Source organism: Cupressus sempervirens, chromosome 9, assembly GCF_028749045.1.
Source record: "Cupressus sempervirens isolate cs-2001-9-10 chromosome 9, ASM2874904v1, whole genome shotgun sequence".
NCBI lineage: Eukaryota > Viridiplantae > Streptophyta > Pinopsida > Cupressales > Cupressaceae > Cupressus > Cupressus sempervirens.
In genome coordinates, this window is record NC_143126.1 from 409,995,233 (window position 1) to 410,067,321 (window position 72,089).

General features: G+C 36.2%; 2 protein-coding genes across 2 annotated transcripts; one reads left to right on the top strand and one right to left on the bottom strand.

Annotated features, from left to right (window-relative positions):
- Positions 1–5,552: 5,552 nt before the first annotated feature.
- LOC149539028 (uncharacterized) lies at positions 5,553–41,467 on the bottom strand. Its single transcript, XM_089800386.1, has 3 exons — positions 41,360–41,467; positions 24,658–24,736; positions 5,553–6,073 (listed from the first exon to the last, which is right to left on the bottom strand). The coding sequence occupies exons 2-3, from the start codon at positions 24,728–24,730 to the stop codon at positions 5,775–5,777; spliced, it is 372 nt and encodes a 123-aa protein (XP_089656512.1). The 5' UTR covers positions 24,731–24,736; positions 41,360–41,467; the 3' UTR covers positions 5,553–5,774.
- Positions 38,717–39,817, top strand: LOC149539029 (uncharacterized). Its single transcript, XM_089802512.1, has 2 exons — positions 38,717–39,199; positions 39,596–39,817. Exons 1-2 carry the CDS (start codon positions 38,717–38,719, stop codon positions 39,815–39,817), a joined length of 705 nt encoding a protein of 234 aa, XP_089658638.1.
- Positions 41,468–72,089: the final 30,622 nt, after the last annotated feature.

Genomic DNA, 72,089 nt, shown 5'->3' on the forward strand with positions numbered 1-72,089 from the left:
TTTGGATATATGAAGCCATCTCTCTTGTAAAGATATTTTTTTATAAATATATTTTAGCATAAGTCTAGCGGCAGTCACTATTTGATTTTATGTAAGATATATTCTTGTTTGAATGCAAGAACAAAATTCTAATGAGGAGTTTATGTTGGAGGTGCCATCCGGTGTTATAACAAATCCCTTATTGTTAGGGTTTGATAAACTTAGTGAAACTTCGTTCATTATATCTTACGATAATTTGGATCTACAATGAACCTCGGTAGTAAATGTATGGAAACGAGTGGGCCATTGAACCATACAGAGGTAATGGAAGCATCACAATTCTGGGGGTTTTAATGAAATTCAGATTTGGTTTCCTTTACAATATTAATCTTAACTGCTCAACAATCTGGAGATGACTAAACAGACAGAAACATTAATTCTTCACATTCTTAACTTCTCTCTTTTTATCAATTTCAACATTGGGGAACTATGGAAGGCCAAAACAATTATTTCGTCAGTCTACCACAACATTAATACCAAGAATTCAAGTATTAGTAAGATGTGAAAATAATCGGTCTCAGCCTCAATGAAGATTGCTAACACACTAACAAGTCTGGATGAGCAGAATTTGCGTAGGCACCATAGAATGATGTTGACATTCCATGCTTTACGGTCTACTACTAGAATTGCATGCATTTGCAATTTGCAATTCGTCAAGTGCTTCACAGGAAAGGAAATTAAGGAGATACTTGGCAAGTTAGCTTTGTACACTCAAAAAGTAGATAATTCACATATTCATGAATATGAAACAACGATTAGATTTCAAGTTAGTTAGATCTGTGGTAACTTAAACCTAAATTCCGGAAACAACCTTCAGCAGTGTAGATCACTGGACTCTTCCTCAATCTATTGCATTTACTTTCATTCCTATTGGCAAGCCGCAAGAGTAATGTTAAATCAATTGTGCTGCAGTGGCAGAGAAGAGAAACGCTATAGGAGGCAACATTGTTGAAAATGTAATAGAAAATTTAATGTTATGTTTTAAATGCTTTTAGTTTTTGAAGTTTGTAATAACGTCCTACATGTGGTGGCATACCTAGAGTAGCAGTTCGATAAGCTCTCCCGATATAGCCACCTAGGACCAGGTGTGTGGATCTTAAATTAGAATAGTTTTTTTTTATTTCGTAGGTGGAGTGTTTAATGATTTTTAGAATCCAATAATAGGTAGTAGGCAGTTTTTGGAATATTCCTGACTTAGAAAACAACTATCTAATATTGGTAGAAAAAACGTTTCAGATTCTTATCCTTTTTTTGGATAGAAGATGTTCTTCTTTTCTAAAATAAGAAGAAAACGTTTCACATCCTTTAATAGGAAAAAGAAAGTCAATTTTAAGGGGAGCCAGTCGGCTATGTAAGACACGAATCGAATTTGGAGAGATATGGAATGTTTTTTTCATTTTGTCTTTGTGCAAGTTTTCGATGGTGTGAGTTTTGAACGGATTTTTCTTATCTTCTCACTGAAAACAAGTTGATAGCTTGCAGAAGATTAAAAAGTTTTAGTTTTGAGTCGAATTCGGTATGTTTGCAGAAAATTAGTCTCAGTGCATAGGTAATATCTCCCAAATGCATCGTTGGATTCTCATGAGCTTTGGATATGTTATTATAGGCCTAATTGCGGCCATCTTCACCAGAGCGATTGAAGAGTTTTGATTTGGTTCAAGAGTTATTCATGTCTGAGTGTAGGCCTATCTAGAGACAACAAGAAGCAATGTTTTGCAGAAAAATGTACTCTGATGCGAGGTCAATATCTCAAGTTTGAACCGATGGATTTCTCTCAAATTTTTATATGTTGTTTGAAACTTAGTTACGCAAAATATCAACGGTTGGATTGAGAAAATATTGTCTGGTTCAAAAGTTATACATGTCTGTTCATGGGTCTATCTAGAGACAGCAAGAAGCAATGTTTTGCAGAAAAATGTACTCTGATGCGTGGTCAATATCTCGGGTTTGAACCGTTGGATTTCTCTAAAAAAATTATATGTTGTTTGAAAACTAGTTACGCCAAATCTCAACGGTTGGATTGAGTAAATCTTTTCTGGTTCGAAAGTTATTCATGTCTGAGTGCAGGTTTATCCGGAGGCAACAAGAAGAAATTTTTGGGGGGATTTATTTTCAAAGTTTTGTTTATTGAATCTAGTGGATGGTTATAGGAGTCTTATGAGTTGAGTCTAAGGTATCTCTGATTGTGTTTTCATAATAATAATAATGATAAGAACAGTTGGTTCAAATCACAATGGGTGGTTATAATATATTGTGTGTGATCCTGAAGGTTGTAGACGCCCCTTGAAGCAACTCAATTGAGTTACTGATTCCTCCTGAGTTTTCCAAGGTGTGGCTCTGCATCATTTTTGGTATCAGAGCCTTTGTGAAGGTTTCCAGATTGATGAGTTTGAGCCTTTGAAGCAACCCTTCGAGTTGAGTATATCCACAACAGGTTTCCAAAGTGTAGCTCTGTATCATAATGGAAGAAGAAGAAGCAAAAAGACAAAACTATAGCCAAAGACATTCTATATTCCGAACAAAGTGCAAGTGCAAGAATAAGGTATGCAAAGTTATAGTTGACAGTGGTTCCTTTGAAAATATAATCTCAGTAGAAATGGTTGAGAAACTGAATCTTCCAAAAGTACCTCATGATTTACCTTACAGAGCTTATGGGTTAGGAGATGAACAGTGGATTGATGTATTCGAAAAGTCATATGTTTCTTTTAACATTGGACCATATTTTGATACCATTGAATGTGATATTATGCCTTTAAAAGATTGTCACTTGATTTTGGGAAGAGCATGGCAATATGACAGGTCAACCATATATGATTGTAGAGAGAACACATATACCGTCAACAAGAATGGGAAGAAGATGGTTTTGCTTCCATTGAAGGATGATACAACATGGAAGGAATCAAGAAGTATAGGTCTTATTGATAGGATAGCATTTCCAATGCATGATGAAGTGAAAGAGGAAGTGAAAGAAGTTTTGGTAGAGGCAAATGAAACTACAGAGAAAGCAGCCATAAAGAGTGTAGATGTATGTGAAGTTGGTACAAAAATCTCAACAATGATAGATGTAAGTTGTCCTTTGGAAGGGAAAGAACCTGAAGAGCAGAAAGAAGATAAATTGCAGCAAGTAAATGTTGATGAGAAGAATAAAGAGAAAAGTCCTATGGGATTTGAGTGTGAACAATTTGTGGTTGGAATAGTAACATGTCCTTTGAAAATAGAGAAGAGTACAATTTTGGAAGGTACTCATATGGAAAAGATTTTGGAGGCAACTGATGAAGCCTTAAATATGCATAATGAAAAAAAATGTCAAGAGGGTTGGCATGAAGATGAAGCTAAGGAATGTGTAACAGCAAATTCTGAAGAAAAATCTGATTTATAGGAAAAATTTGCAGCCATTGTGGGAGAATGGAAAAGGCATGGCGGTAGTATGGAAACTCAGCTTGAAGAAGAAAGGAAAGAGTGCAATACTGTTATTGTTCTTGAATAAAGTTGTAATGAGAAAGAGATATTTGAAAGTGAGATTATTATAGAAGATCAAGATGATGATAAATGTTTAATAAAGGAAGAAGAGATAAATACGATTCGTAAGATTCAAGATGTGAAACTGGTTGATAGTCAAGAAGCAGATAAGTTTATGGTTACTATTGATGAAGATAGATATGATGCACATTACATGGTGTATAAGGAAGCTCATATTCAAAAAGAGAACTCAAATAATCTTAATGCTGATGATATGTTTTTTTCTAATAATGTTTATGCAGGGATGCAAATTTCATGTATACTGAATCATGCTGGAGAATTTTCTGTGACATTTACAGCATTAAAGAATCAAAGCTACAATGTGGAGAAGTTGAATATTATCTTTGTTTTTCTTGTAGATATGCTCATCCTAGTTCAAAGAAATTGGAAAATTCGAAAAAAGAATGAGATTCATTTCTACAACACATCATCTCAAGAGAACTTGAGATTCATTCTACAGAGGAGTATGCTGCAGTGGCAGAGAAGAGAAACGCTATAGGAGGCAACATTGTTCAAAATGTAATAGGAAATTTAATGTTATGTTTTAAATGCTTTTAGTTTTTGAAGTTTGTAATAACGTCCTACATGTGGTGGCATACCTAGAGTAGCAGTTCGATAAGCTCTCCAGATATAGCCACCTAGGACCAGGTGTGTGGATCTTAAATTAGAATAATTTTTTTTAGTTCGTAGGTGGAGTGTTTAATGATTTTTAGAATCCAATAATAGGTAGTAGGCAGTTTTTGGAATATTCCTGACTTAGAAAACGACTGTCTAATATTGGTAGAAAAAACGTTTCAGATTCTTATCCTTTTTTTGGATAGAAGACGTTCTTCTTTTCTAAAATAAGAAGAAAACGTTTCACATCCTTTAATAGGAAAAAGAAAGTCAGTTTTAAGGGGAGCAGGTCAGCTATGTAAGACACGAATCGAATTTGGAAAAATATGGAATGTTTTTTTCATTTTGTCTTTGTGCAAGTTTTCGATGGTCTGAGTTTTGAACGGATTTTTCTAATCTTCTCACTGAAAACAAGTTGATAGTTTGCAGAAGATTAAAAAGTTTTAGTTTTGGGTCGAATTCAGTATGTTTGCAGAAAATTAGTCTCAGTGCATGAGTAATATCTCCCAAATGCACCGTTGGATTTTCATGAGCTTTGGATATGTTATTATAGGCCTAATTACGCCCATCTTCACCAGAGCGATTGAAGAGTTTTGATCTGGTTCAAGAGTTATTCATGTCTAAGTGCAAGCCTATCTAGAGACAGCAAGAAGCAATGTTTTGCACAAAAATGTACTCTGATGCAAGGTCAATATCTCAAGTTTGAACCGTTGGATTTCTCTCAAATTTTTATATGTTGTTTGAAACCTAGTTACACAAAATATCAACGGTTGGATTGAGAAAATATTGTCTGGTTCAAAAGTTATACATGTTTGTTCACGGGTCTATCTAGAGACAGCAAGAAGCAATGTTTTGCAAAAAAATGTACTCTGATGCGTGGTCAATATCTCGGGTTTGAACCGTTGGATTTCTCTAAAAAAATTATATGTTGTTTGAAACCTAGTTACGCCAAATCTCAACGGTTGGATTGAGTAAATCTTTTCTGGTTCAAAAGTTATTCATGTCTGAGTGCAGGTCTATCCAGAGGCAGCAAGAAGAAATTTTTAGGGGGATTTATTTTCAAAATTTTGTTTATTGAATCTAGTGGATGGTTATAGGAGTCTTATGAGTTGAGTCTAAGGTATCTCTGGTTGTGTTTTCATAATAATAATAATGATAAGAACAATTGGTTCAAATCAAAATGGGTGGTTATAATATATCGTGTGTGATCCTGAAGGTTGTAGACGCCCCTTGAAGCAACTCAGTTGAGTGATTGATTCCTCCTGAGTTTTCCAAGGTGTGGCTCTGCATCAAACTGATCCACCCCTATATTGTTTGATTCACATTTAAACTTATTATCTTCAAATGGCATTTCGAAAAAAGCATAAGATTCTCATGAGTTCATGCTAAAGGTCATTATACTATTTCATGGAAAATGTTTGAGTAAAATGTGGAGAGAGGATAATCAACAAAAGGAATATTTTACAACCATTCTTCGAATAAAAACTTACGACATTTGCAACAATGCCAATTAATCCTATCAAATTTGTGAACTTGAGCCAGCTGCAAATGTAGTATACAAAGTAGACACCAATAAAAGTTGTTGACCAAATTCAAAGGTCCTATTTGTGCTTCTTTGTTCCCTCGAGAAGTTTATTTGGCTTTGGATCATCTTCTTCAGATGAGTTATCTTGGACATCATCAGGCACATCTGCTGGAGCATTATGACGAACTAGATAATCCTTAAACGTACTCATGCACTGTTCTTTAAGTTCAACCAGCATATCTGAAAGGAGTCTGTCATGTTGGGAAACACTAAAATCATACTGTTCAGAGCCAAGACACAAACTGGCTTTCCCAGAAAGTTGAGGTACCATATTTAAGCCGTGACTATCCATATGAGTTAGGTGACAATGAGATGCTGCAAAACATACCAAATTAGAGTTAAGAATAAATAATGTTTGCAATTCACACAAGCATATTTATTATTTACAATTTATAGACTTATTGTGCCAAAAGTATTAAATAAGAGAAACCAGTGAACAATATTGTGTTGTCTCTTGCACATAATATTAAGTTCTGGATACAAGGGGAAAAAATGGAATTTTGAAAAGAATGAAGCTTTTGGCTTTTTTCCACCTTTCATTCTGGCTTAAAAAGAAGAAAATTTAAAGAATGTTAATGTCATAGCTCTCCACTCTCCTTGCCAGAACAAGCTCACAAAATATAACTGTATGACTTGACAACGAAAAACATCACAAATGGACATCATAGTTGCAAGATTTAGACTTGGCAAACCAGTTTATGACTCAAAGCTGGCAGAAAAGCTCAGACAAAAGAGCAATTTTTCAAAACTAATATGTAATTGATTCTAATGCCCTTTTTTTATATTCAATTGTCTTCCTGTTCTTTAGCATACTTACAAATCTGACAGTTCAATTCACAAGTCTTGGCTGTCAGATTCATTGTGTAAGTTAAGGCTTCTAACCGTACAAGAGTGTCTCAGGTCAGAACTTGGCAAGTACTCACCAAGACTTGGTCAAGATGGTGGATATTGTGATTAATGTTAGCCGGAATGGGCACCAAAAATGGTTCCCTGATGTCAAACTAAAATTTCTAATGCCACCTGCAATAGAACTCATTTTCTCACTTAAACCGAGGTCAAACAAATTCTTGTTTGCTAATGTAGTCCAAAATCCTTTAAGGTGAATATAATTTCAAATCCTTTGGAATAACCTGTTTTCTGAGGCTTTATCTTGTTTCACATCACTCTTCCACCAAGAACACATGTACGATTTATGTAAAAAAATTGTACTTGTTCAATAATCAATATTTACCAAAACAGGCCAACAAAAAATGTCTTGCCCTGACCAAGCATATGCTGCAGTTGAAACAGTCAGTGCAAGACTTGGGAAGAACTGAAAAAAAACTGATAGATTGAAGAAAGGATATGTACAAACTGGAATACCTTTACATCAGCAAAGGAACAGACAATCTAAAGCTGACAAATCATACAAAGCAGTCATGCAAATTCCAACAGTAAGACATAAGGGAGCATAAACTAAATACAAGTTAAAACAATGAAGCAATGATGACAAGCTCACACATAAAAAATAAGAACAAAAGGTTAATGAAAATTTACAACCACTAAATTCATTTATTAGGAAGAAATTTCACAATCACTTCTAAGTGTAATCATAGCATGTGATTCCACCAGCCAAGGGCTGAGGAGTCCAGGGATAGAAATTATACAATCCATGCAACATACACATCATTTCTTGAAAATTGCATGAAAATTACAAGAAAACAAAGGGATAAAAGTTATAACTTATTTCAGACATGTAGAAAACTCCAGTAAAGGTAAACATATATCCATGTTTAGACACTCACATGTAGAATGCTTGATTAAAGAATGAACATTCAAGCTTAATAATTCCAAAAATAAAGAGGGAATTTCAACTTTTTAACCATAGTTACCATATTCCAATAGTATGACTCCTCCAGCTCATGATTAGAGTGATAGCCACCCCTGGATGTGGATTTTTTGCAAACTCTTCTTTTTTCAGAAAATCTTCTTTATTTGGGTTTTTCCTGATTTTTTTGAGGTTTTACATTTTTTTTGGTTTTTTGGCTTTTGTTGATAAGGTACTGAAAGAACAAAAACAATAAAACAACACAGCAAGCAAAGAGGAATTCAATCTAATTTTTTCTTTTTTTCCAAAATGCTACAAGACCATAACAGGCTGTTTTATGGATCTGGGTACACTTGAACTGTACAAAATGAATTGATGTTGATATGAGTCTCCTGTTTCCTCCTACACCAATGTACAAGATGCTGTTGTAGATTTGTTTCCTCTGAACTATATGCTAAATTCTGCAACTGTATGCTTCCATTAAGTAGAAGAAGATTTGCTAAGTCGATACTAGACTGGCACTACTGATGATTGTTTGCATTTTCCCCTAGAGCATTCTGACCAAACCCTTGCTGATTAAAAAATACTGATTCTATGTCCAAATCGACCGAGTTTTATGAACTGATCTGCTATTTCCTTCCTTAACGTCCAAGCTGGGAGAATTAGAATCTAACCTATACTGTATGGATAAGGATGGGAGTCTGGGAATTGATAAATTTTAAAATTTGCCTTCCAAAGCACTGATCTGCAATTTGCTAAATAATATTTGTCTTCTCAATCTGATCTGATCAAACTCCCCAAAATTTTGATGCCAAGATGAAACAAATGCTGATCTGTGTTGTATCCAGTCACCTCAGGGGCTACGTCCAACTCTGAATTTTTCCTGGAAGCTTGATTGCTGTTCAAACCCTTACAAAGCTCAAACCACAATTGTTGATATGAGAAAACAATAACCTGTGTCCTCGCAAATGGCTGCCAGTAACTTCTTTTATCTCATTTTGCCCTTTCCCTCCAAGAAAGTTTGAACTTTCTTGGTCATCTTTATTAATTTTTATTAAACTTTATGAAATATCAAATAAACCTTTCCCTCGAGTAAATTAAACCATGAGGGTTATTTGCTTGCTTATTAAACACCTTTTAAGTTGCAATGTATAACTTGTTGCCTAGGAGATTGTGTCATGGTGACATTTGTATTATTATTTATTATTTTTCCCCTAACTCACCATTATGACTTATTTTCAATAAGTAATATAATACTGAAGTAAACTTTACTATTCCCAAATGTATTTATAAATTCACAATCTAGACTCCAAACTGGATTCTGATTTTTAGCACCAGTCCACGGATGATGTTTGACCACTGTCAGCTAACAGTCTCCCACTAAAATTTAGGGATCCTTCCTAAGAAATAGGAATCGCACGCAAAGTCTCTAGCAGAGCTCCCCTGGCACATTCAAGTTAACTCGCAGTCAATTCCTAAAATCTGAGACTGTCCTAAACTGTCCAAGATGGTCCATAAAGCCCGTGTGGCTCCACAAACCCCTGAATGGGCCTTCTGTTAGCCTATCAGAACTCATATAATAGGCCAACCTCCACTAACATCTGAACTGCCTAAGGAGGGGGCATTACAATTATCCTAAGTTGCTGGTTCAACTTCGGGTTCAAAAACAGGTTTTACGAACCGATTTACTGGTAAGGCAAAATTTTGAAGTGGGGTTTGGGTTCATTTGGGTTCGTTATTACAAAACATGTAAAAATCACACACACACAAACACGTATATGTATATATTACATGTATGTGTGTGTGTGTGTGTGTGTGTGTGTGTGTGTTTGCAGCCTAGAAATATGAATTAAGATTCAAATGTCACATAGTTTCATATGAACACCAAAAACACCATAAACTTGTAATCAAAACACTAACATTGTGCTCTTGAAACCTCCATTGTTTGTTGTTCTCTCTTGGCCCCACTATGATCGCACTTTCACTGTTGATGACATGTTTGTCACTGATTATGGAGCTTTCAAACTGCTTTTCAAAATGCTTCTTAGTATTGAGATATTCCTTGATATCAAGATATCACTATTGACCCCTCCATTTACTGCTTGTGTATTGTCTTCCTTCATGACAGTAATTACACTGTCATCAGCAATTTTTACCACAAGATCACTGTTTCTAGTCATTCCTGAGACCTGTTTTGGAGACATCTCTATCACTGCCATCAACATCTTAAGCAATGGTTTTTATGATTATCACAATCATGCCCTCAACAACTCTGCGTTAAAAAACATATTTTCTACACTTTTTTGCCCTAATTCGTCATCAATCTACCAAGCATCCCTAGGTTCATCCTGGACAAACTGGTCCACCTGACAGTGAACCCTGGTTGAACCCAAAGTCAAACTGAACCAGGATCCGTACTCCGTTCAAACCAGATCAGTACCAGGCGCTCAGACCAGTAAAACTATTAACAAAGTATGTCAAGCATGCATCACGGGTGCACGATCAGTAAGCATCTTGTGTATGGATCATATACTTGCTGGAACCTATATTACCAAAAATACAAAACAAAACCAAAACAAGATTGATCTGAGAAACAGGGGTCAATAAATATTTAAGATCCTTTATACACTTATGATTCTTGAACTATTCTACCAGGAAAACTTCTTGTAATAGATTAAATCATCATTAACCCCTAAGTTGAATGACCATAAACTTTGGGATGAAAAAATGGACTGCAAAACTAAGAACCAAAACTGATAAACTATGTAGCAAGATCAACAGATGGGCTCCAAAACACCCTACAAAAAAAGAAATCTATAAACCGTGTCACTGAAATGAAATTATTGTGCTTGGTCTCTGGATAAAGAGAAAGTTTTTGCAAGCAATTTCAAGAATGATATCAAATACTAAAAAATTATTTAATATCTTTAATAATTGTTGATACGTTTGGAAGTGGCTCAATATTTCTGATGGTGGTTTGCTCATTTTATTCTGTTAAACTTTCTAGGAAGTCTAGCAAAAGTTTATTTTTAAAACAAGAAATTGGAAATATGCAAGAAAACCCTGCCCCACAATCCAGCTATTGATAACTCAGCAGTTTAAATAGGATCATAACATAATCACATGTTTTATGTCAGAGGCTATTATGGTTTTGTGAAAAGTTTCAAGATGGGTTGCAGAATTAAGGAAGGTCAATATTTGATTTTGGTCTTGTTAATGTGTTAGTGTCAGAATACATTGTTTCCTGTCTACATGTTGTAATTGAAGGGTGATAAATTTATGTTAGTGCTTGTTCACTACAGGCAAACCATCAGATTTTTTGCCTTCCCTACCTAGATGATAAGCTCTTATCATCACCCCTGAGCACACTACATATTCTGTACATTACAGAATTCATTTTCTATTGATGCAAGAATGGCCTTGCATATAAATGAATCAACACCTCTTAATAGACCTCCAGCCGGCTTTGTTTTTTTGGCGCCAAGAATAGGATCAGACCTATTAATTATACATGTTGCATTCATATAGGTCTTGCCCAATTACATAACTGCAAGTTACATGAATCGCCCAGATAGGGCCAGACCCAATTAAGGATTGAAATGACAAAGTTCATTAGCAACATGGCTAAGGCCATCAGGGCAATTAACCATTACGTGTACTAGGTCAGCCTTAGAAAGGATCCGGCCTAGCTACACATCAACACTACCTCTTAGCTAGGGAGGGTTCCTTCAATATCCGAGTAACATAGTGACAATCATCATGGCTACTCCCATGAAAATGCAAGTGAACATAACCACCATGGCTACTCCCAAAGGGTGGATCTATTGTGGCTTCTTCCATGAATTGAAACACAAGTGTTCAACACAGAAATGATGACGTTCACCTTGGATACCCCCAAAGGGTGAATAAACAAAAGTGCTACATTATGGAATCTCTTCCATGACATCCACCATGCCTACTCGCAAAGCGTGGATCTGCCATACCTACTCGCAAAGGGTGGAATGAGAGCTTTCACCTCAAACTCCTCCTAGAGAAGAATGCATCTCCCCTATGCCTACTCGCAAAGGGTGGATCCACCATTCCTACTCGCAGAGTGTAGAATGAGGACTTTCACCTTAGACAACTCCTAAAGAAGAATGCATCTCCACCATGCCTACTCACACAAGGTGGATACACCATACCAACTCGCAGAGGGTGGAACGAGGGCTTTCACCTCAAACTTCTCCCAGAGAAGAATGCATTTCCACCATGCCTACTCACAGAGGATGGATCCATCATACCTACTTGCTAAGTATGGAACGAGGGATTTCACCTCAAACTTCTCCCAAAGAAGAATGCATTTTCAAGGGCTTGCACCTCAAGCTTCTCCCAAAGAAGAATGCAATATCAAGGGCTTGCACTTGAAACTTCTCAAACAAAGAAAAATGCATTAACAAGGGATTGCACCTCAAACTTCTTATCGAAGAACTCATTAACAAGGGATTGCACCTCGAACTTCTCCCTCATGGAGAAGAACTCATTAACAACGCATAAAAGACCATCTGAAAGTCGAGTCTCCCACCCAACAAGGGTAGCAATCTCATAGCTTTGATTAACACAATACCAAGAAATTGGCTCCAACATTTGTCCAACAATGACCTTTTGCAGTCACATTAATACACAGGCTTGTTGATCCTCTACAAAGGACTTGGCATTCTACATCTGCCATTAAAGCTCCCCCTGAATCTGATTTCTACAGCTGAAGAGTCTCCCTCATAATCTCATTTCTTCCTCTTCGAAGAAACTAATCATGATAAAAATCTGCATAGGTTCTTTCTCTTTGAAGTTATGTGCCACCAATTCAATCCCATGGCTGCAAGCAGCATCCCCAAGTTCATTTCTATAGCCTGCATGACTTTGCATGAAATCTCTCATCACCCCGTCACTTCTTGATCCATCTTAGAAGCATCTATTTTCCTAAATTTTCTCATATTCCACCAAAGATCTTTCAACATCACAAAATTGTAGAGAAGGAAGAGAGTGAAAAGTTCAAAACAAAAAACATCCTCCAAGGCTCTTCAGCTACACATTCTTATAAGAATTCCTCAATTCTTGCATCTCTTAAATTCCAATTTTCCTATTTTGATTAAGGATCTTAACTACGCCCAGTCTGATACCATGTAATTTTAAGTATTGCTCATTAACCATAGGCAAGCCATCAAATAATCAGCTCTTATCATCACCCCTCAAGCACACTAAATATTCAGTACATGGGAAAAATTCATTTTCAATTGATGCAAGAATGGCCTTGCATATATATGAATCAACACCTCTTAATAGACTTCCAATCGACCTTGTAGTTTCAGCATTAAGAATAGGATCAGGCCTATTAATTACAAGTTACATTCATATAGGTCTTGCCTGATACAATGGGCCTTTCCCAATAACATAATTACAAGTTACATGAATCGCCCAAATAGGGCCAGACCCAATTAAGGATTGAAATGACAAAGTTCATTAGAAACATGGCTAAGGCCGCCAAGCCAATTAGCAATTAGGTGTACTAGGTCACCCTAGAAGAAATTTGACCTCGCCACATATCAACAAACCCTCTTAGTTAGGAAGGAATCCTTCAATATATGAGTTACATAGTGACAACTATAATGGCTACTACCATGAAAATGCAAGTGAACATAGCCACCATGGCTACTCCCAAAGGGTGGGTCCATCATGGCTACTTCCATGAATGGAAACACAAGTGCTCATCACAAAAATGTCATGACATTCACCTTGGCTACTCCTAGAGGATTAATAAACAAAAGTGCTACATCATGGAATTTGTTCCATGACGTCCACCATGCCTACTTGCAAAGGGTGGATCCACCAAACCTACTCACAAAGGGTGAAACAAGGGGTTTCACCTCAAACTTTTCCCAAAGAAGAATGCATCTCAACCATGCCTACCTGTAGACGGTGGATCCACCATAACTACTTGTAAAGGGTGGAACGAGGGCTTTCACCTGAGACTTCCCCCAAAGAAGAATGCATCTCTACCATGCTTACTCACAGAGGGTGGAATCTTGAGGGCTTTCACCTCAAACTTCTCCCCAAGAAGAATGCATCTCCACCATGTCTACTCAAAGAGGGTGGATCCACCATACCTACTCACAAAGAGTGGAACAAGGGCTTTCACCTCAAACTTCTCCCAGAGAAGAATACATTATCAAGGGCTTGCACCTCAAGCTTCTCCCAGAGAAGAATGCATTATTCAGGGCTTGCACCTCAAACTTCCCAAACAAAGAACAATGTATTAACAAGGGATTGCGCCTAAAATGTCTTCCTCTTCGAGAAGAACTCATTAACAAGGGTTACACCTCGAACTTCTCCCTCCCGAAGAACTAACAAGGGACTACACCTCGAACTTCTCCCTCATGGAGAACTCATTAACAATGTGAAAGTCAAGACTCCCTCTCAATAAGGGCAGCATTCTCATAGCTTTGATTAACATGATACCAGGAAATTGGCTCCAATGTTTGACCATCAATGAGCTTTTGCAGTCACACTGCAACACAAGCTTGTTGGTCCCTTGCAAAGCACTTGGCATTCTATATCTACCACTCAAGCTCCCTCTAAATCTGATTTCTACGACTGAATAGTCTCCCTATGAGTGTCATTTCTTTGTATTCGAAGAAACTAATCACAACAACAATTTGTATAGGTTCTTTCTCTTTAACGAAGTTTTGTGCTACCAATTTAATCCCTACAATCAGCATCCCCGTGTTCATTTCTATAGCCTGCATGATTTTGCAAGAAATCATTCATTGCTTCGTTGCTTCTCGATCCATCCTAGAAGCATTTGTTTGCCTAGTTTTTCTCACAATCCACCAAAGATCTTTCGCCATCACAAAGTTGTAGTATAGGAAGAGTGAAAAAATCGAACACTAGCACATCCTCCAAAGCTCTTCAGTTATACATTCTTATAAGAATCCCTCAATTCTTGCATCTCTTAAATTCCAATTTTCCTATTCTAATTGAGGATCTTTACTAGACCATCTCCGATACCATGTTAACAATAGGCAAACCATCAAATTTGTTGCCTTCCCAACCATAGATGATAAGCTCTTATCATCCACTCGAGCACGCTCATATTTTGTACATTGCATAATTCATTTTCTATTGATGCAAGATTGGCCTTGCATTTATATGAATCAATGCCTCTTAATAGACCTTTGTCCAGCCGTGTAGCTTTGGCACTAAGAATAGGATCAGAACCATTAATTACAAGTTACATTCATATAGGTCTTACCCCATTACATAATTGCAAGTTACATGAATCGCCAAAATAGGGCTAGACCCAATTAAGGATTGAAATGACAAGCAACAAGGCTAAGGGTGTTAGGCCAATTAGCTATTAGGTGTACTGAGTTGGCCCTAGATAGGATTCGACCTAGCTACACATCAACAAAGGGTACAAGGAAGAGTGAAATTTAACATTCTAGCTTCCTTTGTCAACTATCATCGTGATACATATTATTGTAGGGAATATCCAAAACATGATCGCATAAAGTTGATTGAATGAGAGTATTATTGCCTTCCGCGTTATGTTGATATTGTTGTGAAACTTCTCTTTGAGTAGTCATACAATAAAGAAGCCTCATAGCCAAGTGGGATAAAGTTTAAGACAATTTTCTTGGTAAGGCATTTTGTGCAGCTTCTAATTCAAGGGGAGCGTTTGTTTCAAATGTTGTTGGCTTTATCTAGAAAGATAAGTTGTCTAATTGTTGAGTAATATCGTTGGATCATAACTTCTACAAATGTACGGACCTTGCCTATTTTCTTTGAGATTATTTAGAGATGTATATTGTCTCAATCCTACAATGTACGATTTACTAGAGTTCCTATCCCATTGTGCCCTTGCCCTTTGATGCAGACTTGCTTTCGAAGATAGTGAACCCACTCTCAAGAATCATATTATCATCCTCACAATGAGGACACTTCATAACCATTCCTGGTTACCAAGGTTTCACCATTTATCTCATGGACCCCTATATGGACTATTCTACTCATGCAAACTTTGTCAAATGGCAACCAAGACTCAATGAAGACTAATAGACTTTATTACTAACTTGTCTAACCCAATTTATCCCTATTTGGGTCATCATTTGTGTCATAGCCAAATCCTGCACTAAATAGGATTGGGACACATATAGTTGACAATTAGGTATCCTAAACTAGTTTTCAGGGCTTAACTTTTAGAAACCCCAAAGGACCCCAACACCTAAACACATTCAAATGCTCTTTTTGGACAATTAACAAATTCGAAACTTTAAAAACTCAACATTTGACTAGCAAACCACCTATTGGGACAATAGGCCTAATAAGCCTAATTAGGACTTTGTAAAGCAACTACTAAAAATTGAGCTAAAGGTTTCAAACACAATTTGAATCTAGGTATGTCCTACTAAAACAACTCAATTTCACCAATCTCCAACCACCTTGCCACTCGTGTGCATCCACTATAGCACTAAACCATTAACTCCACTTTGGGAGTCGCATTAAGATGCACAACTAGGGCTTCAAATTTCTCCCAACTCCTTGCAAGTTTAAACATGAAACCAACTTTATTTGAGAGGGCATATCTTTTACTTGATATCCCCAAAAGGCCATTGAAACCTACTTGAGGATCTTCAAGTAATATGGCATTTTCTATAAAACCCTCACTAGACAAGGGTTTAGAACCAATCTTAGGAAAACGATCACAAATCACACTAGGACTTATCCAAATTCACCAAGTTTGATTCAAATAAAAGCTAACATCCTACTCTACAAGATAACACAAATATTTCTAGTTCATCAACACTTCAAAATCTACCTAAAACAACGAAAAGTTACAGGAAAACTCAAAAATATTGTGTATTACTTCCCCTCACTACTACTTGCTCACACAATTAATCAAAATCTATTTTAAAATTGTGTTGTGGTAGTTCATATTCCTTCTACCAATGATCCTTCACCCTCCATATTTGTTAGGTGAGAGATTCTTTACCTTTTGCATTGTTGTCAAAATACAATTTTGAAAACATTGCATGTTTTTGCCCTTTTGTTGATTCTTCGCCTTTTTGTGAATCTTTTGTCTAACTACCTTCTACTCAACTGAAACTCAACTAAACATCCTAAAGACACCTAGATATGACATCTAAGATTCTAAAGATCTTAGATCCAAGTTGGCATCAAGCTGCCACATGGACATACACACCTTAACTAACCTATAGCACTTCACGATTTGAATTAGAGATCCACAAACTGAAATTGTGACTTCAACGCTTTTTATACTCCATGGCATACCATGACTGTATTGTTTCAAGTATGTGCACTTACACAACCCTTTTAGGCACATCAATTATATACGATCTAAGAAATCTTAAATGGGCCCCCAGGTTCAAAAGTGACTCTTTCTGTTGTATTGCTTCCCCTTTAGCTCAGTTGGCCAAACTATTAAATGACAAAAAATGTCTATGTTTTGCTTTTTTATTCAAGTTGTAAAAGTCAAAAAGTTCACGAGTCTATAAAACATGCAAGCGCGAAACACTTAAGGAAGAAAGGGAGTTAAAGATAAATTTTATTCATGTCCAATAAGAGACAACAAAAGGCGCTAAAGGGACTGGCAAGAATAGTCAAAGGAACCATCCCATACTAAGGATACCAAACAGTGCCCCAAAACTGAAACATAAACAAAGAGAGGGACATAAAAGGGAAAAGAAATCCAAAATGTTGCTAAGGGTTTTGAACCACCGTGAAGAACCTCAAAACTACAGGATAAGCAAGAGGGCCGATCGAAACCTTGGTCATTTGAGAGTGATCCTAGAAATGGAAGGTCAGTAATAGTAGGAGCCTGTCCAAGGACTCATAGATCTAGAACAAGTGGCAAGGCCAAGCTGACACTTGGTACCGCTAGTTGAGTGAAGGCCTATGAAGAAGGAAGTAATGAGATGATCGGATTGAGGCATAGATGCTAGTGCTAGAGTGTATGATAACAAAGCATGTTGGTCTCTTGAATATAAAGGGCAAGGCACCTCTGATCAGCATATCTAAAGAAGGTGGAGAGCAACCGCACCTCCCTAAAGAGGAGGGAGAACCTCTCTCTTATCTGGTAGGATAAAGGGGAGCGTGAGATGAAGTGCTCCGTGGATTCAACCTCCCCGATGTTGCAAAGCTGACAAATCTTGTGAACCATGTCCATATGATGGACAATTTCACATCGAAGCCAATGTGAACCCACTCTAAGAGAACATGGGGGATCCAGAGGGAATGAGACCAGCATTAGGATAAATAGGAAGGAAAGACAATGAGTCAGTCCTTCAGCTCCAAAAAGTTCTCCACATAAAAGGCCATCTCAGGACAAAGACCCCTGTCGATGTTGACCCAAATAGTGCAAATGCACAACTTGTACATGCCATCATTGATGTACCTATTCAACTCTTGGTGGGGAGGAAGAAGATGAGGGAAGAGGCATCAAGAGAATACTAGAAGGGAGGGAAGCAATCCATCTCTATCCCAATGAACCCAAGAAGGGCCAAACCACCCACGAGCCCAACCAGAGGAAGAAGCAAAAGGAGTGATAGACTTCAAAGAGCAATAGGGAAGATAAAGATATATGTGACTCTCATCCCTTGAATTTGCGAAGTACCAAAGGGGATGAAGGTATCAAACTAGATCAATGATGGCATCTAGGCTTAAGGGTGAGCCCCAAACTCAGCAAGAATAATGTTGGGTGCGATGTATTGCCTACACCAAATGATGCACCGAAGGAGGAGAATATGAACCCTCTCAGCAGAAGCCTAATCAACATCCAACAATGAAGGACCAGCACTACCAAACCATAGAGAACAATAGGTCTAATAAGTGTGTATATAAGTGTCAACTAGAGCAATGTCTTGGAAGTGGCGTCAGAAATGCTATCACTCGAGAGGGCCAATGAATTGTGCCCCTTATTTATCTGTAGCTGAAGAGCAAGTCTCGTGGCAAAGAAGGGTAGGAGAGCTTGACACCCAAGGTATGTGTATGAGGAGATCTCCACCTCCAAACCTCTAGAAAGAAATAAAGGGTGAGAAGTCTTAAGTGCTATGAAGACCATCACCTTGGTCTTCCCCAAATTCACTGACGTGTGTCGCAACTCGCAAAAGGATGCAAGACCATCTAGCTATCTCTACAAACCCTCTAGAAAGGAGGCCAAAAGAACAACATGTATCTCTCTAGCTCGTCAATGTAGACACCAAATAGAGTAGGCAACAAGGGACAGTCTTGCTTAGCCCCAATAGTATTCCTAATGAAGTTGGAGAACCCAGAATGGGTCTTGAGACGACCTAAAACAACCTGATAGAGTCTTATAACAGCTACTAGAAGAGTCTCTGGAATATCAATATCTTGAAGCCTTTGAAAAAGAGTTGTCCTCGAAATAGAGTCAAAGGCTTTGTGGAAGTCCACAAAGTAACAATACACCTCCAAGAAGCAATGGCATGCTTCATTGATAATGCCCCAAAGAGTCATTGATATGATCCATTTTTTGATAGTCAGATCTAAAACTAGCCTGCCCTTTGGCATGGATATGACAACAATCCAACTCTCTCAAACGGAGATGAAGAGTGGTATGCCTCCTTGATAATGCCCTGAATAGTCAAGATATGATCTATAGTCTGATAGTCAAGTCTGAAACTGGCCAGCCCTTTGGCACAGATCAGACGATGATCCAACTCTCTCGAAAGAAGTATATGGAGAGTCATGGCGTTTAGAGGAGGTGTGCCCAAACATGATGATCTTGTAATTATGGGTGTCTGAAACAGGACCCACCTTGTGAGCTCATGGATGATGTGATGCGACCAAGGAGGGAAACCACTACAAACAACATAGTTAATGAGATCAACTAAATAGGACCCCATAACCGTGAAATAGTGTTTGAAGAACTTGGTTTGGAAACCTTCCTCATCAACCGCCATACTAGATTTCATAGATCTAACTACCTCACTAAGGGTGGTGTACATGAAAAGGTGACAATGAGGGGGGGTGTTACCTAGAAAGGATGTTGATTGAGAATGTCAAAGCACAGAGGTATGGGAGGCCACTAAACTATGGTCAAGCTCGGAGGGAAGGTCAGAATGGTGAGGGAAAAGGGTACACCTAAAGGACTTGGGGGAATGACGAAGGGAGGCCCGAAGATTACATCTATGTTGGGAAATGAAGTGGTGTTTCTTATAGTGTAGGAGATATGGGTAAGATGTCTTCAAGGAGGCATAGGAAGGGTGGTGGAGCAAGAAGGGTAACCACAAGGACTGATGAGAGGCTTTATAATCCTTATCGTACCATTTGTTCATGGGGCATGTATTCTTAGGCCTAGGCAAGTGGAATCAGGCAAGAAATGAGAGAAGGAAGACAAGGCGGCTTCCTAGATGGATGTGGACAAGCAAGAGAAGTTGTATGAGATGGTGGAGAAAGATGTCAGGAATGTTGTCAAAGATAACAATTGTTGAAGGAGTGAGGGTCAGGGGGAAGGGGGCAGGGAGTGAGGGGGTGCAAAGGATGGAGAGATGAAGCAAAGAATAGACAGCAAGAGACAGAGGGTAACAAAGAACTGGCTAATGGAAGGGATGAAGGACTACATGGAGAGAGCATAATCCACCATGAGGCTTACACGTAAAGAGGTGCGATCTAGGAAAACAGGATAAACCATTAAGTACCACCAAGTCCAAAGATTCACTAAGTTGTAAAAAACATTAGACATATTTGGTGATGGGACCACCCACATCCTTGAGTAACTTCTTGAGCCCCATATAAGTTGGATCGAAATCCTTAATACACAAAGTCAACGACCCAGTTATGAAGAGGAGTCTGCACAATTTGAGTCTTGGCATTGAAGTCCTTGAGGAGATTTTTCCCAATTGTAGAGAACTAGGTGATGTTGTCATAAAGGTCAAAGAAGGGGTCCCCAATTGAGCTATGGTGGATAGCATAGGGGGAGGACATCAGTGGAAAGTAGATAACTCCGAAAATGATATCTCTAATACAAGCAGTTATCTGACATAACTGAACCCGCATGAAATAAGCAAAGGCATCTAAAAGGACAATTGAAATCATACCACAGAGTCGATCACTAGTCAGGTAGGCAACCCCACCAAACCTCTGGGCCCCACCCAAACTCCTAGTCTCATTCCTATAGGCGGCATTTGATGAAAACCAGCAATAGTAGGAAGAGGGTGAATAGGGCTTCCATGTGTCTTAGTGAGAAATAGCATATACAAGGAACCCAAAGCATCTGAAGAAGAGTGAGTGAAGACCAAATCAAACCATTACAATTCCAACATCTAACCTATAAAGCTTGATTCTCTGGAACACCCCCAACAGCCAATCTCTTAGCAACCATCCAAAGGTAGCGGAAGCATCATTTGACAACAGTAGAGTGTGTGGATTCCCGCCCAGGGAGTGGGGAGAAGAGTCCCTGATAATAGCCTTGACTGTAAACAACAGTCTATTTGCCATTACGTCTAGCTGCTGCAACAAGTTCCCTAGAGTGTTTAAGTTCACCCACTTGTGTCTTTGTGAGGTCTTCGTCTCGGCAGACCTTCGTGGGCAATGGAAAAAGCTAATATTTGGGTTTAAGGGCACAAAGGCAGTCTAAAGGAGACCAGAAGCAATGCTCTATCTAGAATTATGACACTGGGAACAATGTAGTCGCCAAAGAAAGATGAACCAGACACCATGGGGTTTGCAAAGATCAAAAGGAGACCCTGTCCCTTAAGGTAAAGTTCAAGAGATCTCCTTGTATTCTCTTCAACAAATTTGCACTGAAGCAACTCTTAAATCCCAACCATAGGAGGACTATTATTATTGTTGTCACAAACATTAGTCAAGAACTTGAACTTATTTTCAGTCTCACGCCTAAGGAAGTCCTATAAAGTGACAATCTCAGACTATTTGACTATAATTTCTAAGATAGCTATATCTATCTCAGTAACTTGTACCATGCTCGCATTAAGAATCTTGAGGAGTTTAGTATTTTCTCTGCTAAAGAGGAAACCCTATTAGAAATCTCTTAAAGCAATCCTTTCAAGGACTGATTTTTGAATTCCAATTTGGTCATATAGTCGAGCATCTCCAATACAACACTATCTGCAGATGGGTTGCCCTGGTAACTTTAAAGGATAGTAAAGCACCGAAGGAGGGGATGCCTAGTGAGTCCATCAGGTGCAGCAGGAGCCACATAGCAATGAAGATGAAGAAAGAATAAGAAAGCCACGAGAACAAGCAAATGATCAAACCAAAGAGACAACTAGATTACACAAACAAAAGAAGAGCAAACATTCAAACCAAAGAAGACATGAACAAAAGAAACAAGGAAGCAAGGAAGCTCTCAGACAAGCAAGCACAAACCAAGCATGAACATGCAAAAGAAACCGTCTCTGAGACCAAGCATACACCCAAAAACCAAAACCAAGAAGACAACCACAAACACGAATGCAAAGGTCAAACACGAATGGAAGAAAGAAACTGAAGACCCAAGGCCAAAGGCCAAGAGACTAACAAAGACTATCATCAATGGGCACAGGCCAAGCGGCAAACAAAGAACTAGCACCAATGAGTGCAAAGGTTAGGGAAAAGACTCAACAATGACAACCGCAAAGGATCGATAGATGTAGAAGCTCGATGGAGAAGTAGAGGCAAGTGACAAATGCAAAGAAAACAATGACAAATGCAAGCAAGCACAATGACAACGCAAGAGTGACGATTTAGGCTCGATGATGGGTACGAGCACACGACGGGACAAAAAAAGAAAGTAGAAAAGGAGCTAGTTCCAAATTTCACAAAGTTTGCAGTTCAAAAACCTTGTGAAAGTGTGATTTAGTTCACAACTAATGAAAAGTTCCAACATAAAAGATTAAGGACAAAGTGTAATGAATTTTTAATTGTAGCAAAATGTGTTAAAGATGTATCACAAAGTTTTAAATGTCAATCTCTTTTGATATGTCACTTGTACGCAATAGACACAATATATATAGTCGATGGCCTTCACCTACCAAGTTGTTCTTGCACAATCTAAGCCCTCCAATTTTCGGTGAGATTCATCCATAGGAATCAATTTCACAATTAAACTATTGCCTGATTTTTCCAACTACCATGATGACCTTTTCCTTGCAGCTATTTTTGGTTGTAGCTGCTAAAAGTATTATAAATACAGGTTTTGAATTCATTTGTGGGAGTTGATAGCTAAGACATTTTCTAGATATCAGAAGTCTACAACAGAATCTAGGGCAAACACTGGAGGTCTAAGCTAGAAATGAAGAAATGCATGTACTAATGAGTAAGAAGCATACATATCTATAGACCAACATGCTCTAGTTGTCTCAATAGCAATTTGTAATGATTCAGAGAAGTGTATGGTCATAGTTGTACATACTCTCACTAAATTTGCAAGTGTCATTATAGTGGTTTGATGATGTCTGACAACACCTAAAGTATTACAAATGCTTTATAATCATCACACTATAGCATATGGGGGATTGTAATGCTGAGATGGATTATTAAGTATCTACATCACATGGATATTCATATGATATTTGATTATCATATAAACAAGAATCTACTTATATTGAATCTTGATACTTGCTGCATCTCATTCATCTTTGTTGTTTATGACTATGTTGCCCAATGGAGTAGGCACAAGTCTACAATGGTGAAAGATCAAACGACTTCCATTAAAATCACCCTCTATAATGTTAGCTGTGGGAAAAGAGTACAAGTAATTTAGATATACATATTTATGATTCAGTAAAGCAAACCAGGAAATACTTTCAAGCAAGCCTGGTGCAATATCCCCCCAAATAGGGATATTAGGAAAAATACAATATTTATAGAACTAGGGTAAAGAAAAATCTGAAACCATATTTGCTTATTAAAATTTTACAATAAACCCAAATTCATAATCAGATTAGAAGACTGATTTTTCTGCTAAGAGAAATAAATTTCTGAGTAATTTCAACCTAGAAAAAATACACGAAATTCTTTTAGTTCAGCCCAGAAATTTAAAAAATGAACACAATGATTTTTCTCTTATATTTATGGGAAAGAAGAATAAAGTATGCAGATTTAGGAGATTATTCTCATAAACTGTCCTTAGAAAAGGCTTCAAACACTTGTTGACCTTGTCAAACTCCCAATAAAGCAGCGCTAGGTCTAATAAACTTGTCCTTTTTGTTGTCCTCCTCAATGATGCTCGGAAATATTAAAGCAAAGAACATTGTTGAAGGCTATCAAAACATTTATGTCTGAATCAAACCCTTAACCCATGCAAGTTTGTCTTCAATAAAAGACTTCAAAAAAAAAATAGACTTCACAAATTTGGCCCAATTGTGAACTCCATCGTAAATCCAACACCATACAAAAAATCAACCCTTGTTGATCTATTTCTTCTGTCCTCGGCTTCACATAAAACATCACACAAATTCATTACATTAAATCCATAAAGTGTGCTATCTATATATCAGCAAACCTCCTTACGAAGAACACCAACCTTGACCCAAAAGATTAGGCCACATTTAGATTTTGAAAGGCCTCATTGAGTATTTGTCACAGCCGAAGATATTTATTTCATAGTTTGCAGACTCACACTCAGACAATAATTTGCAAGCCCAAAATTTTCAACTCAACAAAAGCTCAATAACTTAGAAAGTACTTATAATTATAATATTTTAAAAAATCAATTGTGAAACGTATTGAATTAAAAATTGACATCTCAAAAGAGAAAATGCATGGTTTTCTAACACACTCAACATGTGAAATACACATTTTAACCAACATTGATATTTATACTCATTCTTTTGTGTCTATAGAATCACGAAGGTTAAATTTGTGTTACCTCACCAAGCCAAAAAAAAAAAAAAGACAAAGTACTCTACAACTCAGAGAGTTCGCAAACTATGCTTTATTAATAAAGTGACTTATTTTATTACTTACACTTTATTTTTATAATGAAATTAATCAATCAAAGTCATCCCTTTTATAACAATATTAATTTTTCAGACAACTTAATTAACTAATTAACACAAGGGTATCGATTGTAAGTTACCACATTTGCCCTTGCAACCCAAATTCGAAAGCCAATTCGGTCCAAATTCAAATTCAGTTCGAATTCGATGCATATACTCCTGCAGATTGGTAAATTTGCTCATCATTCACTAGGAAGAACCCTGGACAACTACAGGGTAATTTTGCAACAAATGATGACAAAACACATCGAGCCAATATGGTTCCCAAAGCGAATGACCACTAACTTTGCTCGCTGTTGAATTTTCAGATTTTTTTTGTAAGTAAAATGACATTGATTTGTTGGTTGGTTTTGCGTTTTATAAAACATTTTACACATTCTCCTTTTTTATCATACATTCAAGAACTATATTGTTGGCGTTTTTCTTCAATGTCCAAAAGGCAAAAACATTATACTTTGCATCTAGAAATATTATCGTGCATCCAAAAGATAGGGCATAAACATTATACTTTGCATCCAGAAATATTATCATGCATCCAAAAGGCAGTCAGGTTACTCAAATGATAGTTTGTTCTACCGTTTTTCCTTCTAAATAGAGGTTACAGGTTATAGTTTTTTCTACCGTTTTTTCTTCTAAAGAGAGGTAATATTTAGAGATTACCATTACAGATTATATAGAACTGAGTCAACAAACCATTCGTGGTAGAGGCACATTCGACTCAAAGGCACACTAATATATACTAATAGTTTCAAACTTTATTATCTGCCATTCACGAGAATACTGACGTAATGAAATTTTGTTTATATTACGAGCCACCAAATCATACTAATACACAATATCATAATGTTTATTAAATTATTTATTAGCCATTTATGGAATTTCAACTCGATATCATACTGATACAAAGAATCCAAAAAGAAATAATAATATGAAATTGTTGTAATTTTGAACCCATCTTAGTAATTTTATTGTTGTTTTCACTTATTTAGCCGATAGGCTATATGTGGGAACTTTGGTCTTGTAAAATTACTTTTTTGGCCTGAAAATTGTCAGCCTTTGACCAGTAAATTGTCAGCCCTTGCTGTTAATAATTTTCCGACCAAATTTCATTTATTCCACTTTTAACTCTTGTTTTATCTATTTATTTAATTTAATTAGTTATCATCTACACTGTTAACTATTTGTTTTTCTTATTTATTTAGCTTAATTAGCTATTATCTCTACTATTAACTCTTATTTATAAATTTATTTATTTAACTTAATTAGTTATTATTGGTTGTTTATTTTTTTAAAGCAAAAATTATTTTATTTTAGTTAGAAATTATTTATAATTTAATTTATTGAGATGAGATTTTATTTAATTTATAATTTAATTTATTGAGATGAGATTTTATTTAATTTATAATTTATAATTTATCTCTAATTTTAACTCTTTCTTTTTTTCTTATTTATTTAGAAACTTAATTAGTTGTTATATCCACTTTTAACTCACATTTTTATTCCTTTTACTTATTTTTAAAATTGATTGAAGTTTTAGTTTTTAAATTATTTTATTTTATTTTTTAAATTAGTTTTGTTGATAGGATATTTGTGAGAGGAGTTGCTATTTTTTTACTATATTTTTATATTTCTCATATTAATTTTTCATAATAAACTTTTTGATAGAGATTTTTTTAAATGATTATTTTATTTATATATTTAAGCTGACAGACTTTAAATTAGTTTAGTTTTTAGTTTTTATAATTATTTTAGTTTATTTTTTACTATTCACTTTATACATGTTATTCTTTTTATTATAATTTATTAGTATATGATAAATTAAATAAATAATATTTATTTAGTTTATTGAAAGAATTAAATTTTGTTTTACTTAAATTAAAAATTAATTTTAATTTAATTTATGCACATTAAATAATAGTTTTAAAAAACATATTAGTAAAACCTATCGGCTGATTGTTGCAAGCACAAAAGCTTGGAACTACTAGTTTATTTTTGTTGTCTATTGTTTGTAGATCCTATCATTCTAAGAATGGCTGCAAATAGTTCTGGTACTAGAAACCCCCACTTCAAAATCGACAAATGCCCCCCAAAATGGAAATATGTGGAAATGGTTTGACCAATGCCAGGTGGAGGAGGTTATGTGTGTTAAAGTTTGTAGCTGCGATAGAGATCTTTATCTCTACTCATAAAGTGGAAATATGTTTGTTATGACCGTTATGGTCACCTTTAGCTGAATGAGACATTTGTGGGAATATTTAACTTAATATTATATAAAAAGACGTGCCATACGTCATGTGAAAAGGCATGCGTATGGAAATGTGAAGTGCTAATGTGTGGAAATATGAAGGGTCTTATTTTTGGGACTCAAAAAGACCTTTGTGTGAAAGATGAAGAGTCTAATACAATCTATTTATGTTACTGATTGGTATATTGTAAATCAATCAAGTGGAAGACTATGTACACTTGAATTCATATTATCAATAAAATGAATTTTTTTTGTGTGGCTAGGTTTTTCCCTTCATTTTCAAAGTTTTCCCAAGATATCTTGTGGTGTTGATTGTATCTCTTTTATGGTTTCTTTATTGTTGTTTATCATCTGATTTCTGGGCTCTATCTTTAACATTGTATCAGAGCTAGGTTCTGATGATAGCAATTAAGGATACTTGACATGACCGGTTTAATGCCCGATCAAATAAGATGATGAATTTTTTTCTTATTGTACAAGTATATTGTGTGGTGTTTTTAGCTCAATAGTGTTCGTCAGAATCACACTGCACCTATTTAATCCTGTGCAAACTTGGACGTCGGCTAGTCAGTTCCATCTGCTCAAACATTAGTTTTAAATCGACTCAACAGCAGAATATATGGGAGCTGCAGATTCAATATTTGGCAATATTAACCGGTGTCTCTTCTCTTTGCTGACTCAAATTCTTTTTTAAAGTCCATCCGATTTGTTTTGCAATCTGAGAAGCGTCAGGAGTTATCGGGGTGATTTTATTGTGACATTTTCTATCCCATTTTGTAACGGCAATAGTTATTTTTCTTCTGCTAATAATCTTCAATCTTTGCGCACCTCTTTCTCATATGATGGACATGTAACTGTCTGGCTTGAGAGAAGTCCGCAAAGGGAACAAATGGTTGTAGTTTTCAAAGCATCTTTGGCACGATGGTTCCATTTTTCCAATTCTTGGGCACTCTTTGATTGCGAACTCTGCCTTGCCTTCCTTCTTTTGTAGGATCCATTTCCAGAAACCATGATGGAGAAAAGAAAAAGCTGAATGTCGTCTCAAGAGTATATTCTGTCAATTTGTGCAGGCATCGGAATATGTTCTTGATTTTTCTGATTATCAAGCAATCAAGCTTTTGGTAGCATCGTATTTTACATTTTGTGCAGATCTGATGGTGCGAGGAAGAATGCTCGTGGTGTGTGAGGTTTTCTGGAGAGTGCTCGGGTCTGATGTTTTCCTTGCTCAACAGGAGTTAATCTTGCAATCTTTCGTCTTTTTTTAATTATTTTTTATGTGATATCGTGTTCTGATGTTCATCCATGTTTTTCTTACTGAGAAGATTAATCCTGTGTTTGTTGAGAATGCTCGGTTGGGAGTCACAGGAAGTAAGAGGAATGGATATATTGTTCAATCTATAACTATCACCGCTAGGTCAATAGCGTTTCTTTTGGAAGGTTAACAGTTGTCGGCATTCAAGCAACGTTCACATATTGTATGTTTTGGAAATCAAAGATGGGTGCATCAGTTACTCTAAAAGGATAGTAATGCATGCTGAGAAGAGTCTTTTGATAGCATTACCTTCTTTTCCCTAATCACCTGATTATTTTTGAGAATGATGCATTCTTCACTTTAATGCCTGGAGATTTGAAAATAGTTTCAGGCAAACTCGTGAGATGGTATTGTATATGACGTGCATGTTTTTCCTTTCAGTGTGCAGATGCCTGGAGTTGGTTTGTGCCTTCAGAAACAGTTTTCTTTCAGCGAGCAGATGCCTGAAGTTTTTTTCGTGCTTTCAGAAGTATTTTTCTTATCGGCGTGAGATCATACGGTTCATTGGTGGATGTCTTCAGTGTTATCTCTGCATATGCTAGTGTGCTCAATTCTGGAGATGGATGTACTCCCATACATATTAATATCTCTGATAGAGTTTGTGTCTTGCATTGGGTGTTCCTTTGAATTTTTTGGGATATTTAGTCTTCTGAGAGAAGGCGTATTTATCTAAAGGAATTTGTGCAGCTTGCTTCTATTAGTCATTCATACAGTTTGTGATTTCAGTGTGTAGAGTTTTTTTTAGCTGGAGCAGATCAGACTGTTAGTCTTTATCGTTTAAGTCTCTCTCAGCATATTTTATTTAATCTCTGTAGAAATTTTATCTTGGATACTTCAGTGGAAGTTTGTTTTGCCATAAGTCATTGAAGCTGATTCAAGTATTGTGAAAGACTCTGAAGATATTTCTTTATTAAATAATAAACGCATCATTTTTGTCTTCAATGAAGGAAGGATGCCTGCAGATTCTAGGATTTCATGCAAAAGTGGATGGATAAAGGAGCATACAAAGTTGGACTACTGGGCAGTGGCATAGTATCCTGCTATGTTATAAAGATCAAAATCTAGAAAAGATAGACTTTTCTTTATCCCTGAATAATTAGTTGTTGTCATCATATCATGGAAAATGATTTTTGGCATTAATGTGATATCTTTTATGATCGATTGATTTAGTCCAACCTGATTGCAGAATGCGACAAAGCAATAAGGATTATATAGATTAACCACAGCATTAGAGGCATGTGGTGTTCCTTCAAAGGCACAAAACAAAATCTCTTCTGGAGAAACAAAGAAGCAATGAGATGAATGTTGCTTTGATGATACATATTCAGAGGGAGACTACTCAACTTCAGAGGGAGATTACATGACAAAGGGAGATGTCCAACCCTTTGCAAGTTTTTGCAATAGTCAGCCATCTTATTGTGGTGATTAAAGCTGTCCCTAGTGAGAGGGAGTCCATGTTATTAAATGTTGTCCCTGTTGAGAGTGTTAGCGTAAATAATTAATTACTCTTTACACTTTACTTAAGTTTACTTAGATTAATGCATTATTATATTAGTTGTCATGTAGACACCTAAGAGTATGCGTTGTCATATGAGTTGTCTTGTTGACAACACAAGGGTTTGAATATTCAACTGACTTGTCATGTAGACAACACAGTTGTTCGCACTCTAATTAAGCACATGGTGTCTACAACATCTTTTTATAAGATACACCTATGTAAGCTTATCCTCTCATCATCACACAAACTCTTGTGCTCAATGGAGGATAATCCACTCTTGGTGGACATGTGCTTAGTTGTGAGGCTTATCACTTTGCTAACTCCTAGTCATTCTAGAGGCCTTTATATACAGGCACTTCTAATGTACATGTACATCAATTATTCATTCTCATATTGTAATTATGATCATACATCATTTGGTCCATATTGTGCTAAGTTCTTGAGCTTCTTGATCTTGGTGTCATTTTGCCCTAAGGCAAATTCTTACATGGTATTAGAGCTATACCAAATTCTTATAGAGAGGGAGTTCTTGTTAAGAGAAATTCTCAAGTTATTAAAGTTGTTCCTCCTGAGAGGGAATCTATGTTGAGAGAAAATCTTAGGTGTCTGTGCTGAGAGGGATGCATTCTTCTCTAGGAGAAGTTTGAGGTGAAAGCCTTCATTCCACCCTCTGCGACTAGGTATGGTGGACCACCCTCTACAAGAGGGAGTTCTTGTTACAAGAAAATCTCAAGTTATTAAAGTTGTTGCTACTGAGAGGGAATCTTTATTAAGAGAAAATCTTAGTTGTCCCTGCTGAGAGGGATGCATTCTTCTCTAGGAGAAGTTTGAGGTGAAAGTCTTCATTCCACCCTCTGCGACTAGGTATGGCGGACCACCCTCTACAAGTAGGCATGGTGGAAGTGCATTCTTCTCTAGGAGAAGTCTGAGGTGAAAGCCCTCGTTCCACCTTTTGCAAGTAGGTACGATGGACCACCCTTTGCGTATAGGCATGGTGGAAATGTATCCTTCTCTAGGAGAAGCTTTGAGATAAAAGCCCTTGTTCTACTCCCTTTGAGTGGGTATAATGGATCATCCTCTGCGAGTAGGAGTGATGAAAGTCATGCATTTTTTACTACATGACTCTAATTTTATGTGCTTATGAAGTAACTATGGTGAATTATGTTATGCTAAGATAACGCATGTTATGTACTGAGAATATATCATTGATATCTTTGGTTGTAGCTATGTGTGTGTCTGTCTCATTAAAGACCTCTCTCTTGCTAAGAGGGAGTGTTGAAGTTTGTGGCTGCAATAGAGATCTTTATCTCTGCTATTATAAAATGGAAATATGTTTGTTATGACCATTATGGTCACTTTCAACCAAAGTAACGAGAATCGAAATCGGATCTGAATCAACAAGGCCAAATCAAATCGCAAATCAGCCATGAATCGGAATCGAATTGGCCACAAATCAACAAATTTAAAAAACCCTTGAAATTTAGAGATTTTAACAATTTAAAACTTATTTCATGCACCTTTTATTGAATTTAACTTAAAGACGCTATAACATCATCAAATAGAAGCTAACATACATAAACATAAAACATAAATGATAAATCCATCACATACGTAACTACGTTACACGTAAAATGTAAATTGCAGCTGAAGTAAACAAAAATCATAGGATCATAATGAGTCAAATCGTAGAATGTATGTAAGATGAAGATCCATAAGACATCAAATCATAAATGTATGTAAGATGAAGATCCATGAAACGTGTGTATATTACTATCTATAAACAAAATGAAAAAACAAGGCTCTAGCTCAAGCCTCATCATCATCCTTAAGCTCAGTCGATTTTTCGTGATTCACAAAGGTGATTTTGGCGATTTTTTGCATGAATCAGCGATTCATGCAATGAAATCACTGATCTGGTTCACCAGTACAAAAACATTGGGAACCATGAATCAAATTGCCAAACCGACAATTCAAGCGATTTCATGGTGATTCTCGTTACTATGCTTTCAGCTGAAAGAGACATTTGTGAGAATATTTAAGTTATTATTATACAAAAAGACATGTGTCATACAGCATGCGAAGAGGCATACGTATGGAAATGTGAAGTGTTAATGTGTGGAAATATGAAGGGTCTTATTTTTGGGACTGAAAGAGAACTTAATGTGAAAGATGAAGAGTCTTATATAATCTATTTATGTCATTGATTGGTGTATTGTAAATCAAACAAGTGGAAACCTATGTACACTTGAATTCATATTATCAATAAAATGATCTTTTGTTGTGTGGCTAGGTTTTTCCCTTCATTTTTGAAAGGTTTTCCCAAGATATCTTGTGGTGTTAATTGAATCTCTTTTATGGTTTCTTTACTGTTGTTTATCATTTGATTTATCGGCTCTATCTTTAACAATGTTTGGATTTGCAGCCATTGCAAAGAGGATTCTAGTAGCTCCTATAACAGAGTGAAAGCACATTTGTGTTTTATTCCTCAAAAAGGCATTATGCTTTGTATAGAGAAGCTGAGAGTAAATGGAGTGCTACTTAAAACCCTCCTTCCAAACCACACTATGAAAAAATACATTCAAGAACAAAAGTAAGCAAATGAAGTTGCTAGGAGGGCAAATTCTTCTCATCAGTTGCAAAGTGGTAGGCCTTTAAAAAAATGACAAATATCATCTACGTCTTCAACTTCCACTCTAAGTGAACCACCAATAGAGAGTCATTCATTCTTGCGTTGTAATGGGCGCCCTAGAAATGCCCAAAAAACTGAACCAAATGCTGAAAGCGATTTTAATGTCTTTGCATAGATTTCAATCCACATAACATGAACAAGAAGGAATTTATGCAAATTGAATACTAAACCACTGCTGAAATAATATTAGTTCTCAAAATGATAAATTCAAATACATAGCAATGGATTCCAAAGGCCAAACCCCAAGGGAATGACGTCTAGAATGTCACAAGAGAGGATGAATGTCCTCTAATGCCAAGAACAAACTATACATTCAAGTTCCTATCAAATGCAATTCATCATCATCCGATGCTAAACAATAAAGCTCCCACCTCTATTTATATTTTCCCTACACCCTTCTAGAAGGAAATCAAATATTTATTAATTGCAAGTACTAGAAGCTTCCCCCTTCCAATAATTAATGCACTCTCTAGAAACTCCTCCCTTGCAATACAATAATTAATGCTTCTAGAAAATTTAATTACTAGAGGCTTCCCCCTTTCCAATAATTAATACACACTCTAGAAGCTTCTCCCTTGTAATACAATAATTAATTAAATCAATTAAATATAAAATCACCTTTTAATTTTTAAGTTATTTAATGACTTTATAGGAAATTAATTTAATTTCCTCTTAGGCTTCACTTAGCCTTTGGAGAATGTGAAGGCTAAGAACTCCACTTAGTTGCTAAAAAGATGGGGACATTACAGTCTACCCTCCTTGAAAATGCTTATCCTCAAGCAATCTCAATCCTATTTGCTATAGCACCTGCTCACTCTCCCAAGTCGCATCTTCCTCTGGCAAATATCTCCATTTGACTAAATATTCTTTAATCAACCTATTTAGCAAAGTTCTTTCCCAAGTATCCAGAATAGCCTCAAGAATCAATACGAACTTTCCCTCCTCATCTAATGGTGGCAATTCTACAAAAGGCACAACTCTCTGACAGATGGCTTTCTTAAGCTTTGACACATGAAACACATTATGCACCCAACTGCCCTCTGGAAGCTCAATCTCATAAGCAACCTCGCCCACCTTGCAAATCACTTTGTAGAGGCCATAAAACCTAAGCTTCAACTTCTATGCTCCGCTCTTCTTAAGTGATGATTGTCTGTATGGTTGTAGCCTCAGGTAAACCGTATCCCCAACCTCGAAGTTGCGCTCTATCCGGTGCTGGTCAGCATACAATTTCTGTTGATTTTGGGCTTGCTGTATATTCTCCTTGAGTACCCTCAAAATATCTTGACTATCCTGCAAGAAGTGTTTTGCTTTGGGCACTCTACTATCCCCCAAAACCAGATCCATGAAACTAGGTGCTTCATAACCGTACAGTACCATGAATGGAGTCATTTTGATGGACATATGATAAGTGGTGTTATAACAGTACTCTCCCATATGTAGCCATTTGACCCAAGCCCTTTGTTGTGTGGTTACATAGTTCCTCAGATATCCTTCCACCCATTTATTCACAATCTCTATCTGTCCATCTGTCTGTGGATGATAACTAGTGCTAGGTGTAAGATGTGTACCACACAACCTAAACAATACCTGCCAAAAAGTACTCATAAATTTACTATCTCAATCATTGACAATTAAACTAGGTAGCCCATGTAACCTGAATATCTCTCTGAAGAAAAGATCGGCCACCTGTGCTACTGTGTAAGTGGATGGAATAGCAAAGAAGTGAACAAACTTCGTCAACTGGTCAACAATCACATAGATGCAATCTTTCCCCTGTACTCGTGGTAAACCGGTTATGAAGTCCATAGAAATACTTTCCCATTTCCTATCCGGAATGGGCAAAGGTTGTACCCTACAGGATATGCGTGTTTTCCCTTATTCTGCTAACAAACTACACACTCCCTAACATGCTTCTGAACATCATCCTTGAGCCCTTTCCATGTGAACCGCTCACGGATCTGCCTGTAGGTCTTAAAGATCCCGATATCCAGTTGTAGGTGCATCATGAAATGCCCTTAGTATTACTTCCCTAAACTGTGATGATAGAATCAAATATATCCTACCCTAGAACTTAATCAATCCATCCATCACCACGTAACGATCATCATGTATGGTGCCTGCAATTACTCCAGGAGCCCAAATGTCCCTCACATACTCTTCCGTGATCTTATTTCTCCAATCTCCTGTAATCTCAACTAGAGCACAAATATGAGGTCTCCTGGATAAAGCATCTGCCACCACATTCTTCTTACCTTTGACAAACTCAAAGTCAAAGTCATAGGCCTATAACTTCGTAATCCACTTCTGTTGTTTATCATTCAAGTCATGCTGGCTCATGAAATATTTGATGCTGTTGTGATCAATTTTGATAACAAACTTTCCCCCAACTAGGTAGGGCCGAAACTTAGCCAATGCATGCATAATAGCCAACATCTCCCGATCATAGATGGAATAGCTCCTCTCCACTCACAGAGCTACCTGCTCTCAAAAACAATGGGATGTTTTTCCTGCATCGAGACTGCCCCAATCCCATCTCCTAAAGCATCACAATGAAGCTCAAATGGCTTTGTGAAATCTAGTAGAGCTAGTACTAGACATGATAACATCACCTTCTTGAAATGATCGAAGCTTCTCTGCGCTGAACCTGTCCATGCAAAGACCCCTTTCCTTGTAAGGTCTGTCAAGGGTGCAACAATCTATGAAAATCCCTTAACAAATCTCCTGTAAAACCTGTAAAGACCAAGGAATACCTTAAGCTGTGTAAGATTCGTAGGAGTAGGCCAATCAACAATAGCCCTAATCTTTTCAGGATCTACCCGAACTCCATCTGTGCTGATGATATGCCCAAGGTATAGTAGCTCAGTCATCCCAAACTCGCACTTAGATTCCTTGGCATACAGTGACTCTTTCTCTAAAGTGGACAACACCATCTCAAGATGTTGTAAATGCTCCTCCCAAGTCTTACTGAAGACTAAAATGTCATCAAAGAAAATCAAGACAAATCTCCTAAGCTACTCCCTGAATACCTGATTCATGCAACTCTGGAACGTAGCAGGGGCATTGGTTAGCCCAAATGGCATAACCAAAAACTCGAAGTGGCCATAGTGACACCAAAAATTTGTCTTCTCAATGTCCTCCTCCCTCATCCTGATCTAATGATACCCTGACCGTAAATCTGTCTTCGTAAAAATGCATGCGCCATGCAATTCATCAATTAGCTCATCTATCCATGGGATGGGATATCTGTTCTTAATGGTCTTCTTATTTAATGCCTTGTAATCGATGCACATGCACATCGTCCCATCCTTCTTCTTTACCAACACTACTGTTGAAGCAAAGGGGCTCTTACTAGGCCTAATATGCCCTATTTCCAATAACTCCTTAATTGCCTTCTTTATCTCATCCTTATGTTTCTTAGGATGACGATAGGGAGTAATCATAACTGGTTTGGCTCCCTCCTCGAGCTCAATAACATACTCTATCCCCTTGTCAGGAGGAACCCCATGCAGAATCTTGCCAAATACCTTAGTGTGCCTGTCAAGTATCTCCTGGATATCTGGTGGATGACTCTTCACTTGTGGCTCTTGTGAAGTTGGCATAGTGAAACATTCCGCTGCCCACTCTATGTTATTATGCCGAAAAAGTCTCTGCATTCTCCTCAGGGAAACTACTCTGCAACTCCCATCTGAAAGTCCTCTAAGTACAACAATTCTTCCCTCATGCTGAAACCTCATCTCCAATTTTACTAGGTTAAGTGTGAACTCTTCTAGCGAGGCCATCCATATCATGCCGAGGATGGCATCATAGTCTCCCATGTCTACCACATAGAACTCATCCTCCAACTCATAGTCATCTCCAAACCTGATGTGAAGATTAGATATCTTCCAAGTGCATAATAGTCTGTCACCATTAGCTACCATGACTCTAAACCCGGCGTGCTCCTCGGTCTGTAGACCTCTCTTGGCTACCAATTGTGCATCTATAAAATTATGTATAGCCCCAGTGTCAATGAGTGAGATCACTTTCTACCCTTGGATAGTACCCCTAACCTTAAATGTGATTGCCTTCTAAGCCCCCGTTAATCATGCTAATGACTTCTCATCCTCAGGAATGCTAATCTCCTTTGTAGTGCTATCCTCATCTAAATCAGAGTGTTGATCCTCCCTCCCTGACTATGACTCCTCTGCTGAGAAATACTCCATTTGATTTGCCTTAGCTTTGAGAGGACACTTATGAGATAAATCCCAAAGCTCTCTGCAATGAAAACATAACTTCTTCTTTCTTAAATCATTCAAGGTGTCATTATCCAACTTATCTCTTTTTGACCGAGCATCCTTGTGAAAAAAAATTTTGTCCTTCTCCTTGTCCTTTTTCATATAAGAATCCCTGTGCTAAAATCTGCTCCTAAATGAAGAAAGTGCTAAGTCACGAGCCTTTTTAGTGGCCTCCTGCAACGTAGCTGGGTCATGCCCCTTGACCCAACCTCGCAAGGGTTCTGAGAGTCCATCCATAAACAACACTACTAACCTCCTCTCTAAAATATCTGTGACCAACACAGCTAACCTCTGAAACTCATTGATATACGTCTCAACTAATCCCCACTGCTTGAGTTGTGTCAACTCCTTAAACTGTAATTCAAGATCCCTGGCATCAAATCTCTCTATGAGCTTCTTAGTGAACTCCTCATAAGATGTGACCTGATTATGTCCCAAGGTTACCATGCCATGGTGCCACCACTCATGTGCCGGTCCATCCAAGTAAACAGCTGCATACTTTATAGCTTCTTCCTCAGGCATAGGATTCAGCTATAAGTATGTATCCATCTTTTGCATCCAAGCTCGTGCAGTCATCTTCCCTGAAGCATCATAATAAAGTAAAGAAAATTTCCCAACTTTCTTTCTCAGCTCAAGGTTTTGACTTCTTCCTTCTGATCTGGGCATGTGTCTCATACTCAAGTCCATGTAATCTCTGAGAGAAATGTCCACCTGAAACTCCAGTCCACTAGCCTTCCAATCCCTCCTAAACTGATCATGTAACTCCGTAATCTGTGGTTCATTAACCGGTTGAACTGGATCTCTGGGTGGGAAGGTGGGTAGAAGAGGTCTCGAGCTGGCTGTTTGAGCTGGGCGTGCAACATGTCTAAAGTTATCAGCCTCATTCCCATTGTTGTCATGTCCATTATTACCATTAATATTGCCTCGACCTCCATTATAATTGCCCCTATTATTGTTTTTTCCATTGTTGGCATCACCTGGATTAATATTGATGCCCATCTATCTAGCCATGAGCTACAACATCATATCCATTCGCCTATTTTGCTCCTATTGCATATGTTGCCCCTCCTCTAATGTACCCAGTAACCTGAACATTACATTTTCCTGATCTAGTCCGGTATTCCTGCCTCCATCTAATCTTGTATTCCTATCATCTCGGTCACCCACACTGCTGTCTTGTTCAAAGAATATCTCCTCTATATCTGTACGATTGGATTGTATGTCCCTCTACACGGATGAACTACCCTATTCGTTTTGCAAGTCTGAACTCCTACTTTGTCTTTCTCTAGTATTGCGAAAATTATAAAGCCCTTGTCGCATGCTTTAACATAAATGTTTAGGATCTCCATAGGATGGCAGGACTTATAGCTCTAATACCACTGTAATGGGCACCCTAGAAATACCCAAAAAACTGAACCAACTGCTGAAAGTGATTTTAATGTCTTTGCATAGATTTCAATCCACATAACATGAACAAGAAGGAATTTATGCAAATTGAAGATTGAACCACAGCTGAAATAATATTAGTTCTCAAAATGATAAAATCAAATACATAGCAATGGATTCCAAAGGCCAAACCCCAAGGGAATGATGTCTAGAATGTCATGAGAGGATGAGCGTCCTCTAATGCCAAGAACAAACTGTACATTCAAATTCCTATCAAATGCAATTCACCATCATCCGATGCTAAACAATGAAGCTCCCACCTCTATTTATACTTTCCCTACACCCTTCTAGAAGGAAATCAAGTATTAATTAATTGCAAGTACTAGAAGCTTCCCCCTTCCAATAATTAATGCACTCTCTAGAAACTCCTCCCTTGCAATACAATAATTAATTGTGCTTCTAGAAAATTAAATTACAGAGGCTTCCCCCTTTCCAATAATTAATACACACTCTAGAAGCTTCTCCCTTGTAATACAATAATTAATTAAATTAATTAAATATGAAATCACCTTTTAATTTTTAATTTATTTAATGACTTTATAGGAAATTAATTTAATTTCCTCTTAGGCTCCAATTAGCCTTTGGAGAATGTGAAGGCTAAGAACTCCACTTAGTTGCTAAAAAGGTGGGGACATTACACGTTCTCCTCAACAACAGATTGTAAGTAAGAGAGCAATGGGAGCCTTGGAAACATCATTTCAAAATGAAGCTAGAGACATTGTCGATCAAGGCATAGCGAGATGTGTTTATGCAAATGGATTGTCATTTAATGTTGTTCGCTCACCATATTGGCAACGCATGGTGAGAGCAATTAATGAGGCTCCAAAGGGGAGCACGAGCCCTGGTTATGAGAAGATATGCACCACTTCATTGGATGATGAGGTGGCACATGTAGAGATTGCCATGCTGCCCATCAAGGATTCATGGACCAACAAAGGTGTGACAATAGTATCAAATGGCTGGAAAGATTCGAAGAATCATCCTTTTGTGACTGTTATTGCAGTGTCTATAAGAGGAGCAACATTTTTTAGAGCTATGGATTGTGAAGGACAGATAAAGGACGGTTATTTCATTGCAAACATTCTCATCCAAGCCATTGAGCAATATGGCCCTCAGAATGTTGTTCAAGTAATAACCGACAATGCAAAGAATTCTAAGGTTGTCAGCTTATTGGTTGAGGAGTGGTATGAACACATTTTTTGGACACCTTGTGTTGTGCACTCACTCAACCTAATGCTACAAAAAATTGGCACTAAGGTTGACTGGATTAAAAAAAATGTATGACGAGGCACAGGATATCCAAATGTTTGTCACAAACTATGCAAATGTTTGTCACAAACTATTCAAATGTTCGTCACAGACCACCATATGATGCACGCCATATTTAGAGAATTCTCAAAATTGGAGCTCTTGAAGGTAAATTTAATTGTTTAAAATTTAAAAATGTTTTAGAAATCTAGTCACTTTAGTTTAGTAAACTTTCTATATTTTTATATTTAAATAATTTATTTTATTTTTAATTTTTAATCTATTATTGTTTTGATCTTAAAATAGGTTGTTGAGACCCGATTTGCCTCCAACACTATTGTTTTGAGATGCCTTGTCAAGGTTAAAGAGGCATTGTCTAGAATGGTAACTAGTGCTAATTGGAGCATATGGAGGCAATCTAATAATGCCAAGGCAGTTGGCATTAAGGAATTGATACTAAATGACTCTTGGAGGGATCGTGTTGAGTACCTTCTGAAGTTCACCGAGCCTATATTGAACATGATCTGATACACTGACATGGATAGGCCTTGCTTGGGTGAGGTATATGATGGCATTAACACCATGATTGAGGATATTAGAAATATCATTAATGAGAAAGAGCAAGATTCTAATGAAAAGCTCTTCAAGGAGCTGCAGGTAATCATTGTAGAGAGATGGAACAATATGAATACCCCTTTGCATTGAGCCCTAGTTCTGTAGCCAAACGGTCCACAAGAGGAGTACCACTAGTGTTGCCCTATACAGAGATCCTGAAATTGCTCAAGGGGGACAAGGCAGCCCTTCAAAGACTCTTTCCCAAGCACCTACAACCTGCAGTGAGGGTTGAATTTATGAGTTTCGTGAGCAGCAACAATTGTGGTTTTGAAGCTTTTGAAGACAAGAACAATGTCGAACATTGAACCAAGCCCAAAATAGATTTGAGCGAATGTTGAACCCAAATGTTGAACCTGCATACGAACTAGAATCCATACCGGCAACTTAGTTTATAAGTTGAGAAAAGAAGACTGATCTATAGTTTTAGAACTTTGTCTGTATTATTTTAACAGAGTTTTTTATTTTCAAATTTGATACAAAATATTTTTTCCATTCTTAGCTTTTACAGTGAAGATGGTGTTTATGGTGTATGTGAGAAGTACCCTCAATTTATATATTTCTTGCTTGGCTTTTTAGTAATTTGAATGTTTCTCTGTATGTTATTCCATTTTAGGTTTTTCATTTTCATCTTTCCGCATTTTTTCGTTTTAGTGAATACTCCCTTTTAACGCCTTTATAAATTGAAAATGCTCAATCGTCCCTAAAATCCCTACTATGCAGAGAAGCTGCTCTTTCAAAGGCAACAAAAAATCATCTGTAGCATAATACTTTATCCCACTATTATAATTTTTATAACACTATCAAGGAAATAACTAAGAAACCAAAATAACCCATCCAAACGAAACACAAGTTCAACCCATATAAAATCTTCCTGATTGAGCGTAGAAAGGAAATCTTTTCTTTTCTTAGATTAAGTGATGCTTGAAATTTAGTACGTTTCGACCGCTTCCGAGGTAGCTTGTAGACGCATTAACAAAAACTTGCTAAGGAAGTCCAATATGAGTTCCCGGTTTTGTTGATCGACAAACAAAAATTAAAATTGAAATACCAACTATTCATTTTACTTTTGCAGACATTTGGGGTTGCGAACACAGAAGATCATGCTCTTTCGTAGTACACAGGAAAAAATAGAATATAGTGAGTGGCATAACTATTACATAACGAGTACAAATGCCCGCAACTTCAGAATCAATTTCATGCCTTGTCATGAAAAGATAAAATTGGGGATTTTCCTTTGTTTTTCCACTAACAGTCTGCAAAAGAAATGCGATTAATCGTTTTCTATGTTTACTAAGTTCATTCCGACAGAAACGTTTATTAAAGGGCCCTTTCTATTCGCAATCATGGCCATTTCGATCAAAGCAATAGTTTCCTAAACTGAAATATAAAACTGTCTCTCGGAGAAAGAAGAACAACATGAAAACAACCTGGTACCATCATGCAGGTACAACTTACATTTGAAGACACCAGAGCCCGCAGATATTGCAGAATCCCTAAACCCTTTGCAATTTGACCTTCAATTTACAGCTCTAATGAGTCCGTTCTTTCGTATAGGGAGGTGAAAAGACACCTGATTCACAATTTTCATCATTGCCTCCTGACTCGCTTTGACCTGTTGTCTTTAGTGTAGCGTAATGGTTTTGTGTGTAATTCTGGTATTTTCTTGGAACATATAATTTATGTAATTTTTTATTGAATTAAATTTTATATTTTTAATTGAATTTAATTTTATATTTTTTTGAATTTATGTTTGAAACTTTTTAGTGATTAAATTATAGTATTTAATAATGGCTTTAATTAGGATTTTATTTAATTTGCTCTAAAATTATCAATTAGCATTTTAGACTGCACTTAGAAATGGCAACTTGTAATGTTTCTTACTAGCAAGATGTCAATTATTATTGATTAATATACATCATTACATGCTTGTATCATATTGAGGAATAATATTGATTTGTATAATACATACTATTGAGTGTTGTTTTTACACAATGGCAACGATAAAAATCTAATGTAAATTCTCTCTTGAAAAGTTGATGAGATCAACTCCGAGATTTATTTAAGTTGTTTGTCAATCGCCTTGGTAACTCAATAGGAGATAAATGTGAATGTTCATGAGGAGGCTTTTATTGGTTAAAGAATAAAATTGTGGAACATGTAAAATATCAAGAAGATAGTAATTTTAAATATTTTTAATTTTTTTTTTTGTTTTTTTTTGAATGCAGATTTTAATACGCAGCTACGATGAGTTTCATAGTTAACCAGACTTATTTAAATAAATGCAAAGAGAGTAGAGTGATGAGAGATAAAACAAACTTGCAAAAATGAAAAGCTAAATAGACACAAGCCACTGTTGTAACACTCGTGAATTAAATCTTTGAGGGAATATAGCAAAACCCATGTAGCCCAGAGTAGCACAACCATGACCTCACAAATGCAATTATCGAAGAAACTTTCAAAGGATGTGGGATTTTTCATAACTATGGGGTCCTAATGTCCCTTTCGAGAAGTTATAGGACCCCTTATGGCCCCTTTCAACATGCTACAACCATCAAGTGTTTCCCAAGGGGTCTTCTTAGGGCACGCTTGATGCTTGTAATGTGTTCCAAGGGGTCATATAGGGTTAGAAGGGGCCTCAACGTCCCTTCCAACACTAGGACCCCTGATGATTCATTTAGACACATATGAGCCATCAAGTGTTCCTTAAGGGGTCTTATGACCCCTTGGGGCATACTTGATGGTTCTATTGTGTCCTAAGGGATCATATGGGGTCCTTATGGGTCCCAATGTCCCTCTCAACATCCTAGGACCCCTTATGACCCATTTAGACACATTTAAGCCATCAAGTGTGCCTTAAAGGGCCTTAAGACCCCTTAGGGCACACTGGATGTTTCTAATGTGTCCTAAGTGACTCGTATGGAGTCATAAGGGGTCCCAATGTCCCTTTCAACACATTAGAACCATCAAGTGTGCCTTAAGGTGTCTTAAGACTCTTGTAAAACACAATTGATGAGTCTAATGTGTCCTAAGGGGTCATAAGGGGTCCTAATGTCCATTTCAATAAACTAAGTAATGTGTTGAAAGGGGTCTTATGGGATCTCAAGGGATCTTAAGGGGTCTTAATGTCCCTTTGACACAATAAGACCTCTCATGACCCCTTTTGATACATTAGAGCCAACAGGTGTGCCTTTAGGGGTCTTAGGATTTCTTAGGATACACGTGATGGTTGTACTGCATCCCAAGGGGTCGTATGGGTTCCTCAGGGGTCTCAATGTCCCTCTCAACACATTAGGAGCCCTTATGACCCATTTAGACACATTTGAGCCATCAAGTGTGCCTTTAGGGGTCTTAGGACCCATTAAGGCATACTTGATGGTTCTATTGTGTCCCAAGGGGTCATATGTGGTCTTAGGGGATCAATATAAAATAATTGGCATGCACTTGCATAAGGTTGTAATTGACTGCAAGTGTGATCATAAAGATTCTTTAATAAATTAGTATCTTCTTTACTCAAGAGATATCTAGTTCATATGCTCGACTGTGACATATTTGAGAACTGACAATCTCCATTTAAACTAAAGTCTCTATAAGCACTTATATTTGTCAATGGAGGAGATCTAGCCATTGGATCTACAATAAATTAATATCTAGACAAAGAGAGAGGGGAGAGAGAGAGAGAGAGAGAGAGAGAGAGAGAGAGAGAGAGAGAGAGAGAGAGAGAGATAAACGTATTTGTATATGTATATATCTAGAGACATATTACACACACACATATGTTAATGGCAAGTTACATATAACTTTACTTTTACATAGATATAACACGATCATGTTTTGTTGAAAATAAAAGTGCAATCGTGTTTAGGCTAGGTAATAGGATCGTTAAACTACCCAAAGGCTTGGGTTCATGTTTTCCCTCCATTTTCATTGATTTAGAAATCTGTTCATCTTCCAAGATCAATTCTCATCTTTGACTTCATTAGGTTTTAAAATGGTGAAGTGGGAATCTCTAAAATTACCACCATAAGCTCACATTCTTAACTTTTTAACAATACATATTTTTAAATTTTTTGACAACATTAGCATTGTGAGTTAATTTTTCTATATCAATATCTTGATAGTCATCTCAGATATACGTCTACCATTTTAAAAATAAATATTGATCTACTTAACCAAATGGAAAATAAATTATATATTATTGTTCTACACTTGATTCTATACCTTTTTTTGAAAAAATGTTGATTTTAGATTATTTTAATGCGAATTATGTCTAGCACATGAAGAGGTACCATAATTTCAAGATGAGGTCACTTCAAAAATTCATAGAAAAACAACTACTCTTCAAAAAATTATGAAAAAGTACACAATTCATGATCTCAATCTCACATATCATCTTACAAAAGTATTTTGCAAAATACTGAATATAACTATATGTTTTGTGGAGCGTACAAAACAAATATTTTATGTTTTTAGCAAAAAAATAGGAATATTTTCCCGTGCGCATGAGTTTTGGCCCTCTTAATCTTATCCATTTTTTAAAAACCTTATTAGTTTAGAAACTAGATTCATAGTACTACAGTTTTGTGGTTTATACATTTTCTCATTTTGAGTGCATGACCCTCAAATGACTCTTCTAAGATCAAGTTCACTTGATTTCAAAGAAAAGGTGTCCACTTATAACCCCATTTTTGTGTTTTACACATTTTATCATTTTGAGTGCATAAACCTCAAATGACTCTTCCAAGATCAAGTTTACCTAATTTTTTTTTTTTTTTTAAAAAAGGTGTCCACTTGCACCCCCTTTTTGTACATCATCTTGGTGCACTTACCCATATGCTCCTAGGACATTATAGAAAAGTCAACTCAACTTCTTCGAAAATGTCTCAACAAGTAGTTTTCAAATCTGTAACCATAATTCAGATATATTTCTTGTACACATACTAAAACTAGGTTTTTATTTGGTTTGATGAGGGCTTGCCTTGGTCAAGAACTAGATCAAGGAATAAACCTTGAAATTGAGATATAAACATGAAAGGAAAAATGAAAAATGTAAATAATCACCTTATGTGAAGAAACCCTTGTCAATAAGGATTTTGCAATGCATGTGTGTTGTCAAAACTAAACTTGCAATGGCGGATGTAGGAAATCTCCACAAATGCAATTGATATATAAAAACCACATCATGGAGCCATGAATGTAAATGGGAATCAATGAATAAGACGATTAGTGTCTCAATGTAGATATCCTCCCTCGATGGATAACAAAATGCTAGATATTGAAGAGTAAATCCTCACAAAGGATCCCTCCTTGAGTGCTTGATGAAAATATGCTTTCTTGAGTGCTTGAGAATTCCTTGAAATTATTGGATGTCAAGTGGATATCTTTGGATATTTTATGATGTCTCGTGATTTTGGAAATGAGGTTCCTAGGTTTCCTTTTATACTAGTTTTTGGGAACGAAGCAAGTTGACTAGGACACCTAGTTTCTAAATTTGCAACCCTTGGTCTAAATTGATTGTAACCCAATAGTCCTTGAGGAATAGGTTAACTTGGGTCTCCCTATTCTAGGGTTGGCGCATAAGGAACTAACCCCAAGGTCTTAGAAATCGTGCAAATTAAAATACAAGGAAAAAGTCAGAACAAGAGAAAGAGCTAATTAAGAACGAATCCATCTATGGTCCATGAAGTCACTAAAGAAGAAATAGCTAAAAGGATCTTAAATGATGGGTGCTTCCATTTTAAGATGGAACATTTAGCCCCCATGAGAGAATGAGTTTCCTCAAACTCATGATAAAGTAGATCAAAAGAAAAACTTGATCTCATCATGACTAAGGAGATGAAGAAACTATCAAGCTCCCAATAGACTTGAGTCTTCATCATATCCAAAATCACAACAAGAAAAATGTCACTAACAAGCTAAAAAACTTAGCTAACTCACCCAATGAGGTTTTTGTTCCTTATTTGTGAACTACCAAAAAAAAAGGCGTACAAAATTCTAACGGGAAAGTGAGATGTTGAGCGGGGGGGGGTGGCTGAATTAGGATCTCCAAAAAAATTGTGCCACTTCAAACATTAACCATACTAGAGTTAATTCACCATACACTATTAAGCTTAACTTTGTATGTAGTCAACCATGCAATATCCTGTAACATCTACTAACATGAACAAAATACATAAGCAAGTAAACAACACTTTATACAAGACTTGGTATCGCAAAAACCCTCCAATGTGACAAGAAAACTATGGTGGGGATGACACACACAAAGTCTTCATTACTGTAGTAATAAAGTGCCCATGAGGGCTATAATTTGATCACTTCTAATGATCTACCCTATGAGAGGTCTGCTCTGCTAAAAGCATATGATTGTTAAGTCTACCTTTATAAAAGGATTTAAACTTCACAACTAAGTGAGTAATCTGTTAGGAGATTACAATAGGTCTATTAGGACCACTCAGTTAATAGATTCACCTAATACATTGATTAGAATTTAAAGTACCTTGATCCTTTGTTTTACACTAATTTTCTGATAACAAATCTTCTCTCTTCAATATCTGATCACTTCAACGTGATTGTTCTGCAATATATGCTCACTACATTGCTCAGTCGCCTTTAGTCCTTCAATGCTTGATACTCACTGATTCTCCTCCAACTTTGCATACATGTGTTCCTCCAACTCACAACTCCATATTCAACCTTGAATCCCTGCTTATATAGAAATCTTAAGAATCTTCTAGATCATAATCAATGATTTCCAATCATCTTTTTTGCCACTTAAGCTTTCATACTTTATGATTGGTTCTTTATACTACATAGGGATTAGTGATATTGGATTACAAATGTAATCATGTCCTTGATCTTCACCTCGATCCTAGAAATGTGTTACATGCTCAATAAAATATTTTACATAAGATTTTGTGTTATTCCAAACTCATATACACAAATTGCATAACTTGACACATATAACCTCTAATGCATGGTCATGCTTGATTATTCATGTTGGTCCTCAACATATACTATGCTCAACTTAAAATGTTTCCTCTAAATTACTCAACTCATGTGGCATTTGACTTATATCACATGTTACCTTCTGGATAGTTCAACAACTACTAAATGCTCGATGACTATTATGTCATAAACACATTTTGAACTTGTGCACTTCTTCTCTTTATAGCTTGACCTTCATTGCGGTTCGGTCACAGTGTTGACTATCCAACTCTACCTTGTAAATGAATAAGTGTTTTGCACTAATATACAATACCAAGATTTCCTTTAGTGTCAACAATCTACCCCTTTGGTATTAGTGGCAAAAAAAATATCATGATAAAAATTTGGACATAACAAAATCTTCAAAACATTTAGCTCTCCGTTAAGGTGTGCTCCATACTTGTAGCTTGATCTTCATGTAGTACGTTGTAACTTATATTTTCAAAATCTTTTCCAAAATCTTTTTGTTCGACATGAAATCAATAAACTGTCTCCTTATGACTCCAATACAACATATATAATTATCCATTCTCCCCTATTTTTAAGCTTTATACTTGATTATAAGCATTTCCCCTTGTTTTTGTTACTTATGTTGAATAGTGACATTAACTATTCATCAAGTTTTCTCCTTATTTCTTTAGATCTCTTCATACAATATTATGTGATACAAGAGAAAGAGGGGCTTCCACGAAGAACTCTAAATAAGACCTAGTTTAGATTAGCAAAATCCTAAGTATAATGAGGGGTACCGATACTATACCTAAGTTTTATTAAGGAAGTATAGTAGTAAGGCCTCTTTCATGCAATGTTATGTGATATTTAAATCTAATATAAATAAAGAAGATATGAAAGACAACTAAAGATCTCAAATGTGTACAAATAGCCCAATATAGATGTGGTAATAAGTAAATGCTAAAAGAAAAAATGGATAATGAAGGACTCACCTTGAAATATGCTTTAAAAGTGACTTTTTTCTCTAAAAGTAATATATCCAAACTTTTTTTTGAAAATTTGACTCTGTAGTCCCAAATGAAATGAAAAAAAAAAAAAACTATTTTTTTGGTTGAGGTCTTTGGAGTAGGTCAACTTGGCGAAAAAGTGTTTGGAACATGTGTCATGAGGTCACTATCTTCTAGGGCATTATAGGAAGGTCGACCAAACTTTTCTAAAAAGGTTTCGAGATGTACTTTTTGAATTCAAAGCTGCAAATTTAATACACTGCAAATTTGTTGCAAATTTGGTGTGTGTGGGTGGCTCTAAAGGTGTTTTCCTTAGTTAACCCCTCACTTTTGTGATTTCCACTTCCATCCTAGATTTGTAGATCTAGAATGTAATAGAGCTAAAAATGCTAAGAATCTACTCTATGAGTGAAATCCTAGCATGTAAGTGTGCATGTGTATGTAAATGTATGGAAAGAGCATGATGGTGAAAAAATTAGATAAAAAATTAGTGTAGATATCATACCAATCCCCCAAGGCTAAAGTAATCTAACCATATTAATGATCACCTTGCATCTCTATGATGATATATGGTGCTTTGAATGCTTGATTGAAGAAAAGAAGATGAAGACCTTGCTTTGCAATGGAAGAATCAACTTCAGCCCTTAGTTTCCACCTTACAATTGCTCTATGATAGACTAGGGTGTCCACACATGCTTATGTCTTGCTTCCTTCACATTGATGTCCTTTTATATTTATTTTCAAAATTAGCCCAATGGGAGTTGTATGCAATGAGTAGGAATTAACTAAAGGAGTAAAAGAGGTTCGATCCTATAACCACTAGATCCTCTAAAATGGGTTGACCTATTTTGGAGTAGGTTGACTTGGGGTCAACCTAGTCCTATAAGAGGTCAAGGTCGACCTCTTCCCCAAGAAGCCAATTTCTCAAGTTTTCTTATTCCAACATCAGGGATTGTAGAAGTTTGAGGGTATAATTTGCAATTAGAGTTTGATAATTTGAGGTTAGGTCTGAGAAATGAGGCCTAAAAGAGGAGGATTCTTGTAAACTAGATCCTACCTTAGCCTGTGTATGAGTAAAGAAGAAATCAAGGAGGACTTATTAGGTCCTACCTCAATTTCACTTAGGAGAAAGAAGAGAAAAGAGGGCAAGTGTGTGCTCCAAGTACAATCATAAAATGCAAACACACTAAAGAGGAGCTAAAAGGTCAAAAATGAAATTGCTTCCAATTTAAGATGGTTCATTTAACCCCTGCTTTAGTGATATTTGGCATTACGTGCATATGTAAGCTAAAGTAAGGAAAGCATAAATTTAACTTAAAAAGGGATTTAACCAATTCCACATGCGCAATTCCTACAAGAAAACATTAGCAATCACACCCTTCAAAACCACAAGTTAGTGATAATCAAAATTACCTAGGACTTACAAGAGAAGGATTGTGAAGTTCATGGGTTGCTATATGCCCCCCTATTTCGACGTGCTCATTGAGAAAAGGTGAAAAAGGCTATCATGTTTACAAAAATGAACTGAATATGGGATGTAATAAAAGGTGGCCTTCAAATAATTTTAAGATAAACTCAAAATTCTCTTAAAGGTATTCAAAAATCAAGGTAACTAAATCACTATTCCAATGCCTATGATGATGTGCAAATCAAATTTACCAAGCTCAAGATATGATTAAAAAGGTGAAAAGAGGTATTAATAGTAATTTTAAATGTTAAAAAAAAAAATCAAACAGTAACCTAACTTAAAGACATATATAAAGTGAAGTTACCTTTTTGAAATTCAATTATGACATTATGATTGAAGGCGAAAGAGAAGGAGAAGCAAGATGTCAGAGAGAGAGGATCTTTTGTTGACCTTGATGAAGGTGCTACAACAAGCTATCATAGAGGGTACCGACCTTGAGGAGGCAAGTATTAATCCTCATGTTTTTTTCTTTATGTATTACTTTCACATTTCTACTTTCTATAGATCATCAATAATGATTTTGCATGTTGTAGGTAGGTTTTTTAAGTGCTTAGACTAGAAGGTCAACCTTTTCCTAGGAATTTGACCTATTTGTAGGGCATGTTAACCTAATCCTAGGGCTATTATTGTACTCTAAAGGTCATTTTGACCTAGTCCTAGGGAAGTCAACATGTTTCCTATGAGGTCAATCTATTCTTGAGAGGTCAACCTACTCCTAAGATAGGCTAGAATGTAGATATAGATTCTATTTGTTGATGTTTGGATGTTGTACACTGATTCAAAATCCATCATTTTCTTTATATAGGAGCTATGGGTGACATGAGAGAACTATATGTTGAATGTAATGTTAGACATTGAGGAACATATAGGAGAGCTAAGCATAGAGGAGACATAGATCTTGAGAGGTAAAAGTCTCTACTTAGCAGCCCAATTACATCACATTGGATTTCACCAAGCTATACTTCTAGCCTTAATGGAGAGATGGAATAAGGATACATACTCATTCTATCTACTAGTTGGCGAGATGACACTAACACTAGAGAATGTATATCATATCTTACACTTCTAGTCCATAGACTGACGGTTGGACCATGAGTCAACCAGTCATTAGATGAGATCAGAGTAGATTTTGATTACTACATAGGGATATAATACATCGAGAGAGAGAGAGAGAGAGAGAGAGAGAGAGAGAGAGAGAGACCCAATCAAGTTCACGTAAAGGGAATTATACTAGGACAAACTCCCTTGCTTAAGAGGATCATTCTTTGTGTTGTCACTAGAGTAGTGGTGCATGATGTAAAGGGCAATACATCCTCTACGCCTCTGACACATATTATTTGACATATGGAGAGAGGTTTGAGAGTCTACATGTAAGGATAGAGCATGCTTGCACACCTATAGTATGAGCTTGAGAAGTTCATGAGGTACCATTGATGCAGCTTCACCATGTACATAATGTTATAAGTGTGGGCCTTCGAGCACTTTATATGCACTAGACCTATATGGAGTCCTACATGTATACCAACCGAGTCACCAAGAGTGTTTTCTTACACACTAGGCTTTGCATGGTAGTTTGGAGATGTACTATACTAGATAGTCAATTTTGACTGGCTAGAAGGTACATAAGTGATATGGAGGCCCTATCATCACATGGTAACATGGACAAACTCAATGGTATAGCTAAGGTGGATGCAAAGATAGAGGCTATTATTGGGTAGACATGATTATATAGTGGTGTCCTACTACTACGATACGGTGATGTGATAGTTTGGTCTTCAGTAGGGTCCCCCAACATCTATACCCCTACATGAAGGAGGAGGTACAAATTGAGCCTTAGGACCAAACCCTAACTTACTATTGATAATATAGATTTGATAGATATAGAGAGCCCAAATAATACAGAGGTCCCTACTATAGTTGAGGATGGAAGAGACTTAAGGGGCGACCTACTATATATCAGTATACAACGCATTAAACCATTGTTCCCAAATGACTATTCAATGGGATATTTTGGACCATACTTCAGAGTGTAGTGAGGAGTTGAGGAGACAGAAGAGGAGGTACCACTTGGCAGAGATGGTATGTGGATAGAGGAATGTACCAATGATAGGAGGGATAGTAGATGAGCCACCATATCCCTATGTAGTTTCTAGACCACTACAATCTTGAGCAACATGATCTCAGACTAAGATGCCCCCACTTTAGACTAGAGAGACAGAGTAAGGAGAGTCTAGTCACCCGCCACCCAATGTACATCCTTGAGACATAGATCTTGGGTTATGCAAGGTAGATCCATGTATGAGAATGCTTAAGATAAATTTAATTGATGAATAAAATATATGAATATAGAATATGATATATGCTATAAATTTTACATGCAACTAGCACAAAGGAGTGGAGGTCTTTATGATGGATGTATTAATAGATATGGTTGTATATAAGAAGATTCCTTCCACTTCCTTGATTATCTTTATGAGAGTACACAAAATATGAAGAGACATCAAGATATCTTCATTCCCATAGCAGTGGAGCTACAATTGATAAAGGAAAGGCTAGAGTGGTAGGATGTGAGCTATAGGAGTATTGTCATAGATCTCATAGTCGATCAGAAAGGAGCACTTATAGGAGTCATTCATATACCTTGACTACCTAGAGAGAAACTCCCTCATCCTATCATAGATTAGAGAGATCTAGATCTTTTCATTCTATGGATGATCCATGATGTACCATTTTGATATTGGGCACATTTTGTATAGTGCCTTCTTTGTACAACATCATTCAAGTGAGGCCCCCCTACATGCATGAAGGTTCTCCAATCAACCCTACTATTGATGTAGTGCAAGGCCGAAGAATCCCAAAGGAGATGTCCTAGCCCCCAACAAATAACCATGCAACAGAAACACAACAACAATGGAACACAAATGAAAGATTTGATAGCAAATCACAACTCTTTATTTATAAAATAACTTTTTACATGCAATATGCCTAGTTGTAAGGCCTTCCAAGTTAGAGCCAAATACAACAACAAATTACAAAATAGTTTTCTGCAAAATCCCTCAAGATCTAATCCAAACCCGAGCTAGTCCAGATCTATAACAAAACAACAATCTGGTAGAAACCTCAAAGAACTCAACTTGTGCTCGCAAGCCACCAAGAAACCTCTGTGTTTCTAAACCACAGCCACTAGTCCTTCTCACAAACTCGCAACTCCACAACAATCTTGTTGTAAACTACCTCACATTCGACGCCCTATCCACAAACACAGGAAAACTCGCTCTTCAGCTACTCTCCAGACTCACTCCTCTAAATGAATGAATCACTCCATAAAATGAATGCCTAAAGACTCCACAAGACCCCTTACTTATACCCAACTAAGCCACAAGTCAGCCTAGCAATTATAAATTAAATAAACCCCTTGCATTAAATGCATATTTAAGCCACAAGTTAGCTTACAACAAACATTAAATACAAAAAATGTTAACCCTTGCATTAACCTACAATTAACACGTGATAACAACACAAAATACTTAGGAGAGATAACCAAGACCACACATAGGTCCACACAAACTTCCAGATCGATCCACATCACAACCAAACACTACATGCATTAAATGCATAAAGAACTTTAGTCAACACCAATACATTACCAAATGTCAACAAAATCTCAAGCATTGTCAAGCTCCCACAAGCATGCTAAGCTCCCAAACCATGCCGAGCTCCATAGTGTATGTCGAGCTCCCTTCAAAGACTGAGCTACTCGGCCAACACCAAACCCAATAGTGACCGAGCACCACTCCTTTGACTAAGTACCAGTCCAAGAACCATCCAAATTAAATACTAAGCCTCCTCCCATGAACTCCAAAGTAGTCACCGAGCAAACCCAAGATGATCCTGCATCAACTATTCACCCCTTTTTTCTACTAGTGTGGTTGGGAATTTAATTTAGGAACACCTAGAATTCCTCGTGAACCATGGGCCCCATATAATTGTAGGCTTTTCTCCTTAGTTTATTTTCATGCATGATGGGATGGGAGAGAAAAGTGGCTTGTGGTTTGGAACTAGCCAGAGACCCCACCCCCTTCTACTTATAGTAGGGGGGAGAGGAGTGAATGATAGGGAGAGAGGTGAGCCCCACCACTATATATATGTATTTGTGTGTGTGTGTGTGTGTGTGTGTGTGTATACATATATCTATGTATAGATACATACGTATATGTATGTATACATACATAGATATGTATACATACATACATACATAGATATACATACATACATACATACATACATACATACATACATACATACATACATATATATATATATATATATATATAATTTTTTTACATACATACATATGTATGTATGTATGTAAAAATGTATGTATATATATACATATTTGTGTGTGTGAGAGAGATGGACATTTCATGTTTTCTACCTCTTTCTATGATTAATCTTATTGCATAATTAATGACATAAAAATGAAGAAACATGAATTGTTATAATAAGAAAAGAGCATGCACCTAACATTTTTCCATCTTATTTGAGAAAGTATAAACAATAATCAAAAGGGTAAAATGCAAGCATACAAGGTAAGGATGAAGAAACAATTTAAACATAATAACAATGTAAATGCATAATATTAATAGGTTCCTTAACATGAACACCATTCATATGAAAAACTTTATAAACACCTAATTGATATATTTCTGTAACAACATAAGGACCTAATTAGTTAGGACTAAACTTCCCTTTTTCATCAGGCAAGGCATTTACATTCATCTGATTCTCATAAAGAACTAAATCACCCACTAAAAAGGACTATTCAATCACTTTACCATTGTACCTTTTATTGAGAATGTTGAGATAAGCAATAATATGTTCCAAAGCATTGATATGTTGCTCATCCAACATTTCAAGCTCTTGAAAATGTTGTTCTCTAAAATTATTCTTGTCAATTATATCCTTGAAAGAAACTCTCAAAGAAGGAATATTTAATTCTAAATACATAACCACATCTACCCCATAAACTAAGTTATAAGGAGATGTTCTAGTCATGGTTTAGACACTAGTTCTATAAACCCACAAAGTATAGGTTAAATGTGTATGCCAATTCTTAGCTTCTTTGTCAATTATCTTTTGAAATATCTACTCAATAACTTTATTAGAAGCTTCATCTTGACCATTAGACTGAGAAAAATAGGGAGTAGAAAATTGTTGATGAATACAATGTTTTCCCAAGAAACCTTTTACTTCCTTATTTTTAAATTGAGTTCCAGTATCATAAATAATCACCATAGAAATACTTAATCAATTGATGATATTTTGAAGAATGAAATCACAAACAACTTTTGTTATAGTCCAGTAAAGAGGGACAACTTCAATCCACTTAGTAAAGTAGTATGTAGTCATAAGGATGTATGTTCATCCTCAATAAGAAGAAGGGGAGGGGGGACCTTACCCGTGATATCAAATCCCCATATGCTAAAATTCCATGGTGGAACTTGTGAATGTAGTGCAAAAGCAAAGAGCATGAATAAGATTGTTATTATGTTGACAAAAGAAAATGATTCTTATTCGTTGAGAAGAAGGGGGAGAATTCTTACCTATGAGACCAAATCCCCATATGCTAAAAGGCCATGGTGGAACTTGTGAACCTAGTGCAAAAGAAAGAGCATGCATAAGATTGTTATGATGATGACATTGTTGACACTTTTTGACAAAAGCAAATGAGTCTTGTTTAATCATTTTCCAATAGTATCCCATGTGAAAAGTTTGTTTGTTAAATAACTGAGGGGTAGGGGGCGGGGGGGGGGGTTGGTTACAACATTTTTTAGCAACTTAACACTTTTAACTTTCAATTCACAAGCTTAGTAAATAGATCAAACTTCACAATATTTTTAAATCAATCTTTACAGTAAAATTATTAAATTTATATACCAAGTATCAGAGTAAACTTCATGTATATATACCAAGTTGTAACATGAAATAATAAAAATGCAACTCAATCAACATCCACACATTTTGATACAAGTATTTTAATGCGGAAACCCTATAAAAGGAAAAACCACTCGGTAACCGATAGTCCAAAATTTTCACTCTTTTGAAGTGAGCTTTGTTAGAAGCCAACCTTGTTAAAGGTTATATACACATTGTTAATATACCTAGTTAGAGGATTTATACCAAAGATCATCTAGACCTTATCACTCCTCAATATGAGTGGCCTTCTCTAAAGGACTTACAAACATTCAAAGGAATGTGACCATACAAATGTATTTACAAATTAGACTATTAATTTCACTTGGTTAAGAGATTTTTTATAACAATGATTAGAGAGTAACAATAAGATAATCTAATAAAAAATACAATTATTTTTGCCATTTCAGATCTCCATTTTTGTATTGCCTCTCGTGTTTGCAGTCTGTACCTTGTTTATTTTGATCCAAGAGATAATTGTGACTCATGTTATTTTTACATTTGAGATAACCTGAGGGTCAAATGTTACACTTTGATTTTAGTATCATAGATGGTACATTACTATGCTATTCAGTTGATCATATTTGCACAATGATGCCATTTTGAGATGGCAATACATTACGATGACCTCTGGTTATTCGGTATTTGGACATATCTGATCATGTTAGAGGTGGATTTAATACTATGGTGATTTACTTCATTATTTCTTTGTTATGCTTTATGTGAGCATGAGTGATGTAAATGGATTAGTTCGGTATAATTGAATAAATGGTTAAATTAGGTATTTAATGCATTTATTGCTTCAACTATGTTATTATATGTAATTGCACTTGATCATGTGTTCTAGTGTGCAAGAGTTATATCCCTGGCAGTGGCACATTGAGTTAGTGATTTAGCTATTTGTATTTACCAATGTCATTCGAGCTATCATGGATTGGTCGGTACCCACTAATGTCTCAGAGGTTCGTAGTTTCATGGGATTAGAGGGTTATTACTATCACTTCATGAAATATTTCTCACATGTGGCTCATCCCATTACTTCTCTTCAGTAAAAAGGGAAGAAGTATGTTTGGTCAAATCAATGTGAGACAACTTTTATTGCTCTTAAGGAGTGTTTGACCAGTGCACCAATCCTTGTAGTGCCTGCTCCTATAGGTGACTTAATGGTTTGCACAAATGCTTTGTTGGAAGGTGTGGGTGTGGTTTTGATGCAAGATGGTCGAGTGATCACATACGAGTCTAGAAAACTCAAGGACCATGATCTCAACTACCCCACTCATGATTTGGAACTTGCGGTCGTGGTGCATGCTCTTGTTCATTGGAGATATTTCCTTTTGGGACACTGGTTTTATTTACATAGCAATCATAGAAGCTTGCATTATATCTTTACTCAACCAAACCTAAATGCACAACAACGTTGCTGGATGGAGTTCCCATGTGAATATGACTTTGATCTTCACTACATTAAAGGGAAGGAAAATGTCATCGCGGACTCCTTGAGTAGGAGGCGACATAAGATATCAGTCTTTTCATTGGGAGTGGATTTGTGAGGCCATATCTTGGAGACTTTTCCTAGTAACACATGGTATTAGGAGGTGAGGGCAGAGATCGAGTTTGGGCGTACCCTAGAGGGTAGATTTATAGGTTATTTTTTTGAGTCCAATGGACTATTGTGACACTTGGGGTGTATCTATATACCAATGTCAGGTGATCTTCATACCTTGAGTTTTTCAAAAGCACATTAGTCATCATATTCCACACATCCCAGCGTCCAGAAGATGCATGCCAATCTTAAATAGTTTTACTTTTGGGCAGGGATGAGACGCGATATTGCTAATTTTGTTGCTCGATGTCTTAAGTGCCAAACAGTGAAGGTAGAGCATCAACATCCGATGAGTCTATTGCACCCACATGCCATTCGAGCTTCGAAATGGGACATGATATCTATTGATTTCATCATGGGGTTTCCTATCTCATCATGATGACATGATTATATCATGGTGATAGTGGACAAGTTATCCAAGGTAGTACATTTTTCACCCATGAGAACATCCTACACAACTTCTTCTGTAGTGCATGTTTTCTTGGAGGATATTGTTCATTTGCATGGGATCCCTTGTCAGATTATTTCAAATAGAGATCCAGTATTTACTTTTGCACTGTAGATGTCTCTCTAGCATGCTTTGGGCATGCAACTCGATTTTAGTTTAGCTTATCACCTAAAGACCGATGGTCAAATGGAGAGAGTGAACTAGGTTCTAGAAGATATGCTTCACATGTATGTGATGGATAGAAAGGTGAAGTGGGGGGTTTATTTATACCTTGTTGAGTTTGCTTATAATAATGGGTATCATAGTTCTCTTGGTATGTCATCCTTTTATGCCTTGTACAATAGATTGTGTCGTACCCCTTTGAGTTGGGATCGTTTGGAGGATCATGTACTTCTAGGTCCAGAGATGCTTCAGGGTATGGAGTAGCAGGTTGTTCGTATTAGAGAGTATTTGGTTATTGCTCAAGACAGGTAGAAGAAGTATGCAGATGCCCATAGGTTGGATTGTCACTATTCTATTAGTGATAGGGTGTTTTTGAGAGTGAATTTGAGGAAGAGCCCCATCTATTATTGGAAAGGCTCTAAGTTGGCATCACATTTTGTCAAACCATTTGAGATCCTTAAGAGGATTGGTCCTATTGCTTATCGACTAGGGTTGCCACCTAGCCTATCATGCATCCATGATGTTTTGAGACAGTATATTTCCAATGTGACCCATGTTCTTGATTGGTATGCTTTATAGGTGGAGGACGAACATCTTTCTTTGGAGCTCATTCATATCCTTCAACATCAGAAACTAACTTTGAGAGGTCGGGACATAAAGAAGGTAAGGGTCCAATGGGACTCGGGCAATGAGACCTCTGCTTCTTGGAAAGATGCTACACGATTGAGAGACTCGTACCCCTATCTTTTTGCAAGCTTCCAGGAGTAAGCCTATGCCTAGTGGGGGAGGATGTAGTGCCTCTCATGTTTGCAGTCTATACCTTGTTTATTTTGATCTAAGAGATACTTGTTACTCATGTTATTTTTATATTTGAGATGACCTGAGGGTCGGATGTTATACTTTTATTTCAATATCATAGATGGTAGATTGCTATGTTTTTTAGTTGATCATATTTGCATGATGATGTCATTTTGATATGGCAGTACATTTACAATGATATCTAGTTATCCGATATTTGGACATATCTCTGATCATGTTAGAGGTGGATTTAATACTATGGTGATTTACTTCAATATTGCTTTGTTATACTTTATGTGAGCATGAGTGATGTAAATGGATTATTTTGATATAATTGAATAAATGGTTAAATTAGGTATTTAATGCATTTATTGCTTCGGCTATGTTATTATATGCAATTGCACTTGATCATGTGTTTTAGTGTGCAACAGTTATATCCCTGGTAGTGGCACATGGAGTTAGTGATTCATCTATTCATATTTACCAATGTCAACCTTGTATGGTCAACGTATCTTATTTAAATGTTTAAATTAAACCTTCCAATGGTTTGATAAACCTAGAATCATTTGCATTATGTGACTATACTTGTGAATGTGTCTGTACATTTAGAGGTTCACATTGTCGCAAAAGTTGTTAAGGAAATTTTTGTGATTTTGGGCTTTATTTTAATTAATTTTAATTTATGGTAGCTTTTCCATAGATGAATTCCAAATACTTGGAATAGCCTGTTTTCATTTGGGTTGATTCAAGATTTAACTAGGCTACCTAGCTATTTTCCCTAATCAATCATTCACTCGAAAAGTGAATAAGTATCCAAAGAGGAAATTAATTCCTCACTCCTCACTTTTGCAAATTAGAAATTTGAAAGATTTTTCCAAAATCCTCTTTTGAAGGATTGTGTTTCTATTCATTGTGAGAGCTATGGTCATGGGATCTTCACGAGGTTAGTCTCATTGGATCCAGCTCAGGGAGACCTTATTTTGTCGTAACTTTCGGCAGCTTCTACAGGATATTTATTTTATATAGTTAATCCCTATTTTAGCCCTTTTGGTTGTCAGGTAGGGCTCTCCCATTTTTGTATTTCATCTCCATTTCTACTTTTGTTTTTGGTAGTTGTATGTCAGGAGGCTTAGAACTAGTGTTCCCCTTGGTTTTAAATTGTTGGTTCTGCACGGTTGGTCAGGTATGAACTTTTTCCTAGTTTTTGGAATGAGGGTTTGGGGTTTCACACCATTATGCTGGCCTTTTTTGCATACGATGTCTAAACCTAAATATTATTGGATTTTCATGGCTTTTGTGCCCAAAGACAAAATGGGTTTTATTTTTGAAGTTTTTGAGTTTTGGGGTTTTTACCTTGATTTGTGTGTCGCCCAATTTTCTCAAGTTTTCTTGGCATAATGTTGGTTGTGGACTTGATTCATCTATAGGCTATCAGTTAGACCATTTTTACATTGGGATGTGTGCCATATCCATCCTTTGAGCTTGTTTTTGGTTGAGTGTGATTTTGCTTGTGTTCTCATCCAACCCTTGTGTATGATCTTCATGATGGTGGTGCGCCACACACAAGCACATGCACGTGCATTTATCGGGTGACTTGCAAGGCTCGATCTTCTGTGGTATTTCTAGGAGTTGTGATCATTTGGGGTTGGGTTGGGAATATGCATGCCTATGGGCACTCATAATTGGATGAGCATGGGTAGGGTAGGGTAGCACCATGGAGGGGGCTTCTATTTCTGCAACTCAGTGACTATTTCTCGATGGTTGGTGTGAAAAAGTTTTAATTAAGTGATAGCTAAACAAAATACTAGGTGGTAATAAAACTTAAGATGATAAAATGTGTGAGCACTTTATTAGGTTTGAGGACACAGTGCGAGAGCGTTAAGTTGGGAAGTTGAACTACATGATATCTAGCTTGGGCTTTTAGATGTCAAGCGACTCTCCATGCAGTGAGTCCCTACATAGTTACCCATTGAGTGTTTGACCAGGACCTATAATACTTGCATTGTCTCATAATCTTGGTTTCATTCATCTTACTATCTAGCGTGAGTGTTATCCATGGATGTCTATTTTATGTGTCTATAGTTGGATCATTATCTCCATTAGCACGATAGGAGTGGAGCTATGAGTTTCACATGGTTGGGAGGCATAGTTACCTATACCACTACTAGGGACTGATGTATAGATACGGTCTATTGTTCCAGTGCGATCGGTGCTTTGATGTTCACTTGGTATATTTGATATTCTGGAGTACGCTTCCTTGTGATTTATGCTTTCATTGGAATGCTTGGAGATCATATTTAGATGATGTTAGTTTATTTGACACATTCCTATATTATGATGTTTAGCATATGATTAGATGATGTGATTTATTTAGTTGGAGTAACTATTGCTTTTTGGTTATCATGTTAGATGTTCTTGTTCTTATGGTGTTATTACGTTTTAGTAGTGACACCCTCATAAGACAACTCTGACTATATAGTTGGCAGTTTGGGATGTTACGTGTGGGGGATGGCTAGGACCTTTGAGGTCTCATGATGCTATTATGGTTGGGAGAAATTGTGCATAAGTTTTGTTATGATTCATTCATTGCAATGTTGCTTTCAATATATTTCCTTTACTGCTATGTTTTAGATGGTTAGATCCAGTTTCTGTCTTTTAGTTCTAGTGCTCTAGTGTTCTCACCTTGATTTGTGGATCTAGTACTCCCCAGTGTGTAGGAAATTATCTTTCCTTCCTTTTCATATTTTGTTCTTCTTGTTTTTTTTTGTCAGCCCTCGTGCAAGATTGTACTCTCTCGCACAAGAGTGTGAAGTTTCGCATGGTGTATTGTAGTTCTTCGCGGGGCTCTTTGCACTTCCTTATGTGAAACTTAGCACTAGTACAGTGTTTTTTATTTGTTGCACCAAGCGTTCCTTCATGTGAAAGGAAAATCCTCGCATGTCTTGTTGCACTTTCTCAAGTGGAAGGGTACTTCCTTTCACAAAATTGTTGGTTGGAATTCTCTCGCATTGAAAAAGAGGGTATCTCAGCTATTTTCCAGAGAATGCATTTTAGTGATTGGAGTACCCTTTGGGATTGCTAGTATTTCCATGCTTCAACAGATCTAAGATTTTATGTTTTATTGTCATCTTTATTTTTCATTTCCTATTTGAGTGTGTTAGTTTAGTAGTGGCATTTGGAGATTCATTAGTTGTTGGGATTGTGGTTAAGTCTTTTGTTGTGATCTTTGTGATCCTCATATGTTGATTGTCGTGTTCATTCATACTTGTTTCAAAAAAAAATCTTGGCTTGTATTGAATCCTAGTTCCAAGGATCTCTAGCTAGGGCATTACAATTTCAATCATTCTTTGTCCTCTTGTCATTCTCTTTCTTTCTTCTAGCTAATCCACTCACATGCACATCAACTTTGTGCTTTACTTGCAAGATTTCACAATGCTACTCTTTTTTGTTTTACCCTTTATCTTCTTCTTCACAAACAACTTGATTAGAAATAATGAACATCTTGTTCATCCCTTGAATGAACAACTTATTTTTGCTTCATTAGATTCTCCAAATTTTTCTCACTTAATCACAATCATCTGATTTTATCCAACTCAAATTCATTGAATCTAGACACTCGGGTATCACACTTTATTCTTGAATTTTGTGCTTCATTTCAGATCATTAAATCTCCTTCATCAAATATTCCTTGAATTTCTCTAGTTGTAGATCTCATAACTAACTCCATTCTTATCTTAGAAACTTCTTGATCAATCCATATTTTCATCAAATGTCAGCCTTCAAATGAATCTTCTCAAAAGCTATTCTTCTTTCCCTTGTTTGGTTAACACTACACTTGCTTAGTCAATACTAAGCTCTATTAACATTGTTTATGTTCGATTAATATTGCTCATCCTTCATTCATTTGACATATGCCTAGAGATAACTATAATGGCTTGGTGATCACTAGTCCTTCATTCACCAACCTCACTAACTAGCTCAGTGCAACTTACTATTTCTTTATCTTCTCAATTCATGACTACATAAATTGTGTATACATGATCCCAATACTTAATCAAATCAATATCATACTATCAAAGTATAACTCATCAAGTGCCCATTTAAATTCCACATACTTATCAATGCTTTCTTCAAATCCTATTCATCAATTAAATTATATAACACTCTATTGAATTAGCATAATGCCTTACCAATTCGGGCTTGACATCAATGAAAACATAAAAATAGATATGACTCTTTCAAAAATATTATTTCCCTTATCTTCAACATTATTAGTTGGGGCTAACAATCTTCCCCTTTGGTATTGATGTCAACACATTATTACATATTATTATATTATGAAACAAAACATGTCTAGTTTGATGGTTTGTCTTCTCTACATTGGGCTCTTTGTAAATTTGTGATCTATACTCTATTTGAAACTACTCCCCCTCAGGATATACTTTAGCATGCAATATCTTGTAGAATCTTCATCGTATTCATACTTGTCATATCTCTCCCTTTTTACTAATTTTCTCCCATAGGCAATAATCTCCCCCTTTATATTTCATACTCATACTTATCTTGCATATTAGCCCCCTTTGACAATAATTCCAAAGGTAACTATAAGCTTCAATGAGAAACTTATGAGACCTTGTAGTTATACCTTGTACATTGCATGTACTAATTACATCTTTTGCATCACATTCATTTTCACAAGTCTAGGATAGTTCCTAAAGAGTGAACTCCTGCATCAACTCCATAAAGATATTCTAATCATTAATGAATTGATGCAACATGCATCTTCACTTAGTTAACATTGGATAAGATAAGGACCCCTATGACCTCTTAGATACTTGAAAGAATCCTTAGGCAATGACTTCGTGAACATATCTCTTATTTGCTCCTTGGACTTCACATACTCCAATCTAACTTATTTTTCTTGAACTTGCTCTCTCAAGTAGCGATACTTACTAGATATGTGCTTTGTCTTTACATGCATCATTGGATTCGTTGATATGTTAATTGCACTAGTATTGTCACAATAGGTTATTATAGGTTCTATGACTTCCTCTTGCATACCTTCCAATATTTATTTGATCTGTATAATATTTGAATAATTAATTGCTACAACTACATAGTCAACTTCAATAGTGGATTATGAGATACAAATTTGTTTCTTACTAATCCATGTTACCAATATTTCTCCTAAAAAGAAAGCTCCACCACTAGTACTCTTTCTGTCATCAATATTTCATACCCAATCAGCATTAATGGAGATTGGTATCTTAAAATATCCTTCTTTCCTGTATCATAAACCATATTCTTCAATTCCCTTCAAATATTTAAATATTCTTTTTATTGTAGTCATATCTGTGTCCTTAGGAGTGGCTGAAAATCTTACTACTATTCCAACTGCATGTGTAATATCAAGTCTTCTATGAACTACATATTGCAATTTTCCAATCATAGATCTGTACAATGTTTCATTTACTTCATTTGAGTTATCATCCTTTGACAATTTACATCTAGTGACCATAGGGGTGCCAGCTAGTCTTTATTCATCCATGCTAAATGTTGTTAGCATCTCCTTGATGTATTTGGACTGAGTAACATAAATTCCTCTTTTATTTTGATGAACTTGTAAACCAATAAAGAATTTTATCTCACCAAACATAGGCATCTCAAACTTCTTACTCATCTGATTAGCAAATAACTTACACAATAATTCATTTCCTCTAGATATAATGCTATCCACAAATATTTTTAATATCAAGATCCTATCTTCAACTTCACTCTTCAAATATATATTATTGTTATCACTAGTTTTGATAAAATCCAATTCTAATCAAATAGGCACGTAATATTTCATACCATGCTCTTAGTGCTTGTTTCAATCCATACAAAGCTTTGTGCAGTTTACATACCATGTGCTTCTATTCTTTCTCCACAAATCCTTCAGGTTGATCAATGTAGAATTATTCCTCCAGAATTTCATTTTGAAATGCAGACTTGACATCCATTTGGTAGACCTTGAATATTTTATATGCTACATATGCCAATAGTGTTCTCACTCCTTCCAATCTTGTAACAAGGGCAAAGGTTTCACCATGGTCAATTCCTTCTTCGTATGCACAGTCTTTACACACAAGTATTACTTTGCTTCTTAAAAATTTTCCTTCTTCATTCAACTTGTTCTTCAAATTCCATTTTTTTCCAATCACATTCTTGTCTATGAGTCTTGATACTAATTTCTATGTGTTATTCTTCTCAATCTGATTTATCTCCTCAATCATTGCATTGATACAATCTTATTCTTCAAGTGCATCTTTCACAGTTCTAGTCTCAAAATAAAAAAAACCAAACATGTATTATATATCAAATTACTTCTTGTCATAAATCTAACAATTGTATCTCTAATTATCTAATTCTATGAATGGTTCCAACATATCTTGCTAAGTTAGGTGCAATTCTTTGTTCTTCAACATTGTCAACATTCGGTTGGGGCTCATGATACTATTTAGTGTACTCTATTTGTGGCTCAGATAGTCCATGTTTTTGCTCCACAGATCTTTGTTGTTTTTCGATAATCCTCAGCTGTGGCTCAATTTGGTGCTTGAGTAAAGTGTCAGGTGCTCTTTCTTGAACATAGACAAATCTATTGTAGTCTTTGTGTTCTTTCGTGTTTTCTTCACCATTTTTATTTGCAAAATCATCATGGTGTAGAGAAACCTAGGCATTTAATTAAGGTCTATGGCATAAAGAGATATGAAATAATTATAAATAACAAACTATGATTGTAAATTCAAATTTGTAAGACCAAGGAATCTAGTGATGCATTATAAACCATGGATTGCCTTGTGTCAACTTGGGATTTTTGAAAATTTCAATCCATGTTTGGTATAATAGGTGTTCTAAAGTATTTTTAGGAGGTTTTATATGTGTCTTGACCATTCCAAGGTCATAGTTTGTTTTTTTTTTTTTTAAATTGCAAAAGTTGCATAAATATTGTAAAAATTGCAAAGTCACATTTTGTTGGGTAACAATAACTTTTTGCAAAATAAGTTGTGAAATATTGTTGAATAGTTGTCACCATTAGGATAATGATATTTAAACATGTTTTTAATCTCCCAAGGTCATATACATGAAGTGAGATGTATTATTGCATTGAAGTCAATAAAATTATGAGATTTTGCCTTCTAATTTGTTGTTTCCTATAAGTGCACAACTTTTCATGGATTAGGAGTATGGGTAAATTGGTATGGTTGGATAGAGGAATAAGTTATCTTTCCATTTCACTTGGTTTGGTACCAATTTGAATTGATTCATATAAGTTATTCAAGGTTTCCTCCTGACTAGTTCAAAACCCTCATTATACTAAGGGTTTCAGAAGAATGTGGCCCTAACTTGGGTTTTCACTAGTGGAATTCAATGAAAACTTGGGAAAAACAAGTTAGGGAGATTTTACTATAGGATTCCTAAGTTTGAAGGTGAGATCTCTTGGTTTTCTATTTTTAATGGTCAGCCCTAGGTCAAATATCCCTATGTATTTGACCCTTTTTTTTGTATGAAATGCTATATATAGACATTCAAATGATCTTAGTGACCCATGAATTTGGGAGTAGGAGGATACATGAAAGGGGTTGTAGTTGTTCTATGTATCCATTTTCACATACTCGCTTTGTATTCCAATTCTAATTAGGCATGTTAGGTATGTGAATAAAGTAGATGATTGGGAGTGCTAGAGGGGAATCAAATTTTGATCTCTTGGAATATCTTAGAAGTCCCAAAAGGGTTCCTGAAACTGTATTTTTTTTGGCAAGTCATGTGGTAAGTTGAAAAGTTGTGGGGTAAACCTTGTTGTTAAGGTCTAATTGGTCTACTAGCCCAAGTTGGGATTTTGAGGTTGTGGGTTTGTGGGGACCCAACTAATTATTGATTATCCATATTCAAACATAATCTAAACCATTTAGGTTATTGAATTGAGTATGGGTAAGGTGTAAGGGTGATTTCTTCTACTTTCCCAACTTTAAGGAAAAGGTCTTTAAAGTCAAATTTGTCTCAAAGTTGAATTTGATCCCTAGGTGTTTGGAAGGGTCTTGGAGAGGTTTGAATTACTTGGTAGGGTAGTATAGAACCCTCAAAACTATTTTTAAAAATGAGAAAATTTGGAATCCTATTTGGAGGAATTGGTGACAAAACTTACACTTACCACCTTTCTTGGAGAAAGTCACCTTTCTTGCATCCAATATACCATGAACCCCCTCCTCGATGAAGCAAACACGAAGCTAGTAAAAAGTAGTGTCATGTTTGTAGGAGAAAAGGAGTTTTTGCTAACTCTCAAGGAGAATGATACACCATGCCTTTCTCTAGTGATCAGGCCTAAGAAGGATCTAGTTGAGAGGCCTAAGAGAAAGGAACAAGTTAGGGAGGTTGTCCCTAAGTGGGTAAGGGAACTTTTGGATAGATATCAAGGTTGGTTGTAGGAAGTATGCAAGAAACATTTCCATCTTATAGGGAGGTTAGTAATTATATAGCCCTTATACTAGGGGCTACCTTACCTAACAAACAAACATAAAAAATGACTCTAGTGTAGAATGAAGAGATAGCTAGGAAGATTAAAGAATTGTTAAACAAAGGGTTCATAAGGAAGAGCATAAGCCCTTGTGCAGTCCCTATTGTCTTGGCACCCAAAAAGGAGGGTACATGGAGGCTTTGTAAAGCTCCTAGAGTCATTAATAGGATTACCATCAAGTATATGTTCCTAATTCCTAGAATAGAGGACTTGTTAGATTGTTTGGGGGGTGCTAAATAATACTCAAAGATGGATCTAAAGAGTGGATACCACCAAATAAAGATAAGAGAAGGGGATGAGTGCAAAACAACATTCAAGACAACTGAGGGACTTTATGAGTGGCTAGTAATGCCTTTTGGGCTTTCAAATGCCCCTAGAACCTTTATGAGACTTATGAATGAAGTCTTGAAAGCCTTCATTAAATTTTTTTTGGTTGTCTACTTGGATGATATACAAAATTTTAGCAGGACAAAAGATGAGCACATGTGGCATTTGGATAAAGTCTTAAAGATACTTCATGAGGAGAACTTGAAGATCAACCTAGAGAAATGTGCGCTCTTGCAAAAAGAGCTTGTGTTCTTTGGCTTTGTGATCTTACAAAATAGCCTCAAGATGGATCCCTCCAAAGTTGAAGCAATCCTTAATTGGCCTGCACCAAAGACTGCATCAGAGGTAAAGAGTTTTCATGATTTACCCACTTTTTACAAAAAAATTATATGAAATTTTAGTGGTGTTTGTGCCCTAATGATAGACACTATTAGAGGAGGTAAGAGATGTAATTTTGTTTGTAATGATGAAGAAAATAATGCATTTGAATATTTGAAAAAGAGAGTTGCAAAACAACATTTATTATTCTTGCCTAATTTCTACAAAGTCTTTACAATAGAATGTGATGCAAGTAAGAGGGATATTGGTGGAGTCTTAAGCCAAGAAGGGAGGCATGCTACCTTCTTCAATGATAAACTAAATGAGGCAAATCAAAAGTAATCTGCCTATGATCTTGAAATCTATGCAATGGTGGAGTCACTTAGGAAATGGAGTCACTATTTATTGTCTAAGGAATTCATTGTATATATTGATAACCATGGATTGTGTTTTCTAATTAGGTAGGAGAAGTTGAACCATAGGCACATCAAGTGGATGGAGTTTCTTCAGTCATACACCTTCACCATTAAACAAAAGAAATAGGCCTCAAATAAGGTTGCAAATACATTGAGTAGAAGGAACCTTATGGTACAATAAATTGGAAAATGTTGGAATCCATTCCATGAAGGACATGTATATAGATGATGCAGATTTCAAAGATGCTTACAAGGTTTGTGTAGAACAATCAAACAAATGCCATACTGGCTTTGTAGATTTTGTGCTATAGGAAGGACTACTATTTAAGGGTAGTTAATTATGCATACCTAAATGGTCCATGAGAGAGAATATTATAAAGGAAAAATATTGTGGTAGCATGGAAGGACATTTGGTGTAGATAAAACACTTGAACATGTGAGAAGGTACTATTTTTGGCCAATATTGTAGACACATGTGAGGAAATATGTGGAGAATTATTTAGTTTGTCAGAAAGAAAAAGGACATACCTCAAATGCAGGGTTGTATACCTCACTTCCAATCCCTAATAAACCTTGGGAATTAGCAAGTATGGATTTTGTACTAGGACTGCCTAGAACCAAATTTAGATATGATAGTATTTATGTGGTAGTGGATAGGTTTTCAAAAATGATACACTTCATCCCATGTAAGACTACACATGATGCATCATACATTACAAACTTATTTTTCAAGGAAGTTGTTAGACTACATGGTTTACCATTATCTATAATAAATGACAATGATCCTAAGTTTCTCGACTATTTTTTGGAGAACATTGTGGAGAAAGCTTGACACAAATGTGTGTTTATCATCAAAATACCATCCTTAATCTGATGGACAAATTGAGGTGATTAACATATCGCTTGGAAACTTTCTAAAGTGTCTGACAAAATAACATGGAGCTAGTTGGGATAATGTTTTAGCCCAAACAAAGTTCTCCTATAATGACTCTGTAAATAGAAGCACAAGTCTAACCACATTTCAAATTGTGTATGGAGGATGCCCCTGAGGAATTTTGGAACTTTGGGATGTTGCAAACATATAGAAAAGAAGTGCTCAAGCTGAAGGTTTTGTAGAGATTATGAAGGACATCCACCAATAAGAACAAGACAAGTTGAGGCATACTTTAGATAAATATAAGCAACAAGCAGATAAGAAAATAAGGGATCTCAAATATAAGGTTGGAGATATGGTGATGATTCATCTAAAAAAGGAGAGGTTAGCAAAGGAGAAATACACCAAACTGATGATGAAGAAACTTGGGCCTTTTAAAATCATCCAAAAATGTGGAAACAATGCCTACAAGAATGATCTTCCTTCTAACATTGGTTTATCTCCAATTTTTAATGTTTTTGATATTTATTCCTATAAAGGTCCTACTACTGATGTTTTTGATGCCATGGTTTAACCAAGTGAAGAACTTGATGAAGTCATTCCAAGGGTGAAACCATAAATTGAGTGCATTGTTTCCAAGAGGGTAAGTAAAAAGACTAGGAGAAACATATACTATGACTATTTGGTCAAATTGAAGAACCAACCTTCTGAAGATGCAACATGGATGATAGAGACAACCATTACACAAACAAGATTAAACATTGTAGATGTACCAACTCAAGAGACTTGAGTTTATTTTATCCTTGGGTGTGTGGTGTAGAGAAACCTAGGCATTTCATTTATGTCTATGATATAGATAGATAGGAAATAAGTAGAAATATAAAACTTTGATTATAAACCCAAATTTGTATGACCAAGGAATCCAATGGTGCATTACAAACAATGGATTGCCTTGATGTCAACTTGGGATTTTTGAGTCTTTAAATCCATATTTGTTAGAATAGGTGTTCTCAAGGATTTTTAGGATGTTTTATATGTGTCATGAACATTCCAAGGCCATAAGTTGGTTAGAAACATGAAATTGAAACATGAAATTGCAAAAGTTGCATAAATCTTGTCAGTGTTGTCAAAATAGCAATGTTGCATTTTGCTGGTTAACAACAACTTTTTGCAAAATAAGTTGTAACATAGTTTTGAATAGTTGTGACCATTTGGAGAATGAAATTTAAACATTTTTAAAAATCTCCCAAGGTTAGAGACATGAAGTGGGATGTATGATTACATTGAAGTCAATAAATTTTTGAGATTTTGCCTTCTAATTTGTTGTTTCTTGTAAGTGCATGACTCTATATGGATTGAGAGTACAAATAATTTGGTATGGTTGGATAGAGGAATTATTTATCTTTCCATTTCACTTGGTTTGGTATCAATTTGATTTATTTATGTAATTTATTCAAGTTTTCCCCCTCACTGGTTCAAAACCCTCATCATACCAACGATTTCACAAGAATGTGACCCTAACTTGGGTTTTCACCAGTGGAACTCATCAACCACTTGGGGAAATAAATTTAGGGAGATTTACTATAGGATTACTAAGTTTTAAGGTGAGATCTCTTGATTTTCTATTTTTAATGGTTAGCCCTAGGTCAAATATCCCTATGTGTTTGACCTTGTTTTGTATGAAATGATGTATGCAGACATTAAAATGATCTTAGTGACCTATGAAATATATGATTTGGTGTATTTTGGAGTACGAGGATACATCCAATGGGTTTTAATAGTTCTATGTACCCATTTTCAGATACTTTCTTTGTATTCCAAGCCTAACTAGGCCTATTAGGTCCATGAGAAAAGTAGGTGTTTGGGAGTGCTAGAGTAGAATTAGTCTCTAATCTCTTGGAATCTCTTACAAGTCCCAAAAGGGTGTCTAAAACTTCTTCTTTTTGGTGGGTCATGTGGGAATTTGAAAAGTTGTGGGGTAAAACCTTGTTGTTAAGGCCTAATTGGTCTACTAGCCCAAGTTGAGATTTTGAGGTTATAGGTTTGTGGAGACCCAAATAAAAATTGATTATCCATATTCAAAGATAATCTAAACCATTCAAGTTATTTAATTAAGTTTGGGTAAGGTGTAAGGGTGATTTCCTCTATTTTCCCAACTTTAGGGAAAAGGTTCTTAAAGTCAAATCTGTCTTAAAGTTGAACTTGACCCCTAGGTGTTTGGAAGGGTCTTGGAGAGGTTTGAATTGCTTGGTAGGATAGTCTAGAACCATAAAAAATAGTTTTCAAAAGGAGAAGGCTTGGAATCCAATTTGGAGGAATTAGTGACAAAAGTCACACCGCCTTTCTTGTTGTGCATTCTGCACCACATCAATTCCCACATTTGCACTTTAACCATAGCGTTAGTCACTCTTGAGTAATCATCAAAAAATATAATAAAGTATCTATCACCATAATAACTTTTAACTTTCATGGGACCAAAGAGATCAGTATGAACCGATTCCAATATGTCATTAGATGAGTGTGACTTTCTTGAGAAACTTGATTTAGTTATCTTACCATGTTGACATTATTTACACATAGAATTACTAGGTTTATGAAAGTTCAATAAACTTTTTTCATTTTTTTTCCTAACCAATTTAATCATATTTTCAAAATTCACATGATAGAGTCTCTTATTCCATAACCAAACATTGTCAACTTTAGTGAATAGGCATGTACTTATAGTAGGATCCAAGTAACATAGGATACCTCTTATTTGTTCATTAGTTCTAATAAAATCTCCATCAACATCAAACATTTTCACATATTTGTTCAAAAAATCCAATCAGTGGCCTGAGTTATTCAACCGCAACACTCAATAAATCTTATTTCAAACCTTGAACCCAATAAGAATCATTACATCTAATCTTGTCATTAAAATTAGTGAACCTTTTCCTTTCACAAGACATGGGACATCATTTTCAAGCTTAAAAAGTCCACCATCATAGTCTTCTAGTTTATCAAACTTATCAACATCACCAGTGATATGATGTCGACAACCACTATCAATAATCCAAGTTTCATTCTTACTAACATAAGATATAAGGGATTTTTCTTCTTCATAACTTTCCTCCTCTAAATCTTCTTTCACAACAACACACACAACTTCCTCACCTTCATTATCATCATCTAACCTTGACTTAGTGTGTTCTTCCTCAATAATGTAACACAAGTTCTTCCCCTTGTCTTTTAATCTTTGTTCCTTCAGTATTCTCTCTCTCTCTCTCTCTCTCTCTCTCTCTCTCTCTCTCTCTCTCTCTCTCTC

Bases quoted from the DNA above. Each gene is read 5' to 3' on its own strand.
- LOC149539028 (XM_089800386.1), bottom strand. From the start codon at position 24,730: ATGCATCGAATTCGAACTGAATTTGAATTTGGACCGAATTGGCTTTCG. The intron at 6,074-24,657 runs GTAACTTACAAT...TATGTTTTGCAG, and splicing joins GGGTTGCAAGGGCAAATGTG to CATCTCATTGTCACCTAACT.
- LOC149539029 (XM_089802512.1), top strand. From the start codon at position 38,717: ATGGGAGCCTTGGAAACATCATTTCAAAATGAAGCTAGAGACATTGTC. The intron at 39,200-39,595 runs GTTGTCAGCTTA...ATCTTAAAATAG, and splicing joins ACAATGCAAAGAATTCTAAG to GTTGTTGAGACCCGATTTGC.